Source organism: Maylandia zebra, linkage group LG16, assembly GCF_041146795.1.
Source record: "Maylandia zebra isolate NMK-2024a linkage group LG16, Mzebra_GT3a, whole genome shotgun sequence".
Taxonomy (NCBI): Eukaryota; Metazoa; Chordata; class Actinopteri; order Cichliformes; family Cichlidae; genus Maylandia; species Maylandia zebra.
Genome location: NC_135182.1, coordinates 13,319,281 through 13,389,606, shown reverse-complemented (window position 1 = coordinate 13,389,606; position 70,326 = coordinate 13,319,281). Strand labels below are relative to the sequence as shown.

The 70,326-nt window shown below is 39.5% G+C and overlaps 6 protein-coding genes across 8 annotated transcripts in view; 5 read left to right on the top strand and 1 right to left on the bottom strand.

Moving 5' to 3' along the window:
- fgf14 (fibroblast growth factor 14) overlaps window positions 1-14,588 on the bottom strand; it is a 110,424-nt gene extending 95,836 nt beyond the window's left edge. The window contains exon 1 of the mRNA XM_004567963.6: window positions 13,735-14,588. Within this exon, the coding sequence (XP_004568020.1) occupies window positions 13,735-13,942 (208 nt within the window). The 5' untranslated portion in view covers window positions 13,943-14,588. The remainder of the gene's footprint in view (window positions 1-13,734) is intronic.
- Window positions 14,589-33,534: 18,946 nt separating this feature from the next.
- On the top strand, window positions 33,535-36,087 carry cfap97d2 (CFAP97 domain containing 2). Its single transcript, XM_004567961.2, has 6 exons — window positions 33,535-33,682; window positions 34,482-34,584; window positions 34,800-34,880; window positions 35,102-35,220; window positions 35,312-35,495; window positions 35,625-36,087. The coding sequence occupies exons 1-6, from the start codon at window positions 33,639-33,641 to the stop codon at window positions 35,784-35,786; spliced, it is 693 nt and encodes a 230-aa protein (XP_004568018.2). The 5' UTR covers window positions 33,535-33,638; the 3' UTR covers window positions 35,787-36,087.
- Window positions 36,088-36,370: 283 nt separating this feature from the next.
- On the top strand, window positions 36,371-46,417 carry cdc16 (cell division cycle 16 homolog (S. cerevisiae)). 2 transcript variants are annotated; one of them, XM_024805519.2, is made up of 18 exons: window positions 36,371-36,585; window positions 36,778-36,832; window positions 37,096-37,190; window positions 37,346-37,384; window positions 37,508-37,648; window positions 39,881-40,040; window positions 40,150-40,244; window positions 40,598-40,731; window positions 40,937-41,016; window positions 41,111-41,160; window positions 41,244-41,317; window positions 41,433-41,558; window positions 42,113-42,265; window positions 43,723-43,786; window positions 43,886-43,947; window positions 44,229-44,364; window positions 45,066-45,156; window positions 45,586-46,417. In XM_024805519.2, exons 1-18 carry the CDS (start codon window positions 36,538-36,540, stop codon window positions 45,837-45,839), a joined length of 1,857 nt encoding a protein of 618 aa, XP_024661287.1. In that variant the 5' UTR covers window positions 36,371-36,537; the 3' UTR covers window positions 45,840-46,417. The 2 variants fall into 2 exon arrangements, with proteins under 2 accessions (XP_024661287.1, XP_004568017.1); XM_004567960.6 differs by having other exon boundaries at window positions 37,093-37,190.
- Window positions 46,418-48,107: 1,690 nt separating this feature from the next.
- upf3a (UPF3A regulator of nonsense mediated mRNA decay) lies at window positions 48,108-53,363 on the top strand. Of its 2 annotated transcripts, none has more exons than XM_004567957.2 (10): window positions 48,108-48,303; window positions 49,004-49,110; window positions 49,201-49,307; window positions 49,540-49,638; window positions 49,795-49,905; window positions 50,003-50,058; window positions 50,137-50,295; window positions 50,399-50,532; window positions 50,906-51,194; window positions 52,061-53,363. In XM_004567957.2, the coding sequence occupies exons 1-10, from the start codon at window positions 48,163-48,165 to the stop codon at window positions 52,247-52,249; spliced, it is 1,392 nt and encodes a 463-aa protein (XP_004568014.2). In that variant the 5' UTR covers window positions 48,108-48,162; the 3' UTR covers window positions 52,250-53,363. The 2 variants fall into 2 exon arrangements, with proteins under 2 accessions (XP_004568014.2, XP_004568013.2); XM_004567956.2 differs by having other exon boundaries at window positions 50,906-51,206.
- A 222-nt stretch (window positions 53,364-53,585) lies between these two features.
- Window positions 53,586-58,334, top strand: p2ry8 (P2Y receptor family member 8). Its single transcript, XM_004567955.3, has 3 exons — window positions 53,586-54,476; window positions 56,103-56,416; window positions 56,760-58,334. The coding sequence occupies exons 2-3, from the start codon at window positions 56,130-56,132 to the stop codon at window positions 57,457-57,459; spliced, it is 987 nt and encodes a 328-aa protein (XP_004568012.1). The 5' UTR covers window positions 53,586-54,476; window positions 56,103-56,129; the 3' UTR covers window positions 57,460-58,334.
- A 4,294-nt stretch (window positions 58,335-62,628) lies between these two features.
- On the top strand, window positions 62,629-69,198 carry asmtl (acetylserotonin O-methyltransferase-like). Its single transcript, XM_004567954.4, has 15 exons — window positions 62,629-62,731; window positions 63,427-63,537; window positions 64,110-64,241; window positions 64,330-64,377; window positions 64,472-64,536; window positions 64,626-64,690; window positions 64,907-65,015; window positions 65,317-65,644; window positions 65,715-65,912; window positions 67,312-67,474; window positions 67,581-67,771; window positions 67,850-67,982; window positions 68,068-68,208; window positions 68,346-68,468; window positions 68,868-69,198. Exons 1-15 carry the CDS (start codon window positions 62,678-62,680, stop codon window positions 69,071-69,073), a joined length of 2,067 nt encoding a protein of 688 aa, XP_004568011.2. The 5' UTR covers window positions 62,629-62,677; the 3' UTR covers window positions 69,074-69,198.
- Window positions 69,199-70,326: the final 1,128 nt, after the last annotated feature.

Here is a 70,326-nt window from a genome sequence, read left to right as displayed (position 1 = left end):
TAGTCTTGAATTGTCTACATGGTGGGTAGTGAGACGTCTGCAAACACTTGCAAAAAAAAATAAATTGTGATGCACACCAGAAATGGAGAACATTCACTTTCAAAGTATTTGAACATTTCAAATTGTTTGTTGAGTAGTTTGTGTGAGTGTTTGCAGACATGTTGCAATCTTGTTTGCAAACTACAGGTGATCACAGCAATTTACTAGTAACCAAAGCGATCAAAAGAACATTTTCAGTGCAGCTTCACATACCTGTTTTCATCTAATGACTACCACTAACCTCCATCAACCATTTGCCATATAGTAAAGTAATACACATTTTACCCTAGTGACCTGTGGATGCCGGTATCTAGGCCTTTGTGTGACAGGGGGTTATCATGCATGCCTTTAGATGGCAAAGGAAATCAGAGTAACCAAAGAGAATCCACACAGGCATGCAGAACATGCAAACTCCACACAGAGGGGCCCGAGCCAGCGGATCATGACCTTCTTGCTGTGAGGTAACCACCACATCAGCTGCCTTATAAAGAGCTTTTCGCAATTACAAATTCACCGTACACTGAAAACACACTGTTGCAACAGAGATAATGACAGAGAGAGAGAGACGTAAGTGCATCCTGCTAAGTAAAGACCACAGTCAGATGATGAACAACAGTAATAAATGAGCTACAGGCCAGCGGTGAGTCATGAAATCATATCAGCAATCAATCATAATCAAATCAGTAAAATGTACTTTCAGCACAGGAAAGAAGCAGGCCCAGCTGAACTGGCTCTATGTTTCTCTCCAACAGTCCTCATTGCTGTAGCCCAGAACAACAGCGAGCCATCACTTAAGCCGTGTGCCTTTGGCGGTATGATTTGTAATAACACAAATAGTGGTTCAGTAACACAAACACACACCATGCACCTCAGCATGTTGAGTCTGGTGTTTTTGATAAAGGTTGAAGATGCTACATTTCTGTCATAAGAGCCACAGGGAACATGACCCAACCTTTTTGCTGTACAGCATCAGCAACATGCTAATATGACTGTATCCTTTCCCGCTCCTAGATGATGGCCTAGAAACAAAATTACTACTAATAAATGGACTCACTTCGCACAGCCTTTAACCCCTCAGCTGCTGGTGGTTTTCAGGAAAATAGGAAGGCATCATCAGATTATGTTAGCATATTACTAAAAATAAAAGTGAAGCCAAATCTTTTCTTATTGTACTCTTGTACCATTACCCCCGTTGTTTTGTTTTGATTCCCACAATTCAATGCAGCGTGTCTGTCAGCGAAGCGAACAGCAAACTGTGCCTGTTTGTTGTTTCTTGGATATATTTCATTTGCCTTAGTATTTTTTTCCCACATCTTTTATTTTGTATTTCAATCAAGTCCAATCAAGCATGAAGTAATTCTTCACGCCTGAATTATTCTAGCATCAGTATCCTTGTTCATCATTTAGGGAAAACCTTTCTGTCCCATCCCACTGAGGAAAATTTAGTCAGGATAACTCTGGAATGCCTGTATTCCTATTTGTGCACACAGAGTGATATCAACACAGACTCAAATCTTTGCAATTAATGACTCTTGGTCACTGTTCATGTTCCGTATGCTATTGTATCATTCATTCATTCATTCATCCATCAAAGACGTAATTTCCGAGTTTAGATTTAAGTGTATTTTTTAAGGGTTCAGTTTTTCATCATTTAAATTAATCAAAGCCAATTTATCCAATTTTACAGTGAAACGTGAGAGACAATTAGTCTAAACTGATCTGCTCTTTTTCTCGTGTGTTTTAATCAATAACCCTGTCTTTACAGCAGAGCTTTTTCCCCTCTGGTGACCATTTAGGACCTCTTATTTAGACAATCGTATCTTTGTAGATGGCTCCAAAATGTTGTGTTGACATATAAGACTGAAATTATAGCTCTCTGGGGTTCCTTTCGGGAAACATTACATACTCTCATTAAATACATCTCCACTGTAATCATGTCAGCTTTCACTCTAAAGACCAAATGTCAGTGGGTGAGTGAGTTATTTAAGAGTTCAGTTGGTGTGAGTGTCAATGAATACAGAGAAGCTCTTGTAATAGTGTTTAAAGACATGGAAATAACTCTTCATGGCACATGGACATGGTGCATTGGTTGTAAAAGGATTGAATCAGTGCAGATTATTCAGATGTTTTCACCTGTTGACTGCCCCGACTACATTATGCTGCCACAGGTATTGATGCAAATGCTGAGCTCGAAGACAAAAGCCCTCCACACACCTGTTAAAACTGTTCTTCTCCTCCTCCACTCCACATCGATTGTACCCAGAGTATTTCCAACACTTCACAATACATTTTTATAATGACGGCAAATTTCAAAAGTCATTTTGCATCCGTGTCAGCTCTGCTGTAAAACCGTTCAAACTTCTGATCCCACAAATCAATAATTTCATTGTCTAACTCTCAACTGCTCTCCATCTCTCTTTCTCACTATCAGAGTGCAGTGCATCATCACAGACAAAAAGCTCAGCAGCCTCGCGAAAGACAGATATCAGCCTATCACATGCCCAATAATCTGGGATCATGCAAGCAGCGAGTGTTGAGATGTGTCATGTACTTGAGAAAGGGACAGACCTTGCTTTCATTATTGTTAGAGCGGGGTTGTGGTCTCTCCAAACGAGTTCAGCTGTGAAATCTGTTATTATGAACGACCTCACTGGAAGATGGAGTAAAAAGCCAGCGTAGGGAGGGGTGAGATGCAGTATCATTTAGAAATAGGAGTAACAATGCCCCTATTGCTTCACTCTCATTTTTCTCCATTTCAAATCTGTGGTTTCACAAAGCTAAAGCAAATGATTGACACAGACGCCCCATATCCTGGCGGAAATGTAAGCAGGGAGCAGGTTTCCAAGATTGTCTGACATACACTAGGGACATAACATAAATCTTAGTTCACATCCATGGCATCCTATTATACCAATGATTACAGCATGTATTTCAATGTTCTGGTATTCTTGAGAAAGCTATTTCAGGACTGCACGCGTCCTCTACAAAACCATTAAACACTGAGGCGAGAGAAACTGAAAAGTCCTTGAAATGAATCTTTCACACGGTAATCTTAAGATATGTAAACTTGAAGCTGTGTCTTTAAATTTCAAACAGGATCATTGTCAAATGTGATGGATGCTGAAAAGCATTTACAGTTTAAGGTTACCTCCAAAAGGTGCAGTGACAGGGCCAAGAAGCAGCCAGAAGCCCTTTATGTGTGTGCAGAGAGGTTTTCTTGCTCTACAAACATGCAGACGGGTCTTTCGTGTAGGATATTAAATTATACCACTCCATTAAAAAACAGAACCATTTTTCTTTTTTGTTTTTACACTGAATACATTAAACCCCTCATGGCGAATTTTCCAGTCAGCTCTTAGGCATCGTGATTAGACATGGCAGGCATCAGTAAAGACAGTATCTTTTCTCAGGCTGCCAAAACAAAGCATACAAGAGCAAAGGTGCAAAATTCAGTGAACTAATCTAGCTTACCTCCGAAGCCACAGGCATATCTTTGACTAATTACATTAGTTTTTGGGTTAACCAGTTAAAAGCAGATGGGGAAGTCTAAGTACTACCTAGATTCATGCTTTAGTACCAGAAAAATGACATTTCTATATATTAGTATGGCTCATCAAGTAAAGACTTTGACATTTTTCCCATAAATATGCAGCTTTTAGTGTATTAGGAGGATATCTGTAACTGCCAAGTGAACACTCAAGGTTTCTTACAGTATTCAGGTTTTATCAAGCTCACTAGAGCAGACATTCATAAATCAGCAGGAGACAGGGTTTTCAATCAACGTGAAGCTTACATTAGCTTAATTAGCTCAAAAAATGTTACTCAAAGCAGACTTCCTGTAATTTTTAAATCGACTTCAGTTAAAAAGGCTCTTGTGTTAGGAAACTCAAAATCAGATGCTACCATCCTGATGCAAAAGAAAATTCTTTTACTCCAATTTTTCCTTTTGTGAGGTATTTTTTTTAACTCATGTTTTGAAATTGTGGGTTGATGTCATGCAATAGTGGGGGCTCGGTCACTCTGAGGAACTCATGGGTACCGCTTTGTCTTATTCTGGCTTCAGCAGTATCTAAGGCCTCAGGCACACTGGTCTAAAGACCTGTTAGTAAGAACCAGCAGTTGCAAAGAAAAAATATGTATTTCCCATCAAGTTAGCAAGTGGTTGCTGGAAGTTGGAGAATGTTGTTGGTGGAGATCACTGTCTGCCTCATCACTGTAACCTAAACATCTCAAAAGGGGCATTGCTTCACACTTTTCACTCACTCTCACTACCCCTCAGAGAGTAGTTTGCTAGTATTTGTAGACAGGTCAGAATCTGTCGATTTCATTGCAGCAACTGTCAGAAACCTCCAGCAACCACTTGCAACTGGTTGTGGAATTTACACATATATTCCATAGCAACCAGCAGTCGCCATGTGTCACAGACCAGTTCATAGGCCTGATTGAATTGGTCTTTAGCAACTGATTTCATAGCAACTGGCAGAGACCTGAACCAGCCACTCGCAACTGATCAGGGAACATGCATTTGTTGTTCATTAACAATGGTTTCCAGGTGGTCACTAACTGGTCTCTAGACCTGTTCAGTTTCCCCAGTGAAAACATTTTGTTTTCAGTCATTTTTCATTAATCAAAGTTTTCACCCAGTTTAGTATATCAATAAATTTACAGATGCAGCTTGCCAAGCAACAACAATAAGACGGCAATACCAAGATGCTCGGTTTGAGGTTTTAAAATAATAGATGAAGTCATGCAACCTTTGCAGGCAATATCATCTAACAAAGTGAGCACAGTGTCTTTTTTTGTTTGGAAAGTGCCATTTGTAATCCATATATGGTACTGTCATGACTCATCATAAAGTAATTATACTCTAATTTCATTTAATGGGTCTCTTGTGATTGATACTATCCGGTTGTTCAGTCTGACGTCACTAGCCGTGTCTGGACCTAAACTCCACTGCAGGTCCATATATCAAACGATCACTATGGCATTACTGAGAGTTGAAAAACTGTCTAAAGTCTTTCATCTTTAATAAAATGATCAGCGTTCTGCTCTACCAGGTGTAACAATTGAGTTTAACATCCAGGCATCCAAGAAAACGGAATTTATGACATTTAACGGAGTTAGAAGTTAGCAGGGAGTTAGCTCGCTAGCTTCTATCTAAATACAATATAGCATGTCCTGACTGCGGGGTTTTGGAAACAAATTAAAACGTACAGCTCTGCTATCACTTCCAGCATAAATGAAGACAGGAAACTAAACAGCAGTGAGGTTTGTAGGGTTACTGAAGTTGGGCTAGCTGGTATATAATGATGTGCTACGTGACCGCTAGCGACACAGCTATGTTAGCATAATATAAACAAGCTAACTTTTTTTCCACTCGATAAAAGTTAACGTGAGTGTTCTCGGTGGTCAGGAACAAATATAATCGCATGGCAGGATGCTGTAAAAGGACCAAACTTCAGCCAGGAGAACAACTGAGATAATCCATCCACAATACGAGGTTAGTCATTCATATACTGCTGCATGGGCTGGGCTGTAGTTACATCCTAAGGTTTTAAAAACTGAGCTTAAATAAATGATTAGCGGTAATAAAAGCCGAGGGAGATCAACAGTGATCACTGACTGTTTTAGGAGCTTTTTGAGATTAAATAGAAGAAAATACATAACATTAAACATGTTAACAACACAAAAGCCATATTAAACGCAGACTACTTTAGGCCCGGAAGTAGGATTCGTCACGTCATCACTTAACAATCGGATTGCCGGCCTATGTTATTACTGATAACCTAAACAGAAATTTCAATGACTTCAAGGGACTCAAAAATGAACTGATTGAAAATAAAGAAGTTCATAAAACTGACAACTGAGGAACAATTTCTTACACTCTCTAAAGTTATTTCTTCAAATCTGACAAGTCCACGTCAGTACACATGCACAACTGACAATTTCACCACTCTGTATCATAAATACCTCAAAAGAGTGACAGTGTAGTTTCTGTCAGAAAGTGTGGGAAAAGGAATTGGGAAATGATTGTGAGCATTTGTTTCCAGTCGTCTTTTCTTGTTGTCATTGTGTTGGTTATGCTTATTTATATTGCATGTTGACAGCCTAATAAAAAAAATGCAGAACACTTCATCACAAAGCTGTCTAATTTTGCTTAACTGACATCATCCATGGTAATCAAACTGTAATTCACATTTAGCCACATATTCCTCACAGCAACATTTCACACCACAGGTAGCTAACTGTATCTATGACTCAGATTACAAAGCAATCAACTAATCGTCACTTCTCACTCGCATTTTACCTGCAACCCATCCTGAGGATATTTATTTGGCATTTAAATATTCATTGTGCTTTATACAGTTGACTCTCTTGACTCTTGGGATGTTTATTTGAAAATGAAAGAAGCACTAGACCGTTTACAAAAGACAGATATAACCTTTTAAAGCAGATTTATTCAAAAAGGGCAATATTACCTCTAATGGCTTAAAATGCAAGGTACAGAAAGCAAAGCCTAATACTATTAGCTAGACACAAAACCATCTCATGCTTTGCCTATATTAAAAAAAAGGAGTAATAATTTCATTGTGATATTATCTAATCTAAAAATGAGTGTGAGATATTTAACAGACATTAGCTGATTAGCTGACAGACAATGGATCATTTTTGTCAACTTAAATTTAAAGATCAGGCAGGTAAGGTCAAACACAAGATCTAAAATGCTACTGCTATCCTCACTTTGCTCATATATTTGTATCTCTGGGTTGATCTCCACTAATTCCTCGAGGAAATATCCATCTTTCTAGCTGGTAGTTTGCTAGCTAGTTAGCTAGTTGCTAACGACTAGATTTCTTTGTTTGCTGTTTAGTGGTGAGGAGGTATTTTTTGTAATATAATGCTAGGAAAATGCTGCATTTTTATAGCATGCCCCTTAGAAGATTTTTTTTTTAAATTTACAATACAACGAAAGGAAACCTGTGATATTGGAAAAATAAGCAAGACGGCATCAGCAAATACTCATTTATTTTCCCAACATAAATTACATTTAATTAATTTCTTTTTATACCATATTATTCTTGGCTTTTCCATGTTGTCCTTGCAGTGGCACACCCTATACACTGCCACTTTGCAATAACACAACTTACAGTGGATGGTGGACTATAGGAGGAAAGTGACAAATCGCCAGGGTTGCACCGCATTTGAATTCAATGAACTCTGTAGAATGACCCATTCTCTTTACAAATATTTGTAAAGCCAGTCTGGATGGCTAGGTTCTTGCTTTTATACACCTGTAACAATGAAACTGAAAACACATGATTTGAAAGATTAAGAATTGTGCCTCAGTCGTTTTTTTCCATAGTGTATCTATGAGTGTATTCCTATAAGCAATACTTTCACAGGATATTTGATATTTGATCCATCCTTAAAAACAGTATATGCTTTAAGTTGAGCGCTGAATAAAGTGGTTTAGCAGATCCCTCCCTGAGCTTGGTTCTGTTGGAGGTTTCTTCCTCTCAAAAGGAGTTTTTCCTTACCACTGTTGCCAAATGCTTGCTTATAGGGGGTTGTCTGATTGTTGAGGTTTTCTCTAAAAAAATAAAGTGCTTTGAGTCAACTGTTGTTGTGAATCGGAGCTATATAAATAGAATAGAATAGAATTTAATACAAATTCACACTAATACACTATTAATTAGATGTAAATGGTAAACATGATATATTTTATTTCATTCATTTTATTTTTTTTCCTTACAGACATTAACATGAAGCTAACACTTCTCTTCTTGTTGTGCTTCTGTCTTTGTCTGTATAGAAACACCATATTTAGATTTATATATTTGCCCACTCATGAGATTTCTCTGTAAACTTGATTGCACGCAGAGGGAGGTAGAATAGTAGCCAGGAACTTGATTCTTATCACCTCTTCAGGTCACATTCTTGAAAACCAAGAGAGACGGAGCCCAAATTAATTCACAGGGGAAACTGATCGTGCCATTGCCCAAGCAGATGAAAGTGAAAAAAATCTGTCGTGTTGATCTTTGACATATTAACTGCAGCAACACCTAATTTCACGTCTCTTTCTAAATGACAACAAAGCATGACAATAATCACAGAGTTCTGTCATGAGAAGAAAAACAGTCCTTGACCAAGAATCTCCAAGAATCCAAATGGTTTTATCAAATAAAAACAAAACACGTTTATCCCTTCTGTGCATATTCACTTCCATTCTAAGGACATGTATGCTCTTGAGATATTTTTAGAAACAAAGGTTTCATCAATGTGACTCACAGTTTAAAAGATTTAGTAAATGCTGTCAGTTTAAAAGTGTGAAGGTTACTCGAAAAGCGATACATATTTAACTGTAAATCCTGTTTTTTTACATCTTTGCTGTGATCTTTCAGGGTGTGTGTGTGTGTAACTACTGCAGTTTAGCCATTTACAAACTTACTGAAATGTTTCTGTCTGAAACCTAGCAACGTGGAACGGTAGTTGGAGGAAGTTATTTTTAGCCAGCCCTGCTATTACTCTAATTGTAGGAGTCTGTCTTTGAATCTTGCCCGTCCCCTTTAATTACACTGCATTTTCCTAGTTACCACAAATTAAACTAGCGCAAGTACGTAAGACAAATGGAACAAGTATCTTTTAACTGTACAAATAATTATCGACCCTCTTTTTAAATTCTCAAAAAAATGTGATTTTTGGGGGGAAACAGTACATTTTTTTTCGATAAATTGCTCTGAGATAAGAACTGCATGCAAAAGAGACACCAACACCAGAAACTGACACCAAACGAACAGCAGGACAGTAACAACAACAGTGTATAGTTGCATTTGTATGGGTTTCACAGACAGACTCATAAACTTACTGTAACATGACAGACAATACATTCACAGGAAATCCACTTTATCATTCAAGATGCTGATACAGAGGTAGCGCTTGATCTTAAAAGGTATTAAAGGCCTACTCACAATGCTGTCAGGTAGAATTTATTGGCACATAAATGTAAAGTAAACTTGCAAAGTCCTGCTTTACATATTGCTAGTGGCTCCATGGTGTAGTGGTTTACACATTTTCCTAACAGGCAGAAGATCCCTGCTTCCATACTCAAGGAGAAACAATCCTTTTGGAGTTTTGTCAGGAAGGGCATCTGGTGTAAAATCTGTAAAAATCAAACGTGCGTAGCCACGTTTTGTGAATAAAGAAGCTTTTTTTATTTTCAAATAAATTGCTCCTAGCATCCAAAGAATTGCCTTTTGTTTAATTACAGTGACACTTATTTGGTTTTTATTATTTTAGGTAATGTGAGACGCAGTAAATTGAAATTCACAGTGGTTTATAAGCCTCTACATTAAAATATCTCACATTCCCTCAGTTCATGAACGTTTATCAGTTCGAAGCACCTCTACAAGGTTGTAGTCTTCTAATAGTCAGCGTGGTTGGCTCATAAATATAATCTTAGATCATAGAAAAGAACCAGGAGAAATTATTTTGTTATAGTAATTCGATTTTAAATTAAATGAGTCTTAGGTCCAGCTTTCTGACTATGTCACAGATAACAGAGAAAAGTTTCACTTCACATGCTATGAGCCAACATCACCTGGAGGCCTGGGTGTCATGTGACCTCACCTGTAGTGTCACTCTGCTGTCAGTGAGCCACTGTGCCACTTTGAAGAAGCCACCCACTGACTTCACACACCCAGAGCAATTCTGCTCTTTCAACAACCCGCCTATTTACCGTCTACCTTTCAATCATTTCAGCCCAAGATATGTCAAAGAGCGCCACTCGCATATCTGCCTTTATTGATTGTCGCAGTTCATATGACATAACTTTTCCCTCTACACTACAAATACCCTCATTAAATGGTTTATTGTGTGCATCATTCAGTGACACTCAAACTTTTATAATGACATCTGTGTGGGCATTTATAGAGCCGTCACTGCCACTTAAGCCTCAGGGTTAAACGTCCTATATCTACGTCCTTTCCACTAAGCTGCTTCATCACTTTTAATTTACTTAATGAAGTACACTCACTCAAAGACATGTACACGTACTGTTACACAAGAGTGAACATTGAGAGTAGATCCACAGTAGCAGTTGTACCAGACCACCAACCCTAAGGACAAGCCACCACATGAAACAACAATCTTGCTGGAAAACAGAGGCACAACTGGAAGAACGTTAACAGGTCACTGAGTATAAAATCTTGGTGACTTTACCCGAAGGCAGTTTTGCAAAAAGGCTAAAAGTGGACGCGTAGCTTTACATGATGGCAAACTGCCATATCCAACAAGGAAGTGACTCATCCTGTTGTGTTATGGAGCTTTAACCCAACCCTTCACTTGCATCAGAATGCAGAACCGCACTATGTTTTATCATAACCTGATCTGGACCACTGTGAAGAGAGGAGATGCTTTAGAGAACCAGGCACTGGATTCCTCTCATCTTCTTTCAACACTAAAGAATGTGGTCTACTTCAAGAAATACTCCATATGTATCCATGCACATCAGTACAGCTGACCAAAGAATACAAAGCCACTGACCTATAGGCTTAGGGGCAATTTAATTTGATAATGTGAAGGAAAATGAGGATGCACACAGAACTCAAAGATTTTTTAAAAGGGAAGACCCTATGTGAATGGGCTCACAACCAGTTAGTACATAATTACAAGGGCCTAAAGACAAGTTCTCCACACATGTAACTTTGTGCTATCACACACCCAGTGACAGAAAATAAATGTTGCCTTTAATAGGGAACTATTAACCCACGCTAGAATAAAATCAAGTGCCATCCATACTCTGCTTTAAACCTCTCCAGATGAATTGGTCCTGTACAGTCACTAAGCCTGTGTGTGTGTGTGTGTGTGTGTGTGTGTGTGTGTGTGTGTGTGTAAAGAGAAACTGAATACAATCCGTGAATTATAAGACTGGTGTTTATACGGTAACAAAACTGCAGCTATAGTGATACAGTCTGTTTGGTTTGGTCTTTCTTGGTTCTCTCAATTCTGCTGTGTTACTAAAAGTACAACCAAAGAGCTGTAGCACTAAGTCTAGGCCTTTGCAGCTCAGGCCTGGCGAACAGTTTAGGTAACACTTTGCTGACACAGGGCCACGCAGAGGACTCGCTGTCCCACTATCACAATGGCACTTAAACAACTTGTGTGAGAATTTCTAAAACACCTTTTGGAGTTGAAACAAGTCAGTTGTGTGATTTGCCTGGCAGTGCGGATACTTCATTTCCCAGTAAACTACTGGTCCTATCACTTGCTGTAGCACATGTCCTGACCATTTTGTGGTCAGGGCAAAGTCTTAGCTTTGATTGACTGGATGAATTGCGTTAAACACAACTTACTGTCTCGCAGTGGCTTTTCTACTGACCAAAGTCAGTTATCACTCCAGAGCCCACTGTAACGCAATATTATGCTTTTAATATGATCAGCAAGGAATAGGAGCATAAAAAATGTATAGCCTTTATGCTAGTAATTTTTTGCTAGTAAGAGTTATATACATACAATTCTACTGAGACATTGTTGTACATATTTGCTGTTTATTGGTTGTTCTTTTTTTAAAGTCTTACCTCTTTGTTACAGCTTATTTTTTTTAATTTAATCAAAAGTAGATAGTAGCAAAACTCAAATGCAGAGGTTGTATAACAGCACTTAGAGGACAAAAAATAAATGTCTACTCCATTAACTACGAAAAAACACATTTTTTTAAAAGTCTTTCGAAATTACAGCTTATTTCCTTAAACTAAAAGAGAAGATGGGAACCAGGGGCAGAACTGAACCAGTGTTTACAAATGAGTGAGGTGCAGAATTTGTTCTTTTGATTTGTCATATTTAAAATGTAGCACCAACTACTAGTAGAAAATGCTGCACCTCTGAAGAGATAAGTTAGAGTCTAATCAGCACCAGAAATTTTTAACTGACTATAAAGGGCTTTATATTGTACAGCTTCCCTCTAATGCAAGAACAACTGTTTATACTGAAATATGGAAGATGAGTATTGCTTAGAGAAATCTTTTCAAAGTAAAAGCCACTTAGAGTGTCACACTCTGCCTTGTTGTTGTTTTTTTTTTGGGGGGGGGGGGGGGGGGGGGATACCCAGGTTATGCCTATGGCCGGTGATGACATAATCTTCCTGCTTGCCAGGAAAAATGTGAGTAAGAACAATTATAATACAGTATAGCATAAAATAAATGGATGGCGTACATGCATTAACAAATATTTATATTTCAGAACAACATAAATACAGCAAGAATTTATCCTACTTTCCTGCTTGGAGTTTGTAGCATGAGAAAATAGTTCCAAAGATGTTTATTATTATTATATTTTTTGACATATTTTGGCAAATCTTGTAATGCCTCCAAATTAGCTGTTGTAGCTGGGCCTATGAGAAAAATGCGTATTGCCAAACTGAAGGCACAAACTGAGGCTAACTGTGTTTTCACCCTATCTTGAGCTATACCAACACAAACCTTGGCTAGGTTTGTGGAGACATAATGCTGTAAAATATAACTTCTTCTTCTTGGTAATTGATAGTAGACAGTGTCTTGTTATCACTCCTGCAGTGTCTGCAAAGCGCGATTGTCCCACTAAAGTATGGTGATGATCTACTATACTGCAGTTGCAGTGTCGAAAAACTGTGCTGCTACTCAGCCCATCTACCCGCTTCATGAGGTAACAAGTAGCCCGCACTACATGCTGTCTACCTGGGGCTTTACAACAGCCTGTTGAAATAAGCATTCCTGGTACACTGGCCCTCTGCGTTGTTATATTTGTTTTGGCAGGATATATAAAAATATATATGATGTTACTGTGATCCTAAATTCAGGGCTTATGTACTGATTTTTATTTTTTTTTTATTTTTTTTTTGTACCAGAAAAAAGTGCACAATCTAAATCGAAACGATGTCGACTGCTCAAGTGCAGGATTTGCTTCGGTGCAGCGGATCCCAGTCCCTTTCTACATGCCCTACTGGCATCTCAGCTGCCTGGCTTCGTCAACATAAGAGCAACTCAGGTGCTCGTGTAAAAATCACGCTTTCGCAGGGCCCGCATGATGAGTATTGGTCTGCATCAGTAGAGTGACAGACATGAAAGAATAGTCTGTCTCCTCCGGCTGTTTCGCTGAAAACACAGCGAGTATAGCTCATTTAATAGAGAAGTGGTGATGCAGAGGAGTGGGGGGGGGGGCACTGCTGCAGTCAACCCGAGGATGAATAATCTGGTTAGGGGGGAATCACGTTGTCCAGAAAAAAAGAAAGAAAGAAAAAGAAATAATAAATAAATAACTGTGCGTGGATGTGATCCTCTGAAATACCATCGAGCCCCTGTGTGTGTCTGAGAGTGAGAGAGAGAGAGGTGGGGGGGAGCAAGCGTTATTTAAAAAGTTAGAAGATCATGGTGCCGTGGTGATGCAGCGGGGGGGCTTTGTGTGTCTGTGCTGTGCCCCCCTCCTAAAAAAAAAGACCTGAGCTCGCCGATGTAGTAGCAGCACAGAATAAGTTGTCCCCCCTCCTCCCCTCCTTCAGGAGCCTCTGCATGATCCACTCGCTGCATAAATGTGATTGCAGATCTATCATCGTTACGACCAAATTAACAGAATTACGCAGACACTCAACTCTCTGCACACAAGCACGCATAAAGCCGGTTCGCTGAGAAACGGAGGAGTAGGCATAAATGGTGATGAGCTTACCACTTGGATTCTTGTTTTTCTTAAGACTCTTGCCACAAAGACACTGCAGCATATGCGTTCCTTTGCTGAAAATGTTCCAAAGAAACCACATTGATTTGGGCGAAGAGCAATCCCGTGTCTTAAACACCCAGATATAGATGAGATCCTTGCGGTTGCATAATAACACAATTGGATCAGTTCTCCCGAGCAAGGCTACCAATTGTATCATAAAAAAATAGGTATATCCAAGTCCTGTGCGCTTTCATTCACGTGACAAAATATTCACTGTCTGTCACACTTCGTGCTAATGGTGTGTTTTCTTCTTCTGGCGTGTAAAGAATGCCTCCTCAACTAGTCGACAATAGAAAATATACTCTGGAAATTGCATGTGTCGCACCGGGAGGAGACGGGTCGCCAGTAAACAAACACACAACTAACGTGCAAACAGTAAACCACGGTGGATTTCCGAGGAGAAAATCATTGCCTATTAGTTCATCACTCTGAGGAGAGGAGGGTGGATCTGCACAGCATCAAAAGCCAAGGGAGGATGCATCCTATGGACAGACTGCTGCAATGATAGCCCCAACAAGACACCACATTGCCGGATCAAGTCCAGTTCGTTTCCCCTGCAAACCTGCTTGCCTGGCGAGGTCAGACAGCACCAACCCCAGTTTTCATTTCTTTGAGCCCCCACGCTGCAACGTTTCTATTAAAGCCAGGGTTCTTGGTGTGTGTGTGTGTGTCCGTGATTCCTGGAGTGTGCGTTTGCTCCCTTTTCGGGGTGTTCTCCTCAAGCCGTTTCAGCACAACGCCACTGGCATCTCCAAAAGTACGATGCGCCTGTATAAGAACATTTGCATCATTTTTCTTTGGCGTCGGACCCTCTTGTTAGAAATAGACGAGTAGGAGGGGTTAAAGTGAAAGATTGGCTTTCCATTACGTAAACACGTGGTTTGTGCGCCGTCATATCGGTGATGCTTGGAAAAAATTTTGATCCGGCAGAGACTGTTGTCCCAGGCTGTTGCAGGATATTCTATTTATTTATTACATGAGTGCATGTGTGTGTGTGTGTCGCAGGTGAAAAAGTCTGGTGAAAAGCATTTCTGTCCGTTACCTCTGTGCGGTTTCTTCCAAACAAATCATTTCTTTGCCTTCACTTCTGCAAGCTGCTGCAGCTCTGTGCACCTATATGGGGTGTTAAATGAGAAATTGTGCTTAATAGCTCTAAAGTCGCAGGTGTTCAGTACTCATTTGGATAGGTCGGTAGACACTCGTGTGCACCTGTTTCATGTCATCTAAGCATTTGAAGCTCAGGGAAGCAACAGATCCCCGATTAAGACACTGAACTGAGGAGGAGGGGAAAGACGCGCAACAGAAGTCGAGCCACGATTGCAAAAGATACCAAAAGAAGTGACAGAAATGTCAAGGCAAAATTGTATATGAGGAGATTTTATTTATTTATTTTTAATCACATTTACTTGCTCTGTTTTGTTGCTTCATCCCTGAGGACTGAGGCCCAGTTAGTGTTGCTTGGAGCGACTGTTACCACTGCCTCATGGCTGATCTCTAAGGATTTATAGATTTTCCATCACAGACAAAAGGCGAAGGAGATATTGTTCATTATCCTTGCCCTTACCAAGCTGGGGTTCTGGAGATAGAGGACATGAATGTGCACGGACACTTGCGAGTTTATCATTTCAGCCCAGCCTCAAGATATTTTAAATTTGATTTGGAACCACCGGTTCATTTGTTGTTTGATCGTCTTTTGTTAAATGTGTTTTCCATACTTCAGACCGCTTAATAACTCTTCAGTCTGTCAGCATTATTCTCTCTCAGCACAAATGGCAGAAGTTAGTGTTTGGAAGAGGAGCCATTAGTCGCTCAGTACAGCACTGACTCCATTCCCAGGTGTTACACAGACCAGAGTCACTATAGTACAAGAAAATGGGGGAGGGAGGCACCGGGGTGATTGAACCAGCAGGAGTATGTGACTCATTTGAGATCAAACCTGAACCACTTATTCCATGTATTTAATCTATTTTTTGTTTTTCATTTTATAAATCTGGGGTGAATAGTGAGTTCTTGCTTATATGGGGTATGTTTCACATTAAATCACTTCACTGATCCCTCCATTTTCAAAATAAATACCTTTGTATTTTAAAATTGTGCCCTTTTATGTATTCCAAGTTGTGTGTTCACCTCTAAATTACAGCATTAATCCACTTTAATGGCCTAGTTTTGTGGCGCCCGGGTCTTATCAGTTGTCTGTGATAACTGGTTCCTCGGGGATGTGGGCCACTTCGAAACAAAATGTTTCCTGAGTGACGTTCTTGACATTGCGAATCTGCTAAATCCTTGTTTAAAACTTAACTGTGAGAATTTCATATTTAGGTGACTTTCAATTTTTCAACTACAGCTGACACACATTTACTGTAGAGACACACTTATCAGGTGTCCTTGCGTGTAGATCCAGTCCACCGCCTCAGATAAGTGGCACATGCATTAATTTAGGGAATTTATGCTAACAAAACATATTCTCACGTGTTCTGTGAGGCCAAGTGAGCTCGCTGTGGAAACAGCGCAAGTGAGAGTCAGAGCACTGCAGTCTTTCCAGCTTCCTCTCTCTGCAGAGGCCTCTCATGTCATCTTTGCTATCGATCCGTCTACTGTAATGTAAAGTATCATCGCACCCTGGAGGATATCATCTGACAATTTTGTCAGGGATCATTAGAATACTTCTTTTTGATTGCCCAGGCTGCGGCCCGGCAGGAAGTGGCTCCCTTGTGAGTTTTTAACAGCCTGTTTTCTCCTGATGGGAAAAAATAACTTGATTTAAGATGCACAGAGATAAATGGAGTGGTTCCAGTTTTACTCATGGTCCGTGATTTCACTGTACACTTTTAAAAGGCTCACACATGGGGGAGTGTGAATATCACATGAATGAGTGTTAGGATTTGGAGACTGGTTTATGGGGATGGATTCATATGATATTATATCATACAAACTAAAATATCACTTTGAGAGATAATTTATAATGGAGGTTAATTTAACTCTTTGTACAAAAAAATCTATTTATTTAATAACAATCTGCACCAACATATGCTATACTTGGGTGAAAGGAATAAGAGCATTGAGTATACTCTAAAATGAATGAGCCAGAAATTTGTTACAAACACATATCTTTTGGATTTGATTGGAAATGAATGAAAGAACCGAAGTGATAATCTGAGTACTTCGCTAACTGTGAATGATAAATACTTACTTGTCAGTGCTCTAGTGTACTTTCTGCTCACTCAACAAAACAAGATATTCCCATCATTTTATTTGGGGGGGGGGGGAGCAGAGAATTCCCCTTAAATGAAATTAACAAGTCAAAGATAATACATTAGTAAATTACACTCTTACATAATCTCCCTCTGTACTCCAATTTAGAAAATTGTGTTTTCACCCAAGTCATTGTCAGAGTTTTCAGGGAATGCCAGACTGGGACCACTTGCGTCTCCATTTTAGCAGCAGTGTTAAAACCACCCCCTTTCCCGGCATGCCTCCAGCCAAGATGTCTACCAATCAGAGATGGAGAGTGAGCAGTGTTTGGCACAGCTTGGAGGAAGTGTTCACTAGAAAATGAACAGCTGCTGTGAACCAAGTCATATCCAAAGACTTCACTCAAACAAACGCACAAATTTACACATAAACACACACTCTCATTGTAAACAAATTGTGGCAAGCTTCTGCTCTGCAATTCGCACCCAACTATATGCCCAGTGAGTACCCTGCTGCAACAGCTACGCACAAGGCAGCTGAAAGGCCCAGAATCATTTTTTTGTGCTTCACTAGTTTCAAACAGCAAAAGCGCACTGTGTTGGGCAACTTCAGGTTTACAACTACTACACAGAATAAATAAATGTGTCCCGATTACAGAATGACATAAAGAGCCTAAGGCAGACTCAGACTCACAGGACAGTTCAAAGACTTTATTCACAAATTCGGAGTTGATCAACAAAGTCAGTACAACTGCAGTCTGGATGTGGAGGAGTGACAGTCTGGTAAGTTAACTGAGAGCTTACAGTGTCTAGCTTGTTTCAGTCAGTCACGCTGGAAGGGCACGTTACAGAGCTCTAAATCCAACGTGAACTAAGACCACAAGATGAAGTTCCAGCAAAACAGAAAAGTGGAGGGCAGCAAACCAGAGGATTCCTGCGAGAGGAGGTAAGTGTCACACACAAAGAAAGCAAATATTGAAAACATTTAGACTGTCAGAACCCCAGCATTTCCACAAAAACAAGCTGAGCAAAAGCAGGTCGATTAGGCAGTGATACACAGGTGTGATGACCCAGCTGCTGCAGCCCCTGGCCACACCTACTGGAAACCCCAATCACACCAGCCCCTGAGAGCTGGGGAGAAATCAAGAGAGTGGGGGGAGAAAGACACAGTTAAATCTATAATTTGTTGAACATAGACACAATTATTTGTAGTTTTTCCTTAGTACACCACAGTGAATTTCAAATCAAACAATCAAGACACGATAAATGTGAAGACTTTCAACTTGAATCCAAGGTTTTACAATTAATTGGACAGTTAACTAAAGTGCAGTTCGAGGGCCATGTGAGGCCTGTTTGTTTGGTATTTTATGACAAATGAAGCAGACACAGTTCTGAAACTGGATACAAGAAACCAAGATTAACTTGCATCCACCCATTTCCTTCTGTTTATCCAATTCAGGGTCACTGTGGGGCAGAAGCCTAATCCAGAAAGGCAGGGTACACCCTGTACAGGTTGCCAGTCTGTTGCAGAGCTACCAGTACTAGTGTTTATTGATCAGAATCAGAATCAGAATACTTTATTGATCCCTGGGGGAAATTATTTTTTGTTACAGTGCTCCATTTTAAACCAACATTAAGACAAGACAGACAATACGCTAACTAAGAATAGTACAATATATACATATATATACATACATACATACATACATACATAAGTCACTTATAAATAAATATTTGGAAAAGAAACATGTGTAGCTGTAGCAGCAAACAGTGTGTTAAGTGGATGCGTTGTACAGGGAGATGGCCACAGGCAGGAATGATTTCCTGTGTCGTTCAGTGGTGCTTTTTGGTAATCTCAGTCTCTCACTGAACGAGCTCCTGTGACTGACCAACATGTCATGGAGTGGGTGGGAGGTGTTATCCAACATTGTCTTTATCTTGGACAGCATCCGCCTCTCCGACACCACCTTGAGGGAGTCCAGCTCCATCCCCACAACATTGCTGGCCTTACGGATCAGTTTATTAAGTCTGTTGGCATCTGCGACCCTCAGCCTGCTCCCCCAGCATGCAACAGCATAGAGGATCGCACTGGCCACAACAGACTCATAGAAAATCCTCAGCATTTTCTGGCAGATGTTGAAGGACCTCAGTCGCCTCAAAAAATAGAGACGACTCTGGCCCTTCCTGTAAAGTGCTGTGGTGTTTTTCAGAGGTGTGGACTCGAGTCACATGACTTGGACTCGAGTCAGACTCGAGTCATTAATTTTATGACTTTAGACTTGACTTGAAAAAATGTTCTAAGACTTGTGACTTGACTTGGACTTTTACACCAATGACTTGGGACTTGAATTGGACTTGAACCGGTTTACTTGAAAAGACTTGATATTTTACCCCAAATATAAAATTTAACATGCATATTATATAGAGATTGAAAATGTGACGTCATTCACGGGTAGAACCGCAAAGGATTCTGGGAACTCGTGGCAAGCGGTACTAGCGCACGCAGGCTTTCAATTGAAATCAGTTACACAGCGATAAAAAGAAACACAAAAATGTCAAGAAGCTGTTGTATTATTAACTACAATAGCCGGTCGCATGACAGCCACGGGAAGCCGACGGGTAAAGAGATCGGTTGTTATCGGATTATGTCGTTGAAGAGAAATTGTTCGAGCCATGTTTCCGAAGTAACAAAGACGCGACGGATGGCCTGGATTGCAGCCATTCAAAGATCAAATATAACGTCCCAGAACCCTCCAGCTCACAGGTTAGTCTGCTCCAAGCATTTACACGAAGGTCAGTGTTTTTTAGTAGTTAATACGTCATTTTCATAACATAATTAGTGATATAGGTTACAAGCAAGTCTGGCGCTGAACAGAAATTGTCGCGCTATGCTCCTTTATTTATTGTGCATAAATAGTGAATTGTCCTGACACAATATTGCGTTTCGCTTCTGTTATTATGGTACATTGACAAAAACATATACTTTTATTCACAGGATAAAACAGGTTTTTTGTATCACTAATTGCCCAGTGCGATTACAGCATACAGTATTATTGTCACTGCTACATTTCTGTGATGCTACCAGAAATTATTTCCACTACTAATTAATTACCGTTGAGCTCAAAGGTCCTATTAATAAACGGTTAACGAATGTGTATTTATGACGACAATTTGTGAGATTGGTAAACTTATGATACGTACGATGGTCTTTCGTTCTACACGGTGCATTTCAAGGTCCTGCACCCATCCGTCGGTAAACTGTACCTGGACTTGTTGCAGTGACCTGAAGTTACTAAACTTCATGAGTGTATGCACTCACTCCAAGAACCGTATGATTATAAATATGCATATAAATATGCTAAGATGAGATAGCTGACTTCATCTAACTAGCAAATGTTGTCCAGGCTATGTTGGTGATACAGTTTTTTTAATGTGTATGATATTTTTGTCATGCGATTTTAAAGCTGGTCCTACAACCGCATCCAAGAATAACATGCAGCTTATCTCAGAACTGTCGGTGAAAATTATTCTTGGAGCTAGGTTTAATTGAGCTGCATTTTAAAGAGGTGCAATTTCACAATTTGTGTATATTTTCTAAGTTCACTATTTTGTCATGTGTTGAGAAAAACACAGATTTTAAAATTACATGGTCTAATATTTACATTTAGCATAACTGCAACATGCCTTTTTTCGTTTTTTTTTTTTTTTTTTTTTTAAAGACTCGAAAGGACTTGAAATTCAAAGTTTCAGACTTGTGACTTGACTCGGACTTTTACACCAGTGACTTGAGACTCGACTCTGACTTGCCTGACATTACTTGAGACTTGACTTGAGACTTGAGGATAAAGACTTGAGACTTACTTGAGACTTGCAAAACAATGACTTGGTCCCATCTCTGGTGTTTTTAGCCCAGTCCAGTTTATTGTCAATGTGTACTCCAAGGTATTTATAGTCCTCCACAATGTCAACACTGACCCCCTGGATTGAAACAGGGGTCAAGTGTTTCCTGGTCTTCCTGAAGTCCACGATCAGTTCCTTGGTCTTTGCCACGTTGAGCTGCAGATGATTCTGCTCACACCACGTGACAAAGGAGTCGACCACAGCCCGGTACTCTGTCTCATCATCCCTGCTGATGCATCCAACCACCGCAGAGTCATCAGAAAACTTCTGAAGATGGCAGGTCTCTGTGCAGTGGCTGAAGTCTGTGGTGTAGAGGGTGAAGAGGAAGGGGGAGAGGACAGTCCCCTGTGGTGCCCCTGTGTTGCTAATCACCTTGTCAGACACACACTGTGGGAGACGTACATATTGTGGTCTTCCTGTCAGGTAATCAACAATCCAGGACACCAGAGAAGCATCCACCTGCATCGCTGCTAGCTTATCACCCAGGAGGGTCGGCCTGATGGTGTTGAAAGCACTGGAAAAGTCAAAAAACATGACCCTCACAGTGCTCGCCGGCTGGTCCAGATGGGTGTAGACACGATTGAGCAGGTAGATGATGGCGTCCTCTGTTCCGAGACGAGGCTGATAAGCGAACTGAAGGGGATCCAGATGTGGTCTTACTATGGGTCGCAGCTGGTCCAGGATGAGCCTTTCCAGGGTCTTCATGATGTGGGAGGTCAGTGCCACGGGCCTGTAATCCTGGGGGCCACTGGGACGAGGCGTCTTTGGTACAGGGACGAGGCATGCTAAAGGATGAATTGTGAAGTGAAGGGTTAAACTCTGCACAAATTCAGCCAAATGCTGCAAAACTGATAAGACAGTGCTTCACAGTGTAAATGGATAACAACCCAAAGCATGCTGCAAAAGCTAATGGTAAAAAGCTCATGGTAAAGAAATGGGATATTTTTCAATTACCAAGTCCGTCGCCTGATCTCAGTCCAACAGAGCATACTTTTCAGTCACTGAAGACAAAACAGAAAACAGAGAGACCCACAAGCACGCAGCAGCTGCAGATGGCTGCAGTAAAGGTTGAGTAGAGAATTTCAAGAAAGGAAACGCAGCATTTGGTGATATCCATGGGTGCCAAACTTCAGGCAGAAAAGATTTTCATCCAACTATTAAAAACAATCCTTATAGTTAAAATTATCCTAATTTGTCCAACTGATTTTGAGCTTCCAAAAATTAGGAGCTGTGTATAAAAATGCCTGCAATTCCTAAACCGTTAATGCTAAATATTTGTTAAACCCCTTGATTTAAAGCATTTAACTCATGTTTTGAAAATGTTTTAAAATCTGTCCAAAAGTACAAAAACTGTGTCTTTGTCCATCAAATTATGGACCTAAGCATACAGGATATGGGCCCACTCACCAGCTGATATTAACGTGTACATTTAACTTCCTGTCAGTTCTTTCTCCTGAATTTATGTGTAAAATGCAAAATCATGCATCTTGTTTAGACGTCATCTCTAAAACCTCTCTGGTGCACCCACATTGTGACTAATAGGGCAAAAGACGAATCGTGCACACATTATAACGAATTCATCTTTTAAAAAAGAAATTATAACCCAAAGTATTTATTAGTGATAAGAGTAATGAAACTGGCCCCAGTGAGGATTCAGGTACCCTCCATTGTATAAAGATAGCCTTTATGCAGTGAATATAGACAGCCAGTTACACAAACTGTCCCCATGCATGATGATGATCCACAGTCTGCGTCTTTAATTTCCCCATCACCCCTTTTCAGTGTCAGTCTCTTGTAGAGCAGTAAAAACACAGTCTTTAAAAAGCGTGCATGAAAAAAAGACATCTTGGTGTCTCCCTTTGAAGACATAAAATGACTCTAAGAAATGAATTCTGTTACAGCGTAATAAGGATTCATAAAAACTCTAGCTTAACCTGTTCATGTCCCGAGAGTAATGAATAATTCTTCAGTCAAGTCGTCACATTACTGACACATCAAGAGTCTTCTCTTTGCTGCTTTAACTTATTATGTTTTGAATTTTCCGTCTCACAGAGGTTTATGTACTCTTCCTAAGATCCGCTGGGGAGTTCATCAAATTTCGAGTGTTTAATGGATTCATTGCTTTACTAAATCACAAAAAGCACAAAGATCACCCATGGTTTCAATGCTCTCTTGCAGTATTGTTAACACTCAGAAACATCTGTTACAAATACAGCAGGGTGAAATGTAAATGAAGCCGTTTGGCTTTGGGGCAAAGCAAGAAGTGCCTTTACTGCGTATTCACCCAAAGGATGAGAAGGAGTCAAATGGAGCAGTCAATATGAGAGCTGCTATTATTAATGCTACAGTGGTCACTCTCATACCAAGCATCTCTTGACCCCGGCACTGCCCTTTTTCAGCCTTACTCCCCATAGGCTCTTAGAAACTTTACCCAGAAGCGATACGAGCACACGCATCGCTTCTTAATGAAGCGCATGGCCAAAAATAAAGCCCACACTCAAATCACGCCCTTTCATAACCATCTCTCTGGGAGTTTCCTGTTCACTGAGAATTCTCATAATGAACACATTCTCTTATCGTGAATGCACTTTCCATTTTTAGCCTCTTGTAGTTGTCTGTATTGCTTTACTCTATATGGTTGGGACAATACAGCTACATAGATATGCACATTAAGCCAGAGTTTCCCCCGAATGTACAGCCCTGTTCATGATCATGCAATTGATTGGTTCCTGCAGAGCCAACAAGATAACCGATATTTTCAGCTATTTTATCCCCTGTTTAACCAGTGATCCGTTCTGTTCTGCTATATTTTTATTTTAACCTTCGGTACACATTTCAGGAGTCAGTGCAACTGCGAGAATAAAACATCACCTTGTACTGTTTGTACCAGAATAAAATGCAACAAGTAGGTGAACAACAAATGTGATATCATCATGTTATTTTGAGTGTCAGTGGTTTGTGTTGTTTCCTTATTCATTTATTTAATGCTTTATCTGGCATGTTTAGTGACTATGAACATTAAAAAGGTGTTTAGATAGATAGAGTCTACAGTACACACAATAAGTAAGTGGGCATTTTAAACATTTTAAGGACAATTATCTTTGTGTGTCATTATTAAGATGCATAATGATACATGAACAATGATGGTTGTAAGTAATGGTCTGATTGGCAGGAGCCAAACGCGCTCAATCTAGTACTGCCCTAATGTTATGAGCCACGCCTCATTTCTTTGTATTTAGCTAGGGAAATGAGCAAAGGTGTAGCAATTTAGTGAAAAATGTGCAAGCCTATATGTGGAAATACATTGTACGAGGCTGAAACAGAGATTGTAAAGCTCTAACTAGGTTGAAAGTCAATATTTGGTACGACTACCTTTATTTTTCAATGCACCCTGAACTCTCTTGGGCAGCTTTCTTGAAATTTCTTTACACAATCTTCAGAAATAGTTGTCCAGGCTTCTTGAAGGAAATTCAAAGCTCTTCTTTTAGATGCTTCTACCTTTTGGTTCTGTTCTCTGGCAAGATGCTCCCACACTGCTTTGATAATGTTGAGGTATTGAGGTTAATTTGGTATAATTATGCCTTTTCATTTTCTCTGTTTCCCTTCCTTGAGAATGGCTTCTTGACAGCCAACCTTCCACTGAGACCATTTCTGATGAGGCATGAGGAAAACAGTAGATGGGTCAGCTGAAGGGCCAGATGCATCTCTCGGGTCATGAGTTAGGTCTTCACTGGTTTTTTTCCCTATTTCTTAAGAACATGGCTCTTAGACACAAAATACAGTTTAAAATTGGTTCATTGCTACGTTGTCTGTTACATGTAGACACAAAAGTCAAGTAAGGGTGCCTTTGTCATGCTTGAATGATCAATAGGTCAGCCCGGTGTTAAGTCGTTTAACACATACACACACACACACAAAACCTACATTTAGCTAGATTTTCTTCAGTTTGTGTGTTCTGCTTTTGTCTTGTTAATTTAAGTTGCCAGCAAAAACACACTTTGAAAAAGCTGACTGTTAAGGATATTTAGGCCTTATTATTATTATTATTATTCTCACATCTCACAAATAATTTGCTCCATTTGGTGCACAATAATCTTCACCTTTGAAATGGAGGATATCTGAGTTTTGCGTACAGTTGTGGTCAGATGTTTTTATACCCTCATCATGGGCATGAATGGGGCTTTTAATGATTTCTTTAAACTTTTGGAATGATTGGTGGAATGACTGTACAGCACACCTTTTTGGTAGTTTAAAAAAACATGATTTGGGTGCACAGTTTGAATTTATTTTGGATTTCTCTAATCTAATCTCCACAGAATCAAAAATATACATACAGGCTCAAATACAGACATAAACTCAGTTAAATCTTTTAATAAGTGGTGCTGAAGGTTCTGCAGTGTCTTTTAACTTGACAAGGCTGAGGACTATTAGCTTCACATTAATGATCATGATTGACTACGACTGGTAGTTTCTCTTTGCCAGGATTTGTTTGACAGCACTCATCAGGCTGACCTATAGTTAGAACAATGGAAAAGCCCAAGGAACCCAGTGAAGAGCTTAAAAAAAACATAGAGGGACAGAATGATGTATTTGCACATGTTGGGAAGGTCTCTTGGAGCCAAAATCATCCATTTAAACAATTGTATGTAAGTATAAATAATTCAGTAAAGCCTGCTGTGAACTGGAAACTACTGGAACACCAGTGTCCACAGTGAAGCCGGTTTGGAGAGTCATGGACTGAGAGTGTATGGACCAAGAAATAAACCCCTGTTTCAAAATCAACACCTTCAGGGTCAACTGAAATTTGCAGCTGCACACACAGACAACCCAAATGCCTTCTGGAGAAATGTTTTATGGTCAGACAAGACAAAAAAAACTATTTGGCAGCAAAGACAAGAGGTATCCTTGGAAGAGTAAAGGTAACGCTTTCAAACCTAAGAACATTATCATTATCTGGATTACAGACTCTGTTCGTGCTCTCAGGCGCACCTGTAGGTGTGCTGAGAGAAAATGGAAAAAGGACAAGCTGCACATTTCTTTTAATATCCTCAGAGACTCTCTTTTAACCTATCAGAAAGCCGTTAAAGAGGCCAAGTCCTCCTACATATCAAACCTGGTTAGCAGTAGTGTCCATAAACCTCAGACTCTGTTTCGTGTTTTAAATTCCATTGTTAATCCTTGCATATCCACCAGCCTCACACCTTCTGCCACCCTCTGTAATGACTTTCTAAAGTTCTTTGTAAACAAGATTTCCTCCCTGCAGTCTGTCATTCCATCTCCACCTTCCAATCCCTGTGTTTTTTCTTTGTGCCATTCTGCCTTTAATCAGTTCGAACCAATCTCTCTCTCTCAGCTGCATGAAATAGTCTGCAAGGTTAAGACTACCAACTGTTCCACCGATGCTATCCCCTCTCGGCTTCTGAAGCAGGTTCTGGACTCAGTCGGACCTTTCCTTCTGGTCCTGATCAATGCCTGCCTCAGTTCTGGTTGCTTTCCAACACCCTTCAAGCACGCTGTTGTTCAACCTCTCCTTAAAAAGCCTAATCAAGATCCATCCCTACTCTCTAACTATAGGCCCATTTCCAACCTCCCTTTTCTGTCCAAAGTACTGGAACGAGCCGCCCTCACGCAGCTCCAGCTATTTCTTGACAACAACAATCTCTATGAGAAGTTCCAGTCTGGTTTTAGAGCTCGGCATAGCACAGAAACCGCCCTACTGAGAGTTTTTAATGATTTGCTTTTAACTGTTGACTCTGGTTGTGCTGCTGTCTTAGTAACCTTGGACCTGACAGCAGCCTTCGACACTGTAGATCACAACATACTGCTAGCCCGCCTTCAACATTGTGTCGGTTTAAAGGGCACTGTCTTAAAGTTTTTCCAGTCCTATTTGAATAATAGGAGTTTTTCTGTTCACCTTGGTGAACTGTCATTTCCCAGAGCTCCTTTAACCTGTGGCGTACCTCAGGGGTCCATACTAGGCCCCCTAGTGGTCAGGGCTAGGGATAAGGTTAGGTTTAGGGCTGAAATACAGGGCTGGAACGTCTACTACCGCGGGAGCGTCATTGCACTGGATTCCAGCAATAACCCGCCGCGTACCATAAGAACGCCGAAGGTCTCCTTTCGCGTTCCTCAGGAACGCCGCGGGACGTGACAAAACGTCGACATGTTACGCCTCGGGAGTGAGAACGCTCTGTTCTTTGCAGCCGCTACTCTCCTGCTTGTCTGACATTAAGACTTGGATGACTCTTAACTTCTTACACCTTAATGAAAGCAAAACTGAAGTCATTGTGTTTGGGCTTCCTAAAGATCCCAACTTCTCTCTTGACTTTTTGGGACCCCTAACCTCCGATTGCACTTCTTCCATTAAGAGTCTTGGAGTTATTTTTGACAATGCTTTTAAACTTGATAAACAAATCAGCTCTGTAGTTAAGGGATCTTTTTATCATTTACGGATTTTAGCCAAAGTCAAGTCTTACCTTTGCAGGAACGATCTAGAAAGAGTGGTCCATGCTTTTATTACTTCACGGCTGGACTACTGTAATTCCCTCTATGCTGGCCTAGATCGTTCCTGTCTACATCGCCTTCAACTGGTGCAGAACGCTGCCGCTCGCCTGTTGACCGGTTCAAAAAAAAGAGACCACATCACTCCGGTTCTCTGCTCTCTCCACTGGCTCCCAGTTGCTTTTAGGATTGATTTTAAAATCTTACTGCTGGCTTTTAAGGTTTTAAATGGCACTGCACCTTCTTACCTGTCAGAACTCCTTAGTACTTATCGCCCCAGGAGATCTTTGAGGTCAGCCGATCTGATGCTTTTAGATGTTCCCAGGTATAAATTAAAGACAAAGGGAGAGAGGGCGTTTGCTGTGGCTGCACCCAGACTGTGGAACAGTTTACCTCCTCACGTCAGATTCTCCAAAAGCCTAGAAACCTTTAAAACTGCTCTTAAAACTCACCTCTTTTCATTGGCTTTTAGAAAGGTTTCATTTATTTGTTTATTTATTTTTTATTTGATCAGCGAGGTGTTTTACGAAATTGTGTTCTATTGTATTTTTATCTGTATTTACTGTACAGCACTTTGGTCAGCCTTGGTTGTTTTTAAATGTGCTCTATAAATAAACTTGACTTGACTTGACTTGACTTATCAGTGTCAAGTCTGATGGTGGTACATGGATGGAATAATGAAGAAGGAAGACCACCAAAATCTTCAGCTTTATCTCAAACCAACAACAACGGTTAAGACTCGTACACAGTTTTTTCAACTGGACAATGAACCCAAACACACACGAAAACTGTGTTTGACATGGGTAAACATTAAGGCTAACGTTAAGCTTCTGTTCCCAACGTCCTGACCTCAACTCTATTGAAAACTTGCTTAAAAACTGGATCTGTGCCAGGAAACCAAACATTTTAAATGAGTTTTACCAATGCTGCCAAGAAAAGTGGTTAAATATCCAACCAGAGTTATCGTGGAAGTATTTAAAGATATATGCTGTAACAAAAAGAAGTGTTCAAAGAACTCATTAAACGTCTCAAACTACCCTGACACTCCTACTCCTGGTGAGTGTGGATAAACTTCTGACAACTGTTTGTATTTAAACAGTGCGGATGGCAGACATCACAAGAGTTTAGAAACAACCATCACACTAAATACGATTTTAAAAGTTTGTGTATTAGAAACACTCGATGAGGTGCAGAAGAGAGAGCGATTCGTGTTAAAAGGGGAAGGATTGTCCTGTAAGTTACATGAGGAATTTTTGCAAGTCTTAAACCAAGATACAAGCAAGAGGGGACCTTGGCAGTAACCAAGAAGCTGCGATGTTCAGATGAGGTGAAGTTGCCAAGGGAAACAAGAGGACATTTATAGATGCGAAAAAAGCTGAGGTTACATTTAGAGGACAAATATGAGCGTAAATCTGATTTTGTGTTAGGGTACCTCAGCTGATTACTCCAGGATGTTACTGTACTCTGGCTAATTTGTTATCCTCATAACTCATTCCACTGTTATGTAATAGCACTGTGGGTCTTTTTTAACTTGTAAAGACTGCAGTCTTCATTATTTATACTCTTTCATAGCACAGAGCTATCTGGCATTTAGGCCCGAATGGGTTTGTATATTAAAATGGAGCAAACTTCCTACATTGAGAAGGAAGTGCAGCATGTATGCACCAAGCTGTCATCAAAAGAGCCCCTTTTAGAAAGATAAACCCTATTTCCCAGTCAAAGCATCCATTCCTCCATAGCTCAGCGGCATTAATGGAGCAGCAGGACTGAGAGCGGTGCCTTAGAGTTGTTACCTATTCTACCATCCATTAGCTGAAAATTGCGTTGAATTTAAAATAACTTTCTACATATCGACTGACGGAGGTTTTCACATGTTGTTAGAGTTGAATTTTAATGTCACTGGGAACTGTAACCATTTTGAACAAAGCAGAAGTCAAGGTAAAGCAGCTTACTGCACAAGCTCAAGCATTTATTGTTGACAATGTGTGTTTTTATATTTTGCGGCTGTATTGTTTATTTTGTACCATTATTCTGTAACACTACAAAGTGTCAGAACAGAATCTACTCTGAAAAAAAAATAGTAGTGTCTCTAATGTCTGTTTCTATTTTTAAAAAGGTCAAGACAGTGTTTGTAATGGCTCTTTAACACCAGTCTGACAGATGATCACTGGGTGTGGAGACAAGAGCTCTTAAAGGCAGAGGAAGGTATCCTGGTCAGTTCGCCTTGGAAGCCTGTTGATTTAAAAGGTATGGGCAATGTAGAGTAAACCGACTGCTAACTAGAAAATTGGATGTCAGGATGATTTTGATGAGAGAAATTGATTAAATCTGTCAACTGTTCGTTTTAATAACACAACTCTTTGCTTGCAGGTGTCTCTTTGGCAGTTCTAACAAGCAGGCTGGGAGCCAGCGTGATGCAGCCATCTCTCAACAGGATCTTCTCAAGGGACCTGTTACCATAGTCACTTCCATCACACAGATTTAAAAAAAACTCAATCCTGACCTTGGGGAAATGCACTCCTCCTGTTGATCTTACAGTGTTACTGGTCGCAGGGATAGATGAGAAAATAAGGCAATTGTGTGAGATTTGAGCTGACTTCTAATGTTTGTCTCAGTCAGCAGAAACAAGGTGGCTAACAGGGGAGACTGTGTTTCTGTTTTTCCTCTGCTGCCCTCAGAACATAATGAAATAGGGATGGTGATGGAATTGGATAATCTGATGGCATTGGATAATCTGAGTTCTCGCAGATGTTGAGCTTTAATGATGACAAAATTATTTCTGAGCCATATTTGAGCACATTTCGTGTGTTTTCACCTCTGGAACTGAAAGTGATTATTTCTCTTTCTTTCTCTGTGATTTTTGCATTTGTCTCAGTAGATTATAGATTGTTACAACTCTAAAACCATATAATAATGTTGAGGTGCATGCAAACAAAACACCAGTTATGTTTGCATGATTTTCTTCTGTTACTGTGCGTCCCCAGTCCCAAAGAGGCAGTTTCTCTCAACACCTATTCCCACAGCAGTGCAATGGAAGATCCACCTCTGGGAGTTCCTGGAACTGTTAGCATCCACTGCCGTTCTGATCAAGACCTGAAAACAAGCTTCACTGCATCATTATCGCTTTTCTGAATCACTTGAGGTACTAACAAAGCCTATGAGAAGCACTGTGTGCCTTCTCTTATTTCCTTTTTTTCACGATTTTGACGTCATAACTAGATGACTTAGGTGTAACTATTTATTTTCATTGTTCTAGATCTAAGATTATTATAAACTTTTTGTTTTGTTAACTCTGTGACGGAGGTTATATTTTTAGTAGTGTTTGTGTGTTGCATGTCTTGGCAACATGTAGAAAGTTTTGCATAGAGATTAAAATATTATGTCATGTTTGACCTCTGACCTCTCTCTCAAGGCCAGTAGATTATTCTGAAGGTCAAAGGGATAACAAGGCTATATAGAGCTATATATTCAAACTGCAGTTGTTTGTGCTGATAATGTTTTCAGCATACAGGGAAGGAAAAGGGGGGATTCTAAATTTAGTTTGGGCCTCTGTCGTCTTTTTCAAGGTCAAAAAAGGTCAAACTTTCAAACTTTAAAATGTCTTCTATCTTTCGAACCATGCGGTGACCTTAAGATGCGATATACATCTATAAAGAAAGTATTGTCAAGAGTAAGACAAACTGTATAAATGACAAATAATACAAAATAATTATATTCAAAATTATGCCAAGTATTTCAAAATGCATTTCAACAGGGAAAACAAAATCCTGCACTTTGTAGTGCAATAAAAACAAATGCAAACTTGTTAAAAAACTAACAAAGATGAAGAGCATATACAAAAACAAAATATTATTCCACCAACAGAAGAGGATGGATGGATGGATGGATGGATGGATGGATGGATGGATGGATGGATGGATGGATGGATGGATGGATGGATGGATGGATGGATGGATGGATGGATGGATGGATGGATGGATGGATGGTGAGCTGCCTTGGCAGCAGTTTATGTTCTCAAAGTGGCTCTTGCTTTTGTTTTGTTGGGGTTCTTTTGTGGTTGTTTTTTAATAAATGATTAATCAAATGAAACAATGCAATTAATCAAAGTTATTTTTGATCCACCTACTTAAAATTCTGGCAAAAAAACCCCAACTCATAAATACAAATGAATATTCCAGTCAAATCCAAAAGTCCAACCTTAAATCTGACAACTGCAGCCTAAAAATCAAATCTTCTAAAACTGTTTACACATAAAAGCCACTGTTTAAGCTACCAAAAGCTCAACAACATTGTCCTTTTCTCCATGTCCTATTAGGACTCGAAAGCTTTCTTCAAATTGATTAATCATATAGTTCAATATAGTATATTAGTATGCTAATATAATCATACCAAGCCAGTGAATGTAAACACAGTATTAAAATCTGGGAAAGTCTTTGGCAGAAAGTGTACACAACAGTCTGAAAGTAGAAGGCTCTATGTTCTTATAAGCATTTTGATAACATGTCAAATTTTTATTTGGACAAAGTTAAACACTGTGCAGCAGAAACAGCAGAAACTCTATTTGTAAAGTTTCTGCAACAGTCCCTGGAAAGGTCTGAGTTTTATGTCCAAATGTTGCCTGCAGTCTGCATGAGAAATGGAATTTGGGTTTTAGTCAGAACATTTCAATAAATTCATAAATAAACTGCACAAGAATGCCTTCAAAACGTCATCGGTCCTGAAGGGCTTAGTATTCAAATCAATTCAAAATTGGTCACAGACATTTGCCCATGCTATAATCACGCATATTCAAAGGCCTAGAAACATTTTACAAATATCTCAGTTTAACTGTTCAACAAAAAACACAAAAGTGTAAAAACAAAACAAAAATAGGATGGAAGAGATCTAGAGGCATGTAACATGATTTTTTTCCATCTTGGTATTCTCCATCTGTCCCATCAACACATCTCCTCTTATACAACAAAATAACAAAGTGGACTGGAAATGTTTTATTGCATATAATTCATTCATGAGAGTGCTTCCCACGCACTGAGGCAAGACTACGCTGGGAGATGGAAGGGGGGCCAATTAATTCACCTCTGAGGGCATCTGTGGGGAAATGCCAGACATGAGGCCTGTAGCCGTGACAGATCGACATCAGCTGCTAACGTCTACGACAGCTTTGTGATTGTGCAATATTCTCATTAAACCTGTACTTGAAGAACAGTTTGCTTATGAGTATTTACAGGTTTGAAATATGTGTGAAGTGAATGTTACAGTTTATTTTTCTGGCTAATTGTTATCTTAATGACAACATTTATAACAGCTTATAAGGGTGTGAAAAAACGGTGACGTGACCATTTTTTCATCAGTGCTTTTTTGTTGTTGTTGTTGTTCCTTCTAGCGTGAAATTTGAATGCTTAAAAGTAAAAATGCCATGTGTGTCAAAAGTCGTCGTAGCCAGTTCCTGTCAGTAGGGGGAAGTGTTGCATGTATATTCATTCATAGAGTCAAATCACTAGAATAGGTTTCATTCAACAACTCTGATTTCCTCTTTCTGTCTTTTATTTCCCGGATGATACACATAATACTTTATAAACACATTGAAATAATCCAACGTGATACCACAGTATAGAAGTGTAATGCTTTGTATTTCTAATTTAAGTTAAAGGTTTCACAATAATTAACTTTCCTCATTTTTCCTCATTTCTTGTTTTGTGTATAAACTAAGTTTGCACTAGTGTTAGTTTAAGTGGCACTGGTGTAAGTTTTCCACTGTTATTGACCGTATGTACTTAAAATACAAAAGATACTGTATACTGTGTCCTTACAGCTTATAAATTCATTCTACATTTGGTTAAATTAATTCCACTGATGCTCTAAAAGATGAAGAGATCAAAGTGGACATAATGTCTAGCCAGACACAGTAAGTGTTATTTGTTTTACTTTGTAAAAGTAAACTAAACTAAAAAATAAATAAATAAAAGCAGTTTATGTTCTAGCTCATTTTCCTCATTTTCAGCTTTGAACTATGTGTAAATGCGTCTTCACACAGCGGCTCATTTTACAGCCACTCGCTCCACAGTCTGCTCGCTAATTAGCCTATCTCTGTGGCTGTATGTGTTTCTCTGTGTGGAACAAACCAAACAGGCGCATCGTTTGAAACCATTCATCTCCGCTCTCTCGCTCTGCTGTCATGGCAACCGTGTATGACTGGCACGAAACACACTGCAGTTTTCTGAGCTTTAGTCCGCGCGGACGGTTCAGCGTACTCTCGGAAAGATGAGTAAAGAAACCAAGGAAGCAGGGCAACCACAGACTGCAAGGTGAGGCAGGGAGCCCGAGGGTATTTACGCTAATTGATTTATTGGCGTACGCGCCAACTGTTGATGCACCCTGTTAACAAACTGTCCGTCGTTTATTTGGATTAAGAGATGCTGGACAATTTAGGAAAAAAAGTCCCATCTCTACATAGGCCCTACTGCTTTATTTATTCGGCAAAGCTGTCCTCTTTGCATGAGCCTATTTTCCACTGCAGAAACTTTCCAGGGACCGTGAACCTTTGGGGGGATTCACTTCGTTTACATGGCTGGAACTGGATACAAATAAGTTAATCTAAAGCACTCATAAATAAACATACAGTCCATGAAACAGAAACACATACCTGCCACATAGAGCAGGTGTATAAGAGACATGGAGATGGCCAAGTTATAGGTACTAGAAAAAAGAAGCACCCCTGATCTGGACAGGGCATCCCAGAGCTTGTTATTCTTGCATAATTTGCCCATACTTTTATTGTGCTATTCCTTATATTGTGCTATTCATTGTATCTTAATATATTGTATTGCTAATAGTTTAGTCTGTTTTTGTTTTTGCTTTTGTTTTTCTTAATGTTACTGGACTGGAGCAACCATAACCCAAATAATTTCCCCAGGGATTAATAAAGTATTCTGATTCTGATTCTATTTTAAATAATCTTGAGCAATTTTAAAACAATCCCCATGTGGATTTTATTTGTTATAGTTTTCTTCATTTTCATTGTATCATTAAAATGTGTGAAACTGTTTTCTGCTGAGTGTAAAGGGCTTGGTTTTTTGCAGCTTTTTTTCTGTTTTCTCTTTACAGGAAGCTGTCGCTGCATCCCTTAGCAGTGCCCCTGTTTCCCACTGCAAGCAAATACCTGCAGGAGAAATTGGACCAGGCTGCATATGACATGCACAGAAAAAGAGTTAAGAGAAAAGTCTTTGATTTTTACATTTTTTTAAAAAACATTTGTCATCATTTTCCCTGTTTGCCCATATTCTAAATGTCTTGACCTTAGGTTGTTTGGGGGGGTTTTTGTTACAAACTAATCTACCTTTTTGTTTTATACAGTTGTTTTAAAGTCAGGATAATCACGGTTTACCGCCTCAGACAGACATGTATGTGGTTTTTTCCCCCAAGGTGATGACAGCAAATCCAGTGGTAAACACGGGACCACCAAAGACATATAGTCACCTCACTCCCAAGCAGAAGAATCACAAGGTTGTCCTTTGAGTGAGAAAACATAAGAAATTTAAATGAATAATTAGAATCACAAAATTATTTTTACCTCCAGTCAGTGTAGAATAAAGTATTGTGAAGCCTGAAGTGATCCAATGTAATAACAATGTTTTAGAGTGACTAAAACACAGTTTTTACATACATGTAGTTAGAATAACCTCCTGTAAATGTGACTGTTTCTAATCACATTTTGTTGAATTAAGACTGAATCGCTGAGGATGCTGGAGATTCAGAGAGAAAACAATAGGCTTAGAGAGAATATATCACATATTATGAGCACACCTGGAAGAGTCGACAACTGGAATTTCTATGAAAAGAAAAGGTCAGTTAAGTTTCGTAATAACGGTGTCAGAACAATAGGGTTTTCAAAGAAATAAGGCGGCTTAATTGTGCTTTCTTTTTCTTCAATATAGCCCTGGGAACAAAAATCAGCAGCTGGAAATGCTCAGAATTGCCCAAGAGAATCAAAGGATCCAGCTTAAACTGAGCCAGTGCAAACCTTTCTATGTGAGGGCTTGGCACGAGGATTGGCTCAAAACTACCGAAGTGATGGAAAGAATTAGTCACTATCCTCATGACAGAGAAAATCAGCAAAAGGTGTCCTTTTCTTTCTTCCTTAAAGCTGCATTGCATTCCTTAACTTCTATGCTCTATATGCTTTTGTTTCACACTATATGTACAAATCAGATAAAAATGTGAACACCTGATCTCATGTGTCACTGCTAGGGACAAGAAAAAAGCAGCAAGGTAAGCAGGAAATGTGGTGCAAAGCAAAAGAAGAAAAACGAGCAACAAGGAAGAGGATACAGGAACACAGATACCTTTAAAACAAATGCACTACCAAATGAGAAAAGGAATGAAAGAAAGAAATCACAAGATACACCCTAAAATTCAAAAGAAATCAATTAAAGCAGTCATTCTATTGACAAGTCACATGTTTTTGATGTATTTAAAAATGCCAAGGACTCCTAATAAACCTAAAAATAAAAACAGGAAAAATGTTAATGCAGTATTTGTTATTCTGTGATTAGGTAAGCAATTTTAAATGCAGTTTTCTTTTTCCTTTTTTCATATTGTTACTTTATTTGTATTTCATTTTATCCTGACTTCATTCTATTATATTTTTACTTTCAGAATACTTCTTACATTATTAAGATATTTGTTTAGTCATTAGTGTTTAAAATGTATTTCTCTTTTATCCCTATACCATTCTGCCGATTTATTCTATTTGTTATGCATGTATTGTGTTTATTTAACTGCTGTAAGATGAAAGGTGTTCCTGTTGTATCTGTCTTCACTGTTGTTAATGTGATGACAAATAAAAACAGGGGAAATACACTGAAATAACATATATTATTGTTGTTGTTGTTGTTGTTGTTGTTGTTGTTGTTGTTGTTGTTGTTGTTGTTAGGTTAGGTGGCCCGGGGGCCAGGAGCGTCAGCGTGGAACTTTCTATCACGACGTAGTTTCCTTACGGAACGGTTTAGCGGAGCACTCATTGCAGAAAGAAGCCGCGGGTTTGATTTTACGCAGCTAGCGAGATCTCACGTAGTGTTTTAGTGCATTGCTTCCTCTGCTTCTTAGAATGACACACTTGTGATAGTCAGAACTTTTGACAGTCCACTTTTAAAAAGTCAAAATGAACCTCGACAGACTCAGAAAGCGAGTGCGGCAATACATCGATCAGGTAGGAAAAAAATATTAGTTTCTGTGTTGCTAGCTTACGCTAGCTTTTTTTTTTTTTTTTTTTTTTTTTTAGCACGTTTGGTGTCAGTGGTAACGAACTCTTGCTGTTTTCCTCTTTAACAAATAACAGCCAGTGAGCAGCTTGACATATATTTTGGAGACTGATGCGGTGCCTTTGTGTGTTTGTTTACAGCAACAGTACCAGAGTGCTCTATTTTGGGCCGACAAGATAGCATCTCTCTCTCACGGTGAGCAAATTACGGTAGTTCTAATCTGTCTGTTAGAGTAGCATTACTTAACCTGTCAGCAAAACTAATGATGGTGTGTGTGGTGCTTCATGGGAAGTGGTTACGTTTTCCTGTTACGTTGCAGCTGAAAGAAAGTTTTACTAGCGGTCTGGGCGGATAACAGATTAGCATCCTAGCACATCTTCATTGGTGTGAAACCTGCCAGCGATAACTTCCTAACCTCTAAAACTGATAACCCTATCGACTTTGTTTACATACAGAAGATCCCCAGGATATTTACTGGCTTGCTCAGTGCCTTTATCTGACCTCACAGTACCACAGAGCCTCCCATGCCCTCCGTTCACGTAAACTTGACAAGGTGCGTTGCGTGAGTGTTGAAAAGTGGGTGATTGCCTTTATAACCGTGTTTAGTACGGGGGTGGTGTATGTTAGAGTTAAACTGTTTGTCATAAAAAAGTCAGCAGCATAATGTCAGACCAAAGTTTTAAACATCTCTTGTCTTCTCTTTAACAGCTGTACGGAGCTTGTCAGTATCTTGCTGCAAGGTGTCATGTAAGTAAATGGAAGATGCACAACATGCCAGTTGTTATAGCCTTTTCTGCAATCTTCTAAATTGCAGATAATCGATTAGATCTGTCATTTTTAATGCTTCTTATTTGTTTCTGCTTTTTCTAGTATGCTGCCAAAGAGTTCCAGCAGGCCTTGGATATCTTAGATGCAGAAGAGCCAGCAAGCAAAAAGCTTTTGGACAGGAGTGGAAAGGAAGACAATGAGACATCAGAATCAACCAAGGATTGGGACATGTCCCCTGCTTCTGTAAGTCTGGGTTGCCATGTGGTGTGTATGTTTAATGAGTTATATTTTTAAATGATTTGACCGCTCATTATATCACAGCGGAGTTGTAGATAGAAAGCCCTGTACTGCCCTATATTGCACCTTAATTTGTTTTTATATAATTGCGTGGAATGAGTCTTGAGTTGAATGTTTTTAATAGGCAAAAAATACATAAATAAGTAAATGACGAGTTAAATTTTTTCTTCTTTTTTTTTTTCTGCTGATCTGAAACTTGATCCGATCTGTGACGAAAAAAACATGATCCGGTCCAAACCGTGAGACTTTTGATCCGTTGCACCACTAGTATACAGTGGAATAAACAGTTACTGATGTGTAGTAATGACAGAGAGTAAGAGGAAGAAGCTCCTCATCATTCTCTCTGTTTTGGCCTTAAGGGAGCAGAAGCGCTTCCCAGACCTCAACAGTGAGAAGAGTCCATTGTTGGGATGGGAGAGATCCCTCATAATCTTCTTGGCTTTGGTCTTGCACCGCTTAGTGTAGTTAATTGCTGTATGTGTGACGATGTTCTTGCAAACTTTCATTCAGATTGGCCCACCTGTTAGGGAGGAGATGGAGGTGCATACAAACATACATAACAGTAAGAAGATAGTTGATCTTGTTGAGGACTTTAGGAATTTTCGTAAAGCCCCTTACTTTTTAGCTGCGGACAATATTCTACAATACTGACTTAGTGTTATGTTTGTGGCCTGATCACATGTAGTAACCAGTTATATTGTAACCTGTTTGGGTATGCTTAGAAAAAGACACTTAACGTTGAGATAACTGAGTGTTAGATTATTGTATAAAATAGTGCTGATTGCATCCTTTGGACATGCTCTGCCAGCTGGCGTGGTCTTTTCACATGACCTCACGAGGGAAAATTGAATACAGAGGAGACGGCGTCAACTTCAGCTCAGCTTGTCAGTCTGTTAAACTGCTGGAGCACCTGACTCAAGCACACTCTCCTTCGCACAGACATCATTTACAAAAGTATTTAACAACTAACCAACAACGAGAAACCATTTGATGCTTAAGAGACACAGAGTGACAGTAGGCAGTATAGCTTTGGTTTTTTAACATGAAACTAATTCTTTCAGCCAGGGGCCATATAAAAATGACACCCTGAGACTGCTTTTTAGTTTTAGCTTTCTTTTTTTCCACTGTGATATTGTTTCTGTCACTATTTAGCTAATATGAACTAATTTTAGTCTGTTAGCAGCAATCAACCTAGTGAAGTCACAGTCTGTACTGGACGAGATGGTGCTAGACATGCTCTAAAAACAGTCACTTTTAACTTAAAACACTTATTTTTTGTAATTCCAGCTTCACAGACAGTGTTAGATTTGTGACAGTCAATTAGAGCAGGGCTCCATGGTGGAAATTACCTTAATACATGTAGAGTTTCATATCCAGTTTAAGTAAAAGTGAAATAACTGCTTAACAATTTAATTTAACAAACATAATCGAGCCTTGTAACTCTCCAGGAACTGAAACTGAGAAATATTTTCTATCTGCGATGGTGTATCTTGGGTTGCTCTTCTTTCCTACCATGTAAACATCTTCCATTTCCATTCATCGTTTGCTCTTCCTGTGTTATTGAGTACAACTAGTGAGTGCAGCGAGCGGTGCTCAGTTGAGTCATTTGCTCACTTTTGGTTTGCACATCACCAGCTGATAGTATCTTCTCTTATGTCTACACAGCTAGGTTATACTTAATAGTATATTTGTACCTTTTGTGAACCACATTTTCTGTTTCCACCTTTAGCGAAAACCATTTTCATGTGCAGTGAAAGAAGCGTTCGGGAAGGGTTGAAACATTTTAGCACAAACAATGTCCCCCAGACTCTGTAACTCTCCTCCTTTGGACTTGAGATTAGTGAATTCTATAATCTATTTTAAAAACCAGTTACCTATGCTCAAGTTCCTCAATAAGCACCCACACTTCAAACAAATTAAGAATGATCAAGGTCTTCAAACACGTATTGAGGCATGAAGGATCCTTTGTACCAGTGAGTTATGTCCCTGTGCAATCCACACAAATTCTGTTTGTAGAGAAATAGCATAAATTGTTCTTTCCTTCAGGATGTGAGAATTATCTCAAAATGCTGTCCAGTGTTGTTGTGTATGGAGTATTAACACTCTATGAATTTATGTCCAGTGTCATAGACTCAACCTTTCTTTCTATTCATCTTTGCTCCCAATGAAATATTTCAGATCAGCAGCTCCATCTGCCTCCTGCGGGGTAAGATCTATGATGCCATGGATAACAGACCACTGGCCACCTCCAGCTACAAAGAGGCCTTGAAACTGGATGTGTACTGCTTTGAAGCCTTTGACCTTTTAACGTCCCACCACATGTTGACTGCACAGGAAGGTGAGACTCTGTGGCCAGCGTGTGCACTAAGAATTCCATTTTGTGCACATTAATGCCATAATAATTCCAGTAGTTTATAACAACGCTGTACGTTTTCATCTTTCAACAGAGAAGGAGTTCCTCGACTCCCTTCCTCTGAGTCAACAGTGTACTGAGGAGGAAGAGGAGCTGTTACACTTCCTTTTTGAGAATAAATTAAAGAAGGTAAGGGGTTATGCATTTAGTTTAACAACTGGATTTTAACTGTGAATTTATAAAGTTGGGGGTATTTTTTCCCCCTCTTTTCAAGGATTGCAACCAAAGGCCCAACGCTAACAGTGAATTTATGATTAAGGATATTTTTTGTGATATCAGCTCACTGGTTTGCCATTGCTGATAACAAATTATAGAAAAATGATCTCTATGCAGTTATTATAAGCATGAGTGTGTAGAGTGACTGTTGTCTGTTGTTGCTGTGTGATGGTTTTGTCTGTTTTCACACCATCTCACATTTTAACCTTGCTATGTGCTTTCACAGACATGAATTTGACACATGCTCTCTCTGCTTTCCTCTGCAGTATAACAAGCCCAGTGATTTAGTGGTGCCAGAGATGGTCAATGGTCTTCAGGACAACTTGGATGTCGTCGTGTCTCTTGCTGAAAGGCATTATTATAACTGTGATTTCAAGATGTGCTACAAACTCACATCAATGTAGGTGTCCCAGGGTTTTCATTTAGTAGTAGCAGACTTAGTGCCACTGTAGAATCTAAGAAAATGAAATCTAGCTGTAGATTTTGCTCTTTAACTACGCTAGATTATATTTGTATACATTTAGATTTATGAATGACTAGCAAATACATTTTTTGTGACTTCTGATTTTGGTGATGTACCTGAAGTACACCTGTTTTGATTACAGGGTAATGGTTAAAGACCCCTTCCACGCCAGCTGTTTGCCAGTCCACATAGGAACACTGGTGGAGCTTGGAAAAGCAAATGGTAAAATATATACACGGGTTTATTCATACAGCATGTTTAGTTTGGTTCCCCTGAATATCAGTTTAATGTTTTTGTTTTGTTTTTGTCCGTGCAGAGTTGTTTTACCTCTCACACAAACTTGTAGACTTATATCCCAACAACCCAGTAAGTTTTTTTTTCATTATTTGATCTGTTATACATTTTTTTCCCCCAATTATTTTGCTGATAACTAAAAACCTTTTAACCAGGTGTCTTGGTTTGCTGTGGGTTGCTACTATCTCATGGTTGGCCATAAAAACGAACATGCTCGACGATACCTCAGGTATTTATGTTGCCTCTTAAAGAGAAATCCATCCTTTTTGTTACAAAAAAAAAAAGTTACTGACAGTTTATGTTCTGGTCTCTCAAACATATTTGCTGTTGTACATCTCCTTAAGCAAAGCCACCACTTTGGAGAGGACTTACGGTCCTGCATGGATTGCCTATGGGCATTCCTTTGCGGTGGAGAGTGAGCATGACCAAGCCATGGCTGCCTACTTCACTGCTGCTCAGCTGATGAAAGGGTAGGTTGATGATTGATGTGTCAGAGAATGATCCATACGCATGTAAAATGTTTGTCTGTATGTAGCTGCGGTTGGTAAAGAATTTTGTTAAAACTTTAATTACAAAAGAGTCAAATGTTTCTATCATGTCCTTTAAAAACCTCAGCAGTATCCAAGCATAATGCCATCCAGGTTGTGTTGAACATACATATATTTTTGCTGTATTTTTGCCAGATTACATGCTGAGAGCCACGAGTATAAAAGCATTTCCTGCTATTGACAAGAAAAAAATATTGGCTTAAATGTCTGCAGCCATTTTTGCAACCTTTTATTTGTGTGTTTGTGGTGTTGTTTTGGGGTCATTGTGACATTCCTGCTTTACATTCATGCTTAAGTGCATGCTTTTGACTCCTTGAATCTTTCTAGACTATAATGGTGACTAAGAAACACAACATACTGTCACATGTAAAAGTCAGGTCATGTTATTGTTGAGTATTCTGTGTGCATTGACGTGCTTGTAAAACATGAGATGAGGATAGATTCAGCTTTCCTGTTTCCTGTACTCTGTTACACAGGTGTCACTTGCCCATGCTCTACATTGGGTTGGAGTATGGATTAACCAACAACTCCAAGTTAGCAGAACGTTTTTTCAGCCAGGCTCTTAGCATTGCTCCAGAGGACCCATTTGTCATTCATGAAGTGGCAGTGGTTGCATTTCAAAATGGAGAGTGAGTATGACGGCACAAACACCCTTAAACTTTTTGTTGGACACATTTAGGATAAATGTTGTCATCAGCAAATGGATATTGGTATCATAAACTGTATAGAATGGATGGGTGTAATTACGCTCATGTGTCCTGTTGGTCTGCAGCTCTGCTTCGGTTTACAAATTCAAACAAACACTGTGGTATGAACGAGAGTTAAAAATGGCCCAAATTCTTTCATCTTAAATAAAATGATCAGTGTGGCTGCTCTTCTGGGTGTTACAGTAGAGCTTAACCACCCAAGCATCTATGAAAAAGAGGATTTAAGAAGTTTAACAGTTACAAAATTAGCTCAGCAGTTTCCACCTGAAGATGATTATACCATGTTCTGATTGAGTGATTTCTAAAAAGCTCAAATGTGCTGTTCTGGTATCACTTCAGACTTGAATGAAGACAGAAAACTAAACAACAGCAATGTTTGTACATTGAAGTTGATCTAGGTGGTAGCTAGCTACAAAGCTATGTAGCTAATTAGGATATTAAAAACACATTAGCAAAGTAGTGATGGAGGATGAACATTAACTTTTTCTACTTCAATAAAACTTAATGTGAGGTTTCCCGGTGGGCAAAGAAAATGCAATCATAGGGCAGGTAAAGACGCTTAAAACAAACTCCAGTCAACAGAACATCTGTAATGATCCATCCACAGCACGAGGTTAGACATCAACATTTTTGTGCGTGTTTTGCATTACTTCCTTTGGAAAATTGCTAAACCTCAGCTTAATCTACCCATTCAAACAGCCTAAAAATGTGATGCACATGAATAGCCGACAATGATCAGAGCTTATTTTTAGAGGGTGTTTATATTAAATTAAACAAAGATGTAAAGCATTACAGCACATTTAAAGGACGACAGCCTTAATGAACAGAGTAGGAGCTTGGCCCCGTAAGCAGGTTTTGGTGCGTCACTTAACAAGCAGATAATTAAATGAGGTAAATTTAGCAGCTAGTTACCAAGTTTTGCTGCCTTTGTGAGCACCCAAGTGTACACGTACACACATACACAGATATCATTTAATTATGCATTATTTTAAGCTTTAGTTCATTGAAGTTGTCTAAATCATGTACAGTTGTCATGAAGGGGGAGTTTATGGACAAATTGCTTTTTGTGACCTTTTGTTCTGTAAACATGCGAGTTTCAACTGTAATGTTGGAAATCACTGGACCGTGACAACAATTTTGGAACCAGCCTCAAGTAGCCATCTGAGGAAGTCGTTGCATAACGTGTGTTTGCATTTATGTAATCTTGGTTTTTATACAGTCTTGGTATTTAAGTACAGTGTAGGAACCATGTAAGAGATCTAAGAGATGTTGCAAATTTGAGTAAATCCTAATGTATAGAGTGCACTGTTGTCATGTGTTAGTACACAGATTGCAGACAGTTATTTAGTTGCTTTCTAAGAACATTTTTGCTGTTTCAGCTGGAAGACAGCAGAGAAGTTGTTTCTTGATGCACTGGAGAAGATCAAAGCCATAGGGAATGAGGTAACAGCTGATTGTTTTAACTGATACCATCAATGTGATCCATGTCTTGAAAACTTAAGTCTTTGCAATATTTTTGTAATTTTGTTTTTTTAATTAAAGGTTACTGTGGACAAGTGGGAGCCTCTGTTAAACAACTTAGGTCATGTATGTCGGAAACTGAAGTAAGTACTACTTAATTACATCAAGACTGTATTTGCAGACTGTGTTATGTCTCATTGCCATGGTACATGATACGCTCAAAGTTGATTTTATAGTTACTGATTAATTTCGCTACATATAAATTGGAAAATTATATAGCTGTTGTTATTCCATCAGCAAACATAGAAATGGAAAGTTTTGTAATCATTTTAAATGCACTATTTATGACATGTAAGGCCTGCTGATGATGTTTGGCTCACTCAGTGAGTAACAGCTTTGCATGTTGCTGTGTTTGTTTCCTTAGAAAGTACGACCAGGCTCTGGAGTACCACCGTCAAGCTCTGGTGTTGATCCCTCAGCACGCCTCCACCTATGCTGCGATAGGATACGTGCACAGCCTCATGGGTGACTTTGAAAGTGCTATTGACTACTTCCACACGGTAAACTTTAAAGGGATCCGTTGGTTTTGTTCCTTGTTTGTCTTTTAGTAAGAGGCACTCACAGGGAGTTGGAGTTCCTGTGGGTTCTTAACAGTCTGAAACAAAGTTACTAAAATGAATCTCTCATAAGATTACTGTGTTACTGGTATTTTAGGTAGCATTTTTAGTAGGAAAGAAGGAATAATGTATAGCCTATGAGATTTTATTTTATTTTTTTTTTTAGTTAACCAAACACGTACACCAAAAAAAGTACACAAGAATAATCTGACATAAACTATACACCGTCTAGATATCGTACAGGTTCACTTAAAATATAAAATGACTTGGCTCCAAAAATTTGACTTCTATCACAAGTTAATAAGATAAAGTAGCTATATTATAGTTGCATCTTAAAAAGTATAATATTGCCCAATGCAGAGAGGTATTTTTGATTTAGCAGTGACTTTGTTTTGGGGGTTTTTAAGCCACAGATATAATGCATGACTTTGATCAATGTTTGGTTTTAATTCTTATTTTAGCTCTTGAAACGTTCATTTTAATTCTTTATTTGTTGTTGAGGGTGCTGTCCAGAATACTAGCAGCCATTAAAATCACATAATTGTATTATTAGCACATAAAACATAGTCAAAACAATCTGTTTTTATCATTTAAAAAAAAGGGTTAAAGTAGTTTGTTGGGGGGTTTTTGTCTTTCTTTGGCAGGCACTGGGACTGAAAAGGGATGACACTTTCTCTGTGACGATGCTTGGCCACTGTATCGAGATGTACATCGGTGACACTGATGCATATATAGGTTGGTTTCAATTTTGGAAAATATTTTCACATTTCTTATGTCTCATATAAAGTAAATTGTTAAAGAATTTAGCTGTAAAAAATATTCATAGTCACCTTTTTTTTATTATCTAAAAGGGTATTTCCTTTGTGTGAGATTAGGCACCTTCTTAGGAACCTTGTATTTGTGATGCCACCATAGACAATAAAAGGGTCTGGAGGCTAGCTGTGGTTGCAAAAAGACTTTCTCAGGAAAAGCATAATCTTCTCTAATATTCTCCACTGAAATCCAAAGCTATCTGCAGCAATATATTAATAGCACTATAGACTAAAGGGGTAATTATAAAAAAATAGATTTGGGCTTTAACTGTCCTTTTAAGTCTGCGTAATTGTAATTACATGAGTGATATCTGCCTCAGAAAATGAAGTCTTCCTGTTTGTTTCTGCTAAGGCACAGACATCAACGATAAGGTGCGAGGCAACTTGAACACTCCAGCGCTGATGAAGATGCTGAACACCTCAGAGCCTGATGACCTTCTAGCCACTCCGAGATTGGAAGACACTAGCATCATGTCTTTGGAAACGCCTATCCCAAATCAGGACAAGATGATGCTGGAGACGCCGCTTCGGCTCTCGTTAACCCTGGAGTGTGACATGTACGAGAGCGACGTGATGTTAGACACCCTATCAGACACCAGCACGTGATCTCTGCCACGAGGTGGAACTGTCGTGGCAACAGGGTGGCATAGGTTCACATATCCATGCCCAAGGACAACACAAAACCTTAGCACCTGCTCTTTACCAAAGGCTTCCTGAGGTTTCCCCGTCTTGTGCATAGTATTGTTGTTTCTCTAAGCAGCAAAACACAGAAGAGGCAGTTGTGAACATTATTAACATGAGTAAGTATAGATTAAATCTGATACGGCACCTGCTGTATTGCATATTATGTTTGCATGAATGCACTTTAAAAGGGGAATACCTTGGTTAAGGTGCTTAGTACGTGGCCTAGCAAAGGCACAGCACTGGACCTTGGGTTAAGACACTGGGATCATGTGTTCCTATGACACTTGAATGAATAGGGGAAAGAAGCCACACGCCTCACGTCATAAATTAAAGACTACAGTTCCTGTGGCAGCGCCCCCACCCCCAATGCTTAACCTGTGGATTTTCAACTTGAATAAAGAGCCAGCTAACAACAAGCCGTTTTTGGTGGGGGAAAGCGTTTTGATTATTCTTTCAAGAAACAATGCATTTATCTTGAAATAAAGAAATGTTGAATAACACCTAATCATTTCTTTTTTTAATTATTACTATTGATTTCAAAAATCTACTAAACACAGTTGGTTCGGTGAATAATAATGAGAAGTTTTTAAATATTTTTCTTTTTCTACACATTTGTTTACTAAGTTGTCAAAGCTGAAATGTTGTAGATTATACGTTTGGTGGTTGAAAGAGTTCTTTGCAACTTAACACGAAAATTTGTTTGCTCATAAATGTGTTCAACTGAACCACTAAACAGAGAGATTTGAAGGAACAAAACACATTTTATTGTGTGGTTTTTGACACCTCGTCATTCACAGCTGAGAATGGTGGTGTTTGCAAACAGTAGGGACAAAATGAAACCTGGTATCACAAAATTAGAAGTAGGAAACATTTGGCTTGTTTTTCTAGTAACTTCTCTAAAAAGCAACAGCTTTTGTTTTCTCCATATATATATTTAGCTCTGTGGAATAAAAAAAAAACAAAAACCATTGTGGGTGAGAAGTGTTTAAAACTTTTAAAAAGCTGATTGGAAAGGCAGGAATCTGCTGCAGATCAACAGCATTGAACTAACCTGCAGCATTGAGCAGCCTCTCACGTGTCTTATTCCAGTTAAGGAGAGGGGTGGGATCTCTGAGCTCGAGTGAAAACACCGAACTTGTCTCCATCGCTTCTCTGAGAGCCACAGGACAGATAGGGTTGTGCTATTTACCGTGGGGTCCTTCTGTTCAATGGAGAGCGTGGAGAGATGGGCTGCACTCCAACTAAGTCAACCGGCATTTACACCCACGATAAGGTCTGCCGGGACTTGGACACCTGCTCCACTTTTGTCCCCAGCATGAAGAGCTCAGAGTCGACACCAGAGGGACCTCGGCTGTGTGCAGAGACCAGAAGCAGCAAGGAAACCTTCCTAAGTAGTGAGTGTGCTGCCAACCTAAGTTCAGTGCTGAGTTAAAGAAAAAAAACTTGTTTGTACTTGGAAAGAATAAAAGTACTTGTTTATAAAAATAGGTTTGAAAAAGTGTGAGGTTTATTCCACTGTGGACAAATTCGCCAGTTTGCCGTGTGCACATCCATGCCGAGTCCGATGTGAAGAGATGGCTTTGTTGACCTTTTTGCAGTTCCCTGTCGAGACATCCACGGGCGGTCAGCGAGCCAGTCTTCCTGCCATGAATCGTGGAGTTTTGCGGGCAGCTCATCGTCTGCGAGTCAGTGCGACATGAAGCCCACCTCGGGATCCTCACAGTGACACCGAAAGAGCCTGTCTTATAGAGTTACATACACACTGCGTGAGTGGGAGTGTGTAATTATTGCAAGAACTGTTTCTTACGTACTTTTCGGTACTGATTAAAGACCGTTGTGGATGCTTAAACTAAATAAATGCGTTTTTCAACCAAGTGGATAGTTTCCCTTGTTTATTTATAAAATTGTTTATTTCTATTATTTTAGTTGTTTTGCTTTTTTTTTATTTTAGTTTTTAAATTTTCTTTTCTTTTCTTTCAGTTGTTGACCAAGCTAGAACAACAGCTCCATACAGGGAAACTACGTAAACTTCATACCATAAAACCGCTTAAAAACAGAGAGAGAGACTCCAAAAAGGCTATAAAAGCGATAACAATGTTTGTTGATTAAATAGTTTGCCGCCTGTTCTTTCGGCCTTCGGGATATCAAAGCTGTCTTTTCCAGCCTCTGTCCGCTCGCGACATCACTGTATTCTCGCGAGCACTCGGTGGCTTAACGCGGGCGAAGAGAAGGGAGATGGAGAGAGATGCGGTCTGAAAAGGACCAGATGACCGTGGGCAAGGAGAAAAGCGTCGTCGAGATACAGTTTAGGGACATCCCAAGAGAGCAGGAAAACACTTCCGGCAACCCTAAGCAGAAAGAAGAGAAGAAAGAGGTGTTTACAAAGGTGGGTAGCTGAGCTTTTGAACCGTGTCGCATTGTTTACGCTGCTTGGGGGGGCCGTCATGGAGGAGACGCGGAGGGATCGTTTCAGCACCGCGGACAGCGACGAGAGTTTGAGGCAGTGGATTCACGACGATCCCGTGGATTCACCCACTTACAGCCTCCTCTCAGCTTACATGTCACGTTTAAGTCTGATTTCATTTCATGTAACGACTCTTCACGTTGGTATTTTATGATGACATTCCCATGTAACGTTCAACGGAATGCAGAATACGACTGCTGGCGATTCTCAAAACTGTCTCCGATACACTTCTTGTTTTCAGCATGCATGCCCAGTAACCCCACTTTTAGGCCTTAATATCATTCCCGTGTTCTTTGAATGTAAGAATTGCTGCAGCAGACACTCAGTAATTGTTTAGTGTGTTGGCTCCCATCACTGCTAATGTTTTATTACATCGCTATATCGTGTTTGAGCCTGTTTAAATTCTTTGTTGAGTTAATATTTTCATAGTTTCAATGACTGCGCATTTGCCTCAAGTAGCTCTTTGGTGTCAAGTTTTGAACAACATGAGTTTATATGGAGGGGGTTTTTGGGGTATGTATATGTTGTGCCTTTGTAAAGTTGATGGATTTATTTATCTTACTGTATTTCTGTGTAAAACAAATGTTAAATAAAAATAACAAACATGCAAACATGCTTATAGGTGGTGATTCGAAGGCTCCCACCCAACCTGTCAAAGGAGCAGCTAGAAGAGCAATTGAGTCCACTTCCATCTTATGACTACTTTGAGTTTTTCCCAGCAGATCAAAGGTATCAATATTTTCTGAACTAGGTGATTAAAAGTTCTGTTTTCTTACAAATGTAATTATGAAATTTTGGGATGCCATTTTCTCTTCACAGTCTGTACCCCCACCTGTTCTCCAGAGCGTATATCAATTTTAAAAACCCTGAGGATATCCTGCTGTTTAGGGACCGATTTGATGGCTATGTCTTCATAGACAACAAAGGTACTTCTTGCCTGCTTTTAACACATTTTAACTTTATTGTCGCTGCATCACTGTTGGCACACAGGGCCACATTATCCTGCTATGTTAAATGCAAATAAAAGCATGTTTGCTTTACGGTTACAGGATAATCTTTATGGGCAAAGAGGTCACTTTAAAACTTTTGTTGCCATTGTTACTATCTGATAGCTAGTCTGTCAGTGATGGGCTGCTTTCTGTTTCAATATTTATTCAGGCCAAGAGTATCCTGCAGTCGTAGAGTTTGCTCCCTTTCAAAAGATTTCGAAGAAGAAGCTAAAGAAAAAAGATGCCAAAGCTGGGAGCATTGAAGAAGGTAAAATACATTAGAGTCTGTCCTGCTCTAAAGCTGTCCTAAATACAGTTTGTCATTCTTACATGGGTTTAGGATGTTCAGAGAATCAAAAGTGTTTAAATAGGACACATTTAGGTCAGAACTTGTTAATTTAGTATCTGTTCCATTCTGGGTCAGATCCAGAATATAAGCGGTTCTTGGAGAATTACTCCTGTGACGACGAGAAGTCTATGGCCAACCCTGAGACACTGCTAGGAGAGATAGAGGCCAAGACCAGAGAGCTCATAGGTACAGTAAAATATCTTCATGTGTCCATCTGCCTACTAATAGCGTACCACAGATTTTTATATATTGATTAACTGATTCTATTGTTTCTTGATTTTAGCCAAACGGACGACACCGCTGCTGGAGTACATCAAAAATAAGAAAATTGAGAAACAGGTAGGAAGGCGAAGCTATCTCCAAAGTGTTTTTGAAATGTGAAACATCTATTTCAAGCTGTCCCATCTTCCTCGACAGAGAATAAGAGAGGAGAAGAGAGAGGAGAGAAGAAGAAGAGAGCTTGAAAAGAAGCGGCAAAGGGAGGAGGAAAAGAGAAAGCGGCGGGAGGAGGAGAGACGCAAGCGAAAAGAGGCAGAAAAGCAGAAGAAATTGTCTGACAAAGACATTAAAATTAAGGTAGCCAGTCAGCATAAAAATGTCATTAAATAACCATTGTTGTTTAGATCATGCAGTGGCGTGTAGACATGGAGTTTTTTCTGTATTATTTGTGCTCCTTCAGCTCCTTAAGAAAAGTGACCGGGATGATGATGTGGATTCAGACCGAATGAAGGACAAGAGTGACACTGGAGAGACAGACAGAGGCAAATGGGAGAAAACTGGAGGACAAATAAAGTCAAAGGACCCCAAAGACAAGTAAGGACTGTGAAATCATTCAGACATGTTGACTGGTTTTGATTTTGGCTGACAGAATTAGATCACTACTAGTTAAAATACGGCACCCCTATGGACAGTTTTCAGACATATATATGTACCAAAACATAAATCAATACCGTAAATATTTTGATTGCATTTAACATAACATATTAGCCGCAATATTTTATGTATTCTAAAGGACAATCATTGATCTTTGTAGCATTAATATACAGTTAATAATTACAAATTGTATTGCAGAAAAACCAAAAAATACTTTTAAAAACCTTCCATGATGTCTTATAATGCAAATCTTTTGCAACTAGCATCCTGGTGTCTAACCTGGTGTTTCTGCAATCTATATTCTGACCACTAGAGGTCAGCCTGAGAGTGACAAGGAGCAGCGAGAACAGCATGGGCGCAGGCAGAGAGATAAGGATCACCGTGGGAAAGATGAAGAGAGGAAACGACAGAGGCATCACTATGAGTTTGACAAGTTCATGCGGCGGAAGGATGAGACCAAATGGGGGAAGGGCTACTGCCAGGACCGAGCAAAGAAAGAAGGACACCATCATGGCTATTCCTACTGTCCTGACAGTGGAGACAAGATAGGAAAGGAGGAGAGAGAGGACCTGGGTAACAGGAAGGAACGCCTCCGAAACAAGGTGAGCGAGAAGGTGAGCATGAGAATGGGGAGAAGGCGATCGCTGATTGTTTCATCACTAATTTGTTCATCTGTGTAGACTTGTTTCAGATATTGATTTATGTGTGACTGTCTCCATCTGATAGTAGGCCAGCTTATGTTTCTTCCAAGCAGGCCTGTGAAAACACTATTAAATGCATCATAAACAAAGATATCATCAGTGGGTTTTTCAACTTTTTTTTTTGCTCCTGCCAGACTCTCAGACCTGTGAAACCCACACTGTTGTTTGAAGGCTGTCAGTTTCACAGCTTCATTTGTGTTTAGAGCTAGGTGTCAGTTAGTGTAGCCTCAGGCTTCAAGCAGAGATGATGCCAGCAGCTGTAAATTCACTACTTATTTTTGTTTGCTTTTGTTCTTTTTCAGCCACACGGTTTTCAACCCCCAAAATAACAATTTTTAATACCCTATTATTTGAAGCAATTTACCAGATTCTGTGCAACTCCCACTGGAATCACAAAATACTTCAGTAAATGGTAAATGGCCTGTATTTATATAGCGCTTTACTAGTCCCTAAGGACCCCAAAGCGCTTTACATATCTAGTCATCCACCCATTCACACACACATTCACACACTTCAGTAGAGCTTTATATGCAGCAGTTTCACCCAAAAGAACTGTGAACTTGCTTTGTTGTGTATGAATAAGCAGATCCCTTTTAGAAATTGAATGAATGGTATTTAACCTTGGAGATAGTTACTGCAATCACCCATAGTGTGCACTATTGTAATCACAAATTGCAAGTAACCACACATAGTAGGTAGGCTCAGTGTAATCAAGTTGCTACTATATAGCGTATCTCCCATGTCCCTGCGCTCTTTTCTCCCTGCAGGACCGTCCAGCCATGCAGCTCTATCAGCCAGGTGCACGCAACCGGAAGCGCATGAGCTCGGCAGGCAAAGGCTACGACTGCATCCCTGTGGGCCACTCGCCTGAATCCAGGACGGAGCACTGTTATGAGGTTGCGACCATGGCAACGGGGCTGGAGAAAGGTTTTGAGAAAAGTAAAGATGAGCAGTGAGCAGTGTGGACGCTTTAAGGGGTAAAAACGAGTTAATTATTCATCCTTCACCTAAGTTGGTGGTGACAGATTCGACTGGTTATCACTGAGCTTTCAAGATGAATATACCCCGCTGAGAAAGAAAAATCACTTCAAAAGCAGCCTAGTAGTAATTTTTCTGTGTGTTAGGTGTGATGAAATTCAGAGATTTGGGTGTTGGTCAGGATTCTGTTTTGGGGTTTTTTTGCCTGCTCGAGCATGAAGACTTGGAGGAAAGAATACCAGAATGATAGCACAACAGTGAAACAAATCTTTTTTTGTTTTATGCCCTGCTCTTCCTGTGTTCTCATTCAGAGATTGGCGCTATAGCTGCTACTGAAACTGCTCTGCTAGCTACTTTCAACTTCATCAGCACTTGAGCCAGTTATGTGTCATTCTGTGTAGTGATAATATTGAAGTGTGATCCCTGTGGGAGGCAGCTAATTGGCAGCATCCATCAGTAGTTTACTTGTGAGACCATTGCCTCATCCTCTGCATCCTCTATAGTTCTCAGATCATGTATATTTTATAATGCTCTTATAGATTTTATGTAAACTAAGAATATTGCAACTAGAACGTATAGAAAATGGATGTAAACAATGCCAGGCAGGAAATTTTGTGTGTGTTGTTGTGTGTAAAAGCGAGCGAATGAGGGGAAATGTTCCATTTTACTTGCGTGTCTTAAATTTGGTCCATCCTATTTTTCAGGCGTCTCTGTCTCTACAACAGAGATCCTGTTTTTGCGTGTGAGCCAAGCTTTGTACTTGATCACCCAGGAGCCAGGAAGAACACATTCTCTACATTTCTATAAAGTATTTCCTAGAAATAAATTATGTAAAATTGCAAAGTATGGCACCAATGGGTGACCACTATTAATTTTTTATGCTCTTTGCATGGTTTTCTAATAAAGCCATCAACTAAATGTAATGGGGAAGCTACAAATATTCATTTAAAAAGCCTTATATTTTTGTTTTTGTTTTTGCACGTGTCCCAACATGGAAACTGACAGTGTTTAAACATGTAATACCTCTTGGATCATTTTGTTGTTGCTTTAATTTTCCATAAGTGTGATAAAATAAAAAGACTAAACCGTTAATTTTTTCTGTTAGTGTGGTTGTCTAACAGTTTGGGTGAAGCCAGATTTACCTGTGCATAATATGCATTAACAGTTGCTAGTTATGAGTCATTACTGTTTGCATATGAATATAGTTGGTATTCGGTCGTTGCAGGAAGAGTAAAGTTGGTGAAGTGAGACTGTTGAAGGCTGGGTCGCAAGTGACATTGAAGAAAAGTTGCTCATGCATTTTGTTTTTGCTCTTTCTTCAGAATATCCTCACAGACACAGTTTGTCATCTTTCCCCCAGATAAAGCAGAAGTATCATAATCAACAGGAAACCAGCAGAATAAGAGCACACATGTACATGTGCGAAAAACATGCATTCTCACTCACAAGACTCTTAACAACTGTAATATCACATTCGTGGGTATATGTTCACACTTTCATATAGGTGTTGAAGGTGGCAGTTGGTATTTCCTCAGACCTAAAAACTCTCTCACGATCCCTCTTTATAGTCTTTAGTCCTTAAACTTTGTTATTTTTGCTCAGTTTTTGTTCAAATTTATCCCCCCTCCTCCTCCTCGCCACACACTGGCATACATGTCACAGGTTTTACTTTATGCCTTCTCTCTTCTTTATAATCTCACTTAATGAGCAAAAGCGAAAGAGACACTATGACACTCTGGGAACTCCCAAAGACTTTAAGAAGTTTACTATAAATCTGTACACAAACATAGTGGGTTTTTACATTTCCAGTCTCATTTCTTAGAAGCTCTCAGTAGAGTTCGGTCACACAATGTTTTACTAAATAACCGATTACACAGGAGCGCCATAGCTGAAGTTATTATGGCGAACATGGGAAGGAATAAGACGAGCATGTGGGGGAACGTGGCAAGTAAACGTGTGCTCATAAGCTTGAGGTGAGTCACACATGTCTGCCTTGTTGCAAGTAATTTCCAAGACTGAATCTAATGGGTGGCCGTTAGTGCAGTTGGTAGGATAAAGATTGTCACATGATCCATTTCCTGCGATTCTGGCACCGTAAGTTGAAACCCCCATTTCCTCAGCAGCCTTTCTTAGTCACAATATCTGTAACCCATCTATAACTGACACTCAGATGCCAACTTGTGGCTTCAGCGTGTGTTCGCAAAGGTGAGTTCTCAGCTCTTGTATACAATACGCATTATTTCCCAGTGTGTTACTGAATAAAGACGAGCCCAGTTGTTATTGTTATTATTTTAGATGGTTTGTATTCATTTTTACCTTTTCACTAATAGTAGATTCAACATGATGTTTTGTTTTGTTTGTTTTTTAAATACATGTGCTTTAGTTAAAAGTTAAAAAAGGAAACGATTACGACAGCGTTGAGGCGACAACAGTTTGAACAAATTTCATGAGAGGCAATGTGAGTGAGTTTATGTAATGTTAAAATATAATTCTGAAGAACACATTAGTAAAAATGTGCCTTTATAGTGGTATGAGAAATAGTTTTCAGGAAATGAAAAAGGGTAAGTTACCAAAATGGTGTTGTCGTCACTAACAGTAACAGCGATGAAGTAATAACGTAATTCCCATGGCTTAAAACTGAAAGAAACTTTCAATGACTCAAAGTTGGTGGTCTGTAGATTTCACCTTTCTTTGTAATGTGGTAACTTTGTTCACCACGATTGCCATGCGGGCCATGGCGCGTGAGGAAAAAGTGCTTGTATTCACTGCTTTTGCTGTAGCGTTCATCGTCTCGCAGTTTCAGTTTACGGTTTTAAGCCTTTTAAGGATATTGTTTGCTACAGGTTACAAATCAGCTCCCCAGAGCATTTCACAAGATTGAAAAAAATAAGCCATAGCAACAGTTGGCACTCTGCACCACAAATCATGCATACCTTTTTCCTGTGTGAAAACTCCACCCGACACATGTGCTGCTCGCACGCGAACATCAACACAGAAATAGATTCCTGGAATAAGGGCAAAGGTATTTGTTTCACACCTTGAGATCAATCATTCGTGTTTCTGCAGCAAAATACTGTTTGTAACAGCACTTCAGACAGGATGAGAGGGTTTTTTTCTTCCCTCAGTCATTTATATTGATGTATGAGAAATGCAGGACATCAAGATGTGCTGCAAGCTGTCAGTGCAAACAATCCCTCCAACTGTACTTTAAATTGTGTATGCAATGTTACACTAGTGCTAAGTTTAGTTGATTTTAACACTTTTGTCACCAGGACAGTTCTGCACTGATTTATTTCTTTTCTCTTTTTTTAGTTGTGCTGTGATTTTCATTTGAGTTAAGATTGTGTTTACACTTTCATTGTTGGGAACAAGTGATGTGGTTTCCAATGCTTGTGTGGGCGAGAGCAGTGTCGGTGTTTATCCATTCGGTGTGCTCATCCATGGCTGCTGTTCAGATGTTAACAAAAAGCTGTTATCATGTAACCAAACAGGGTACAGCACAAAGGAATGGTGAAATGGAGTCATTAATTAAGCTTGGTTACTTTGGCCGGGTACATTAAATTTACATGACTTACTCAAATGTAAATATTTCACACTCAAAATTTAAAAAAGATTTCTGACTTGCCGTTGTAATATTAGAGGCTACTTTCAGCTGCTTGATTTTTTATTTCTTTTTTTATTAAGCGATTGGTGTGCATGCTTGTTTAGGTAAATCCAACATATATATTTTTAGAGTGTAAATAACATTTCTTTACTTCCACCAGTATATTGTGAAAAAACTGACTTGTCTTCTGTGAACCTCACAAGGCTTTTCTGAACCCTTGCACACAGGTGACGAGAGACCGCTCGCTTTCAAACATGAAGGTGAATTCCAGCAAACTAGACAACGCCACGATAAACTTTCTGCAGAATTCTGGCGCCGCCATCTCTATCTCTATTTTGTACATATTCATCACCGGCATTAACTTGGTGGGAAATGGCTTGTCCATGTGGCTTCTCCTCTTCCGTACCTCTCCCAAGTCTCCTTCCATCATCTTCATGATAAATCTTACCCTTACCGACATGGCTCTCGGTGCTGCTCTGCCCTTTCAGATCTCCTACCAGCTCCAAGGATATCAATGGAATCTAGGACCAAACATGTGCAGGTACTTTTTATTAAACTCGGACATTAATGGGACAGGGGGATTATTGATTAATCTGCAGAAAAAACTTGCGTTGAAGACAACAAAGTTATATAGATATATCAAGGTATATATATACATGTGCCACAGCTTTTCTTCTATTACACTGATTTTATACAGATATTTCAAGGGAGACAGAGCGTGACAGTCTTGATGCTATGACAGTGAAAGTAGTCACATCTTTAAATAGAAAATATACGAAAGTGTAGTCGAGATTCACTTCATTTTCCTGAACCTGTTACTGATTATTTTTTTACTTCAGCCAGCAATTAAACAGAAAACGTTTTTTCTTTCTTCCCATTTACAGTTTTGTGACCCTTGTTTTCTACTCCAATATGTACTGCTCCATCCTTACAATGATGGCCATCGGTATCGACCGCTATCTGGGCATTGTCAGGCCCATGCTGTTCAGGCGGATCAGGAAGAAGAGACTGATCGCTTTTATCAGCTGCTTCGTCATGTGGGGTTTGGTCCTGAGCACTCTGTATCCACTGATGACGACAGACCTGACCTATCGCGTTCCTCAGCTTAACATTACAACCTGTTTTGATATACTGAAGACAGAAATGCTTCCATCCATGGCGGCCTGGGCAGCCTTCCTCTTCAGCATGGTCTTCGTTCTCTTTCTCTTTCCGTTCTGTGTGACATCATTCTGCTACATCAGTGTCATACGCAAGCTGGCCAGTGATTCAAAGACATCCCAGAAAAAGAGAGCAATCCGTCTGGCAGTCATTGTTCTCTTAGTCTTCACATTCTGCTTTGGTCCAAACAACATCCTCCTGCTGATACATAGCGTGCTGAGACTCTACTATAAGAAGTCTATCTACACAGCCTACAAGCTGTCTCTGTGCTTCAGCTGTCTAAATAGCTGCCTCGACCCATTCATTTACTACTTTGCATGTAAGGACTTCAGACAAAAGCTGAGAGAGATAATACATCTGCAGAGTTTGAGCAGTGGAGATTCTATGAAGATGGAAAATAAAGAGACTTTGTACTCTGCGCAGTGAGGTCAAGAATGAGCACAGAGAAAGGTGTTTTTGAAACCACAATCACCACAGCATAGAGCGAGAATGGGTCAAAGGGGAAGAAAGACTTCAGAAAGGAAGTCAGAGCGGGTTACTCTGAGTCAGAGAAGCTCTTTGTCTTGAGTCAAATCTCAAAATCATTTGTGCCAGTTGGGGTTTTTTTGTTTGTTTTTTCTTTGTGTGTGTGTATAACAGAATAAATGAACATGAAGAGCAGCTGTGTGTCTTGGGTAACTAGTTATCATCCCTGCATTAGCTTTCTATTTATTTTAAAGAATCCATCACCTCATTACAAAGCACATTTGTCATAGGTGGAAAACCCTGTTTCCCCTTATTATTTCTGATCTGACTTTAACAAATGCAGGATTTGTTAAGTGGATTTTCCAAGCCAGACAGAAATCTGATCATGAGCTGGAATAATCCCAATCCACAAAAGACAGACCCCCACAATCACTCGGGCACAAAGAGTTTCTGGCAAAAGCCTGGTGCCACAACCCACAGGACACCCCAGGGGTCCCTTGTCCTTGTGCCACTGCATCAGAAGTGGTTTGGCTGACTGATAGGGATCTACACAATCTTATGCAGGTAGTTTTAATGATGTAGCTTATATGTATATATCTATATTTTAACAAACATTCATATAACAGTTGTTTTTAGAATATATGTAGCATGTGCAATTATGTAGCATAAATCAAATATGTTGTATGAGCCGCACTGTTTTTGACTTTGTAACAATGTATCTCATTATTTTTTTTAAATACCTTCTCTCTGTACTGTGTGTGTATATATATACACACACGTGTGTCTATGTATATATATATAGACACACGTGTGTGTGTGTGTGTGTGTGTGTATATATATGTATATATATATATATATACACATGTGTGTCTCAGTTTCTTCCATAATATAAATAAAATTGTTATTATTATTACTATTACTTCTTTTATTATTAGTAGTAGCAAGGCTGGACTGGCCGCTCCTGATTTTTCGTTTTAATGGGCCGATGGGGTTTTATTTCTTTTCTTTTTTTTTAATGGTATAAATGAATGGTGGTGGATTGGCCAGTTGGTCATGATCGACTCTGGGCTGGACCAATTACAGCCGAGGAGGTCGAACTTTAAAGTTGAGGTGAGAAGGAACGCGATTTGTCCCGTACTACTTCAGCTAGAAAGTTACTAATTCAATCATGAAACTGATCAGTGATCAGCTGATCGGCTTTTCTCTCTGCGCCAGAAAGAGGAAACCAGCGGAGGTCGCATTAAACAACAGCAGCACGTTGAAGCTTGATCAGCTGTTGTTAGCATTTATTTAATATTAATTTCTAGTATCAGCTGATGTTTGCTGGAGCCACAGCTGTAAAAGCTGCTGGTCATGATGTCTGTTTGGATATGTGGTGAGAGGGAAACATGAAGATGAAACCAGGAGATGTCCTTACTGAATCATCACAGATGAACAGGTGATGGAGAAACAGGTTTACATTTTAGGTTGAAGGGAAGTTATGAACTGTTGCTGAGAGACAAATAACACCAGGATCCTTTGTAGCTGACAGCTGGTAACTGTGCAGGGACGGGTCTAGCAAAGTTTTGCCAGGGGGGCAGGTAGGGCATTAACAGGGAAAGGTGGGCACAAAGAAATACTTTTCTTTCTTATTCTTATGTCTAGCTTTTATTAAATATTTATCTGAATCTTACAACTAAAGTTTTCATCTGATTTAAAATGTATAAAAATCCATTATTGTATTCAGTAAGTATTAAGGTTAGCATATACCCTAGTAAGTTATAGGGCTTTGGAGCGTGATGTCACGGGAGGGGGCGTGGCCACGATTTTTGGTCGAGCCGCCATCTTAGTAGGCCAAACAAAGGGCTACAGGGGCGAAAGCACACGGGAACATCAGCTATGGCTCGTACTTGCTATGTTGTCGGTTGCAATGTTAGATCGCACGATCGAGAAGGGAATAAGCTGGAAAATGGGCTCTCTTTTTATCGTTTCCCCTCCTGAAAGCAACATGAGGGATCTCATGTATCTGATGTTACCAAACGTGAACATCAGGCTTGGTTGGCAGCGGTGAGATGAGCTGATATCGAGTTCTCTGCCATCATTTTTTGTTGGTGTGCTCCCGACATTTTCATTCAAATTCTAAAGAAATTCATATTGCTCTTTATAGGCTTTTAGTTTTAATTTCAATGCGCTGAGGTCATAGAAAATTAGAACAAACATCTTAATGTGTGATGCAGCAGAACTGTGTTCTGTTTATGGAGTAGCTTATCGGTGACAACTTCTCCAGAGTAGTGAGTGGAATTTGCCTTTTTTTTCGGACGGTGTGTTTATCTTTTCTTCTAGAGGAATTTTTGGGGCAGCTGCTGAGGAGAAGTCAATGTTATGTGCAACCTCTGGCTGTATCTTGGTCATATGGTCAACGTACTCACAACGTGGAGGCTCAAAAGCGGCCAACTCTTGTACCCAACCGTTTGTGAATTAGATGTGCGCCTCCAGGGATTTATAATTCCGAAAATGATTCGCGGTGTATGCACTGACTCCACAGACAAGGTACGAGAAGGTATCAGGGTAGGACAATGGCGGTAGGTCTTCAGGGTTTCTACTCCACTGCCGTATTTCATACGGGTCCACATTACCAGTGCACGCTATTTTTTCCAAGTACCGTCTCTTGGCGTCCGGGCGCAATCTGTCTCGATACAGTCCTTTGACTTTTGAGCTGATTTTGAGCATGGTTCTGGAAGTCGTCCTTCCAACACAGTGTGCTTGTTTTGATTCGTGGCCTTCTCAAATGGCGCCGCGCTCCCACAATGCATTGCGGCGTTACGTCAACTCCAAAGCCCTATCTGGTCGTTAAGTCTGACGTCACTAGCCGTGTCTGGGCCTAAACTCCGCTGCAGGTCCATATATCAAACGATCACTATGGCATTACTGAGAGTTGAAAAACTGTCTAAAGTCTGTCATCTTTAATAAAATGATCAGCGTTCTGCTCTACCAGGTGTAACAATTGAGTTTAACATCCAGGCATCCATGAAAACGGAATTTATGACATTTAACGGAGTTAGAAGTTAGCAGGAAGTTAGCTCGCTAGCTTCTATCTAAATACAATATAGCATGTCCTGACTGCGGGGTTTTGGAAACAAATTAAAACGTACAGCTCTGCTATCACTTCCAACATTAGTGAAGACAGGAAACTAAACAGCAGTGAGGTTTGTAGGGTTACTGAAGTTTGGCTAGCTGGTATATAATGATGTGCTACGTGACCGCTAGCGACACAGCATAATATAAACAAGCTAACTTTTTTTCCACTCGATAAAAGTTAAGTTAACGTGAGTGTTCTCGGTGGTCAGGAACAAATGTAATCGCATGGCAGGATGCTGTAAAAGGACCAAACTTCAGCCAGGAGAACAACTGAGATAATCCATCCATAATACGAGGTTAGTCATTCATATACTACTGCATGGGCTGGGCTGTAGTTACATCCTAAGGTTTTAAAAACTGAGCTTAAATAAATGATTAGCGGTAATAAAAGCCGAGGGAGGTCAACAGTGATCACTGACTGTTTTAGGAGCTTTTTGAGATTAAATAGAAGAAAATACATAACATTAAACATGTTAACAACACAAAAGCCATATTAAACGCAGACTACTTTAGGCCCGGAAGTAGGATTCATCATGTCATCACTTAAGGACCGGATTGTATTCTTTCCTTTGGAAAGGTACCATCTGTGCAATCTGCAATTCTGTTGAAGAAAGATGTTGAATCTATTTGATTACTGGAGAAAAATAATAGATTTCTATGCATTTGTTTTATATGTGCATTCAATTAAAATTGGTTTTGTCAATTAAGCATCTTGAGGCTCTGCTCTGGGGGAGTGGTTCCCTATTTTTTTTCTTTTCTTTTTTTCCTGGGAGTTGGCAACCCTATTAGTTAGGTATATGCAGTGTTGGTCAAGTTACTTGAAAAAAGTAATCAGTAACTAATTACTGATTACTTCCCCAAAAAGTAATCCAGTTACTTTACTGATTACTTATTTTCAAAAGTAATTAATTACTTAGTTACTTAGCTACTTTTTAAAAACACGATTTACAACCTGAATAGGTGATAAAGCGATAGATCTGTCAGCCCAATTCTACTTTTTCTGCATAATCCATCATACAAAATGTAATCAAATGGAAAAGTCTCTTTTTTTAAACTTGTTTTATCAGTTTTAATCTTTTAACTTTATGCATCAAGCAAAAATTAAATTATATGCAACATTCTCTGGCTTGAAGAAAGTAGTTTAACATTTAAACCTATTTTCTGCACGTTCCAGCACATAAAATAAAATATTTTTTGTGTTTACACTCAGTCTTTCAAATAGATGCAAGTAAAACACAGCAGAATATAAATAAAATCAAAGACTAGCGGTCCTGTTGCTCTATTTTCACCTGTAAAGCAGGAGTGAGGTAGGCGAGGTGTGCTCTGATGCAGGTGTGCGCAGCGGTCAGGTGAAGAATCCGCGAGTTTCTCTGTGAATTTCCCATTACATCATTGTGCACTCGGAGCTTGTTTAGGGGTTTTTTCGGTGTAAAAAGAAGTTTTCTTCCCACGCACAATGGACACTAATGTTTTTGTCACTTTTTATGGAATCAAACTCAAAGTAAGGTCAGTACTTCCACGTTTTAAACGCTGCACGCTCATACTCTCTCCGTACTCGATATATGATCCATTGTTGATCTACACACAGCTGTTGTCACAAACGTCGCACTCGCTTACGTCACTGTCATGAGACATTCTTGCAAAAAAATCACGGTTTTAGTAACGCAGTAACGCAGCGTTCCTACAGGAAAGTAACGGTAATCGAATTACCGTTTTTGCAATAGTAATCCCTTACTTTACTGTAATCAGATTACAGTAACGCGTTACTGCCCATCTCTGGGTATATGTAATTATAAATTAGGTTGTTTTATATTTTTGCTAAGTACTGTTTAGAATACCAGAATTGGGAAGATGGTGTAGGTTTAAGTTTATTATAAAGGCTTTATGACTTTTCCTATAATGCCATGGTGGGCCGGTCACTAGTCAAAATGCCTAGGCTGTTTTTTTTTTTTTTTTGTCCCAGTCCAGCCCTGAGTAGCAGTAGTCGTAAGTAGTAGCAGTAGTTTACTGGTGGAACTGGTGTGCGTTTCTTCGAGACGCCTACTTTATTACGTCATCACGCATGCGTCGTGACGCAGCATGCGGGTCCTGCCGTCAGTTTCCCCGAGTTGTACAGGTAAGAAGGACAGCTGCTATATACATGTACTATAGTATAATAGTGAACACATGAGAGATTTTAACCATGTCACTTTGGGGTGAACTTGGTCGCCAAACGTTGCAGTAACATTTTGTTCACTCGTGGTTAATTTTTTTCCTCTTTCTTCTCGCTCCGCAGCTTTAAACGCCGCAAACTAGCACAAGTTAGCTCAAATGAATTAGTGTTGCTAACAGCAGAGTAATTAAAGCAGATCTTTAGTGTTGTGAACTGTGTTCGTCGAGTTTCATAACGCTGTCAATGTCTTACTTGTGTAAAATATACCTGTTGTGTAATGCTATGCTACTTACGCCCGATGCTTCCTGAAATATGAAGTTGTCTTTATTTGCTGACTTTATGCAATAAATTATTTGCTAAGATTTTATGCAACTGAGTGGGGATTTCTCTAAAGTGCTCACTGTATTCTTTAAGGTCATTGTTAATTGTGCGTGAACACAATACATCCTCGTGTTATATATGCTCAGAGGCGAGAATTGTTCTTTCTTTAAATCTTAAAATACAGTTTACAAACACAAGTTGGATCCTGTAAAATACATAAATAATATATTTTTTTAAAATATCAGAGCTAATTTCATGTTATGATAAAATTAGCTCTGATATAAGGGAGCCGCAGAGGACACATCTGTAATGTTTAACTCTGTTCACCTTGTTGGCAGTTCGACCTAAAGGCCACCATGGTGCTGAACCCAGTCATTTCCAAGCTTGCTGGTAAACTGGTTGTGCTGGCCAGCGCTTCTCCTAGAAGACTTGAGATTCTCCGCAGTGCAGTATGCGTTTTCCTGATTATTCCCTTGTTATTCCTTATTATTCCGTATATTCACAGAATGTAGTTTGAGTTTGCACAATAGGACTGAGTGTAAATGTGTAAAACCCTAGTAGGTAAAAAATCATCTCATCATCATCCCTAGCATGTAGTCTGGTTCATTATAATGGGTGAAATAGAAGGAAAAAGGGAGAAGACATTTGATTTTTAAGTTCTTTAAAACATGGCAGTTTTATGGTGTTGGTTAAAAATTAGCAGTTGTATTAAAGTATAAAAAGCAGACAAATCCACATTAAGAGAGCAGATTTACAGAGCAAAATTTAGAAAAAATAACAGAGTTCAAATCAATCATTGGGTACAAATTTATTTATTTGACACAGCTAGAAAAGCCATGTCAAATAAAAACATGTATAGCTAGTTCACTGAAGGAACTACTTTAAACTTAATTTAAAGGATTATTGATTTAAGAAACCCATACTGACTGGATTTTTCATAGGTTGGTAAATCTGATAAGAGTGGCGTAAGTCCTATTAAATATAACAAGTGTTTTGTTTGCTTTGCCCTCTTATCTGTCAGGGTTTACGTTTCGAGGTTGTGCCGTCCTGGTTTAAGGAAACCCTCGATAAAGGGCTTTTCAAAGCACCTCATGAGTATGCTGTTGAGACAGCCAAGCAAAAGGCCCTGGAGGTAGCCAGGAGGATGCCCTTTGTAAGATAAGCTACTTTTTTATGACAAATAATAGAATTTATTCAGTCAGATGTCATCACTGAGAACACTTTGTCTTGATTTACTTTAGAAACACCTGAAGACTCCAGATATAGTTATTGGGGCTGACACAATTGTGGTAAGACAGAAAAAAGCACAAAAGCAAATGCATTTTCTTAATGGCTACTGTAAAGTTTTTCTTTATTCACTCTAGCCAACTGTTTATTTCACAGACTGTAGATGGCATGATTCTGGAGAAACCAGTGGACAAACATGATGCTTATAGGATGCTGTCAAGGTCTGTGTCAATGGGAAACATTCAGAGTTAACATTAAAAAACCATAAAATGGAAAAAGATATCATGGTGATTTTGTCTTTCTCTTCCAGTTTGAGTGGTAAAGAGCACAGTGTGTTCACTGGTGTAGCTATTGTCCTCTGCCATGAAAAAGAAAGTAAGTACAGACTCAGAAACTGTCACACTTGTACTTTATTTTTCTGTAAAATGAAAGAAATTCAGAAAGAAGCAGTTCCCTATTACAGATCACTAGCACAGATGTTTTAAGCAAAAATAGTAAGAGAAACATTTCTGCCATAAATATGTAGAAGACATTTATTGGGCAATTCTGTCTTGCGACTCTTTTTTTCATTTCTTCAATGCTGCCTTCAAGATGAAGAAGTCGATTACCAGCTGGTAGATTTCTACGAAGAAACTAAAGTGAAGTTTGCTGATCTCTCAGAAGATATGCTATGGGAGTACATCAATAGTGGTGAGCCCATGTAAGTGTGATCTTTTTAACTTTTCACATTTGTAACAGTTATTGTTGACTCTTTCTAAGTATTCGATCAATGGAGGTCATTTAACTGCTTGTGAGTTTCATGAACTTGTTGCTTTTTGGACTTTGATGCCTGATTTTGTTCCAGCTGTGTTTGCCTTGTCCCATTTGACACGAGTCAGCAAACTATGACAATTCTGCTCAGTTCAGAAATAGTGTGAAACTGTTGCAGAATGCATCCAGTAAACAGCTGATCATTTACAGTATGTGTTTGTACAAGTGAAACCTTTCTGTGTGTGTCTCAGGGACAAGGCTGGTGGCTATGGTATTCAGGCTCTGGGTGGCATGCTGGTCGAGTATGTCCATGGAGACTTTCTCAATGTTGTGGGTTTTCCCCTCAACCACTTCTGCAAACAGCTAGACCTTATTTACAATTTTTGTACTTCCTCTTTGAAAAGCACGTCTACCCTTCCAAGCTGCAGCGACAATCTTCCCATCTCAGTACCCACCCAGCCCCCCTCCAGCTCACAAGCTCTGCCCAGCCACAACTCATCCGTTCGCAGACCAAGCAGCCCCTGTGACATTCAAAGACTCCACACCCAGATCACCCCCACAGCCAGTCCTGCCCTTAAGGTTTGTTTTTATAACTCTATAACAAAAATCTGTCGCCTTTTGACACTATTTATAGAAAATCTTCCCATAGGTAAAAAGAGAAGACAGTGAAAGTGAAAGTTCACAGACATTGGTCAATAGCACGTCTAAACATACAGACAACAGGAAGGTCAAGCTTCATGACAATGCAACATTACCATCGATAACAAGGAGAGGGCAGGTGACTGAACCTACAAGAGGAGACTTGGAGCGAATCTGTGAACTGATGGATGGATTCAAAGCCTCAAAGGTAATCAGTGCCTTTGTATAAAAAAAAAAAAGTCCTTTCTGTAAAAGACCTGTTACAGAAAAAATGTCAACTTTATGCGTTTGTTCTTTGTGTAGTTGGCTTCCACAAGATGTAATGAGTAACGTAGCTCAGCTTAAAACCTTGAGTTGTCTTGAGTTAACTGCATCCAAAGCTCACTATTTTTGCAAAATAAAGCTTCCACTCTATACAAGCAAATCAGTGAAACCAATCTGCGGTGGTTTTGCACAGAGACATGTGCTGACATATTTCTTGATACGTTTATGTGACTTCCTGTGTACCCTGCAAGTTGCCTGTGAAGCTTAAGGTGACCACAAATCTTGAGGACACAGATTTAAGCAAATAATAAATACAGGTTTGTGCAAAATATTGAGCTAAAACACATTTCTGGGTTTTCGACGTTAAAAGAAGGGAATTAAAAACCTTTTGGTAAACAAAACTGGAACAATTGCATTTAAAGTTTGATATGTAGTGCAATACATTCACATGTGCAGAGTGTTTCCTGTGGTACCAGTTCCCACACATCACTAAATCTCAGTCTTTCCACCCACATATTTGTATTTAACAGCGGGCAAGTTGCTCTTCTTCCATTAAATGCTGCTTATTTTAGTTTCTTCCAGATAAACATTTGGTGGTTGCTGTCAAAAATCTCAGTTTGAATAGTCCAGCTTTTCAAATGACTGTCTTACCCAGATGTTGCTTTAGTTGCTTACGAGACTGTCAGGCTAAAGTTCACAAGTTTCCACTTTGAGAAGGTGGCACTGCACAGTAGAAGATTACTGCTGTGTTTGCTAAATCTGTTTGTGAAAGTCATTGTCAGTAGAAAGGAGAAGTTCCTCTCAGGTCCTGAACTGCTTTGGCTTACGCCTATCAAATCAAGCGAGGCTTTCTAAGTCCTGAATATTCTGAATGATTGTGGTAAAATGTGAAAAAATAGAAAAAGTGATCACAATAACACCTTAAGTTATAGTTATCAAACCTTTACAGGCAATCATAATGTGTTATTTAATGCGTGGTATAAATCCAGTTCATTCATCCATAACTATGAGCTGGATGTGGGAAACATCAGCAAACTCTGTTTACTTTTTTTACATTTAGCACACAGATTGTTGCTGATCTTGTTGTCTGTCTCTAAAGAAAATAAAGTAAATAATGAACTAGAGAACAATAGTTTTTAGTTGAGATGGTAGCTCACTGGTATGCAGCTGTAGTGGAATACAGTAAATCATGCACTTTGCTATGAATAGAAATGTTTGTGTTACTATTTGAAGAACCAGGAAGCATATGCTTTTCGTTAACAACAATCTCACATCAACATAAAAGGGGAAAAAAAGCTAACTTTGTTTCTGCATTCCCTTCTACTTTTCCAAAAACATTGCAGGCACTTTTTACAGCATCCAAGTTGTGTTTGTTTGACCTGCTACATAGCCGGCCTGGGCTGGATGCAGCACAGGTGGCCCAGGAGATCAAAGCATCTGCAAAGGGGACCGAATGTCTGCTGGAAGCCTGTGTATCTCTGGGATTGTTGAAGAGTATAGAGAAAGGTTAGCCAGCTCTCTTATTAATTGCATCATGATATTTTTCCCTTGCCTTCAGCAGCAGGCATTTAATACTTAATTTGGAAATATCTTGCTGTCACTCTGTTGTTAGCATGCCAAAAGCCAGTGTATGAGAACGCAGATCTGGCCACAGATTTTCTGAGGTCAGATGCCCCGTGTTCACTGCATGGCTACCTCCAGCACTGTAACGAAACCATGTGGCCACTTTTCTCCCACCTTGAGAGTGCTGTGCAGGAGGGCACCAGCCAGCGTGAGAAGGCCTTTAGCAAGCAAATGCTTCAGGTGGCTATCTCTGATTTCTGTGTCATATATCTGCGGTGCTGGTGAGAGCATATTCAAACTCACCTTCTCTCTTTAAAGGAAACTTCCTCCAGCAGTCGGGAAGGCAAACTGAGATTCATGAAGGCCATGCACAACATTGCAAAAATTACAGGGAAAACCATAGCAACGGCATTTGACCTCTCCACCTATAAGTCAGCCTGTGATCTCGGAGGTAAGAAAAGAATGCAAAACGTTACAGCTTGTCACTGAATATGAAACCACTGCTCTACATCTTTTGTCTTAATTCACTGTCTCAGGGTGCACCGGTGCCTTGGCTTATGAATTCGCTGAAGCTCATCCTGGATTGTCTGTAACAGTGTTTGACTTACCTGCTGTTGTCGAGTTGAATGAATTTTTCCATCCACAGCACCCAGACAACAGGGTATCATTTGTAGCAGGTCAGTTGTTTTGTGACACTGAAAATTGTGACTGAAAGATTGTTTGGATCATATTAGACAGAGTGACAAATATGCCAACAAATTCCGCTCAATCTGTGATTAATTTGAGGGCTTTTTTTCACTTTCTTTATGATCAGGAGACTTTTTAAAAGACGAATTACCCAAAGCAGACTTGTATATCCTGGCGAGGATTCTTCATGACCTGCCTGATGAGAAAGTGCATATACTGCTGAGTAAAATCGCAGATGCATGCACAGCAGGTTTGTAAAGCTATATTCACTCATATGAGTACTTATCTTTACTGAACAGTGAATGTCAGCCAAACATCGCTTCAAACAGAAAGCATATTGTTAATGCTGAGTATAATATTCTCATTCTTCAAAAGCTCTTTTTCTGCAGATGCTTGAAACTGATTTGACCGATTGATTCTCATGCTGTGCTAAAACGATAGGTGCTGGTTAGTTTGGGTTTAACAATGTCTTTGTTCTGAACCGCTGTTGCAAAGAGCTCAGTGTTGAAAAAGACGAAGGCTTAAAGCCAAGTCAGAGTGCTGCCTTGCTTATGCAATACTTTTTTGTGGAAACATAATGTAAAGAGCGAAAAGGGAGTACAAATCTGTTCTCTGATGTTCTGTGTCTGCTTATGTTTCATGTTGCTAGGCTGTGGACTCCTGCTAAGCGAGATCTTCCTGGATGAAGACAGAAGGGGCCCCAGTCGTGGGCTGCTGCAGGCCCTTAGCATGAGCGAGGGGAAACAGAGGAGCGCAACTGAATATAGCCTGCTTTTGAAGAGCCACGGTTTCATCACAGCGCATATCAGACATACAGACAACCTCCTGGATGCCATGCTGTGCATCAAAGCTTAACACTACATGCACAGTATACATTGTGGTGTATGCTGTAGGTAACCGTTGCCAAAATCAGGACTGTTTTTTTGTGGTTCTTTAAAACAAGCTAGCTGATAACCAATAAAAGACGTCTTTGTTTTAAAGTGTTTCATGTGTGCTCTTTACACACTTATAATCCTGAATGTGTTTTAAATTCTCACCTGTAAGATCGCTGAATTGTTGAGAAACACGGAGGTCTGTGTTACCCTAAAGCTTTCATAACCATTAACATGCATTTAAACTTTGCAAACAAATCATTGTGGCTTTCAATCATTTTACCACAATACACGGGGGCTTTGTTCGTGTTTGTTTGCTTGAAGAAGCACTGGCATGTAGAAATGGTGATACCACATTAAAAAAAACAAAAATATCCGGTTCATGAAAATGTCAAGCTTTAAACATGGGTTAAAAAAAGTATTTAATTTTTTAAACCTGGTTAGGGTGGAGCTAATTCAGAGTATGTTGAATACAACAGGATTTGTTGTGTTATAAAATATATTTTATGCTATTGTGTGGAGTAGAGAAACCGTGGCTGCCAGTTTGAGCCTGCTACTTCTTTGGTATAATGCATTAGAGCCCTTATAAATTACTACTAAAATAAAGGTATCCTTTGCAAACCCTTGAAAAATAAGTCTCTTTTTGGTGGCAGTTATTCTGTAAAATGCACCACACCCCGATCACAAGGTCCAGCAAGCCAGCAGACATCAGATCTGACAGGCAGTACAAGTTAATCCTAATACAAGCCATATTTTGTGTTTGCCAGTTTCATCCATGCTTCAAGGCTTGGGCAGTCTTTTTTAACTGGCCTTCTGGTGGCGCACCCACTGGTTTGAAATGTTGGCAGGGAGTAGCCACTCAGGTCAAATGTCATTAGAAGCCTGCACCAGTCTGCAGCTTTATAATGAGGAAAATAGTCTGTAGCGCTGCCTACGTATGTGGTTTTTTTTTTTGTTGCAGTGAAAGGAAAAGCAGTACCTCATATCATCTTGCTTGGACTGAAATCCGTGTGAATGGTCTTCATTGTCTTGGAGTGTTCGGTGTGGAGCTGCCATACCAAAAAAAATTTGGGGTGTTGTCAGCTGGATGATGGCTGCGGGTGGAGCGTGTGCATCTGACCTCTGAAGTGTCACATCCTGATGATGTCTGGATAAAATGGTGGGAGATGATTAAAGAAGAAACGATAATGTCTAAGTGGGATGTCATTTTCGTAAACAGATGGATTTCCCCCAGCG

Bases quoted from the DNA above. Each gene is read 5' to 3' on its own strand.
- asmtl (XM_004567954.4), top strand. From the start codon at position 62,678: ATGCGTCGTGACGCAGCATGCGGGTCCTGCCGTCAGTTTCCCCGAGTT. The intron at 62,732-63,426 runs GTAAGAAGGACA...CCTTGTTGGCAG, and splicing joins AGTTTCCCCGAGTTGTACAG to TTCGACCTAAAGGCCACCAT. The intron at 68,209-68,345 runs GTCAGTTGTTTT...CTTTATGATCAG, and splicing joins CAGGGTATCATTTGTAGCAG to GAGACTTTTTAAAAGACGAA.
- upf3a (XM_004567956.2), top strand. From the start codon at position 48,163: ATGCGGTCTGAAAAGGACCAGATGACCGTGGGCAAGGAGAAAAGCGTC. The intron at 49,111-49,200 runs GTATCAATATTT...TTCTCTTCACAG, and splicing joins TTTTTCCCAGCAGATCAAAG to TCTGTACCCCCACCTGTTCT. The intron at 50,059-50,136 runs GTAGGAAGGCGA...CTTCCTCGACAG, and splicing joins ATAAGAAAATTGAGAAACAG to AGAATAAGAGAGGAGAAGAG.
- cfap97d2 (XM_004567961.2), top strand. From the start codon at position 33,639: ATGAGTAAAGAAACCAAGGAAGCAGGGCAACCACAGACTGCAAG. The intron at 34,585-34,799 runs GTTAAGAGAAAA...TTTTCCCCCAAG, and splicing joins ATGACATGCACAGAAAAAGA to GTGATGACAGCAAATCCAGT. The intron at 34,881-35,101 runs GTTGTCCTTTGA...TGTTGAATTAAG, and splicing joins CCAAGCAGAAGAATCACAAG to ACTGAATCGCTGAGGATGCT.
- p2ry8 (XM_004567955.3), top strand. From the start codon at position 56,130: ATGAAGGTGAATTCCAGCAAACTAGACAACGCCACGATAAACTTTCTG. The intron at 56,417-56,759 runs GTACTTTTTATT...TCCCATTTACAG, and splicing joins CTAGGACCAAACATGTGCAG to TTTTGTGACCCTTGTTTTCT.
- cdc16 (XM_004567960.6), top strand. From the start codon at position 36,538: ATGAACCTCGACAGACTCAGAAAGCGAGTGCGGCAATACATCGATCAG. The intron at 40,041-40,149 runs GTGAGACTCTGT...ATCTTTCAACAG, and splicing joins CATGTTGACTGCACAGGAAG to AGAAGGAGTTCCTCGACTCC. The intron at 42,266-43,722 runs GTGAGTATGACG...TTGCTGTTTCAG, and splicing joins GTTGCATTTCAAAATGGAGA to CTGGAAGACAGCAGAGAAGT.